Raw genomic sequence first — 72,089 nt, forward strand, 5'->3', positions numbered from 1 at the left:
GTGTCTTCTCCCAGCTGGGAAGGTTTTCTTGTTCTGTGTATTTTTGTTTATATCTTGTCACAAGTGATGCAAAATGGATGAGTACTGGTGTATTGATACAAAAATAAACAGTGATAAAGGTTTTGGATACCTGTTGAAAATACGAAGTGCAACTTTGTCCATCTGTATTTGAAGTCTGTGAAAATACCATGAAAGACTTGATGTTAAACCCGCATCTCTCACAAACACATTCAAATGGAGGAAATGAAACCTTTCCTTTTGTACTGTTTTCCACAAAAAAATAATTTGGTCAAGCAACAGTCTTCTGCTGTGACTGCTTTGGGGTTTTTTAAGTACAATTTTAATTAATCCACCAGAACTGAATCCATGGTAAATGCTCAACAAGCTAGTATTTGACATCTCCAGGCACTAATTCTGTTGCTTTATTACCTTCTGGGTTACTTGAGAAACCACTTTTCTTTGCTGCCACTTCTCTTTGCATTGAAGATGATGCTGTTTAGAGGTGTTTTTTGGTAGTATAAAAGCATTAATTTGATGGCAGAGTCTGCTTCCCACTCTGCTGCGTGCAGAGGCTTTCTGCTACCATGATTTCTCTGGTACAATCCATGTTGTCAGGGCCTGACGACCATAATCCAGACCAGGTAGAACAGTCTCCAAAACACCTCATGACTACTTTGTTGTTTTTTCACTCTGGAAGTAAATAGAGCATAGTAAGTAGACTTCAGCCTGATACTTGTGGGACTGGGGAGACGAGACTGTGGTCTAAGGACTAAAATGTGTGACATGCACAGGGAAGCAACAGTGTCTGGGAAGGGAGTGGGAAGAGAGTAAAAAAAGGCAAGTGATAAACAAGGCTGAGCAGGAGCCTGAGGGGAGGAACTGCATAGGGAGGACATCCCTACCCTGAAATAGTGAAGGGAATGTTGGGGATTGTTGCACCACAGAAGATGCAGTTTAAATGAACAGCAATGTCTTTTCAGAAACTTTTCCTCTTTCTTTTCCTTTAAGCCTCTTTCATCTTCCAACCCATTTTACTTCAAGAATTTTCTCTCTTGCTTTTGCATTTTTACCTGCTTTCTGCTGCTGTTTCTGCCCATTCTTAATTTCTTTTCTTTTGCATTCACTCTTTCTGTCCACTTCAAGAGATTCTGCTTTATAGGACAGAGTTCATGTTTCTTCTTGTTTGCTGTGCCCAAAGAGCACCCAGAGAAAAGAAAGACTTGAAATAGAACTTACACATATACTTACCATTGGACAACTCAGGCAGTGGCCTCCGCTGGGTTGTCCTTGTATTAAACTGGCTGATCTGACTGTTACAGTCCTTTGATCGCTGCACCTTGCTGGAGGTCACGCAGGCTACACGATCGAGATCCTTTCACTGCGGTGAATAAACCAGTGATTCCAGTGAAGACTCATGTGAGAACATGCGGATCAAGTGCGTAATAGATCACCACCTTTCTCTGCAGCTGCGCAAAACTTTGCTTTAACATGAACCCTTGTGTCAGGATACAGCTGCAGGTACCTTTTTTTGGCAGCAATGCTGAGTTTGATGAATACTTATTCTTGCTCCGTTCTCTCATCTGTGTCATGCAACTGCTCCTAGGGCAGTATGGTAGGGGATAAATCAGCTGAGGTGGATACAAAATACGCCCTCTGTCTCTTTCCTCTTTTCCAGGAGCATGTTGCTGAGGAAAGCCTGGACCCAAGAGTTAAGATACAATTGTTGCTTCAAGGATATGGGGTTTCATCAATAACTTCAATTTATTATCATTCCTTCTTTAGCTAGTGACTCAAAAGCATGTAGTTGTATATGTATATGTATATGTAGGCAAACATACACCAACCGGCAGGCTGCCACTGTGTTCAAAAGCAAACAAACAGGAGCTGAAATGAGAATCATAAATTTAAGGTATTATTATCTCTAAAAAATGGTGTTGCAGAGGTGGTAACTGCACAAGCAGAGGCTTCTCCCAATTGTAATTGGGAGAAATGTGTTGGGGGGAATCATATTGAAATTGTTTGCTAAAACAACTGGCACAGATCAGTTTAACAAAGCTTACATAAATAACAGGGAAGCTTGTGGCTGATGCAATAGCCAGTACAAACCCAAGTACATACCTCCAGCTAAAGATGCCCAGGAAAGTGATATGCTGTCACGGAAGGGAGATGCTCCAAACTGGAAATTTTGAGGTTCCCCTTGCTGGGGAGACACAGAGCGTATTGGAGGGAAGGCAGGGAGAGGATTTTTGTGGTGGAAGCTGATAAGCTTGGGAGCTGAGAATAAGGACCTTATTTTTTTACCCTGTTTTATTCTGTGTGTAGGAAGTAAGATTCGTGTTCCTTGTGCTCAAAACCTTGCTCAAGACACACCTGACTATCACCTCTGCTGCTATAGAGCACAGCCTTTGGGGAAGAAGGTCAAACAGTTGCTGATGGTCATTTTGCAGGGGAGTAATTGAGCTGCGTAACCTTTAGAGCACATAATTAGCAGCTCTGTGCCTCATTATGAGTCATGCCAAGTCATGCATTCATGAAGGACCTCAGAGTAGGAAAGTGTGTGTGTGTGCATGTGCACAAGCAAACAAGACCAGCAAAAGAATCCTTTCATGCATAATGTGATTGTGAACTGATCAGTGTTGGATCACCTAAGCTATATTAACAATGATCAAAACCCACCCACTGAGACAACACATCCCTCAACAGAATGGTAGCAAAATGTAAAAATTCTTTACGGGGAAAAATTGATTTTGTTCTTTAGTCTTAGTTTGAGCTCTCCATGGAAGAGATTGTGTTTCTTTTCTTCAAATGCCAAACTGATCCATAACTCTGCATAAGTCAAAGCAGCCTCATTTCTATTAACTATTGAGCCTTTAGGAAGACTGACCATCTCAAACAAATACTAGTTCTTCTGATATTATTCTAAAAATCAGTACCTTAGCTCAGCGTTAATGGTCTTAACTAAATAGTGTTACCTCAGTATTGCCTGAGCTGTTTCAATAATACAATAAATATGGAGTGTACTTGAGCTAGTTTTAAACAGTATTTTATCCTGTCCTGAAGCTTGTCTAATATACTGGAAAATTAAAAAACACAAGTGTCCTTTGACCTTTTTTCATTTGCAATGAAGGTAGCAGGAGTCTATGTAGGGAAATGATGGATCTGGGTGACTTGCGAATTTCCCCTTTCTCAGACTGCCACCAATGTGTTTAATGATTACACGTAGGCAGAATTAGGTGTTTGGACTCCACTTTTTATGTGTAGGGAAATGAAATATAACAAGAAGGTGCTATGCTTTCTAGTGAAATTGCTGGAGGGTCTTTGGTTTCAAATTCAGAAGAAATCCTTCCATCAAAGGAAAAAATTAAAGGGGCTTTTCTTTCTTTTTTTTTTTTCCAAAGTAGAAACTCCAAACTCTTTAACAGTGTGAGCTATCAAAGCAGTCAAGATTCAAACAAGCAGTTCCCTATTTCAAACCCAGCCAGAATTGCCTTTGGGTCTAATGTCATTAACGTATAACCCAACGAGATAAACCTCTGTCAACAAATGTGTTTGATTTCTTTCTTGGACCGACAGTGTGAAGTAGAGGAATTTACAATGCAAGTAAACACAGATCAATCAAATAGCATTTCATACTCTTTTGAACTTCGCTAGTTAATGCATTTCAGCATCTGTTATCTGATTTTAATACACAAGATCTTTTTCTGTGCTGGTTACATCAATAGTTACTTGGCATATGAGCTGCTTTCATAAATGGGTATACTTACATTATACAGACTTAACTTCTCAGGTTCCCTACTCTTCTTTTATCCAGCCCATTTCTCTCTCCCTGACTCTTCTGAAACTATTTCTACTGGATGTCAATCCAAGTTTATTAGTGTCTAGTGTGAACCTCTTTTGTTGAAATGTTAGCCCCATTCTCTTCTTGTCCTTTCTGACATAGATTGGAAGAAAATTTATTAATTCCTCTACACATTTTTTACTGTTCAGATGTCTCAAACAATTTCCAATTTAGATTAAAAAACTTTTTTAAAAAATATATCTTTTCTTGTATTTTTGTGTCTGTCCGTCTGTCCCCCCTACACTTCTGCTTATTCTGTTGCCTTTTTTCTAGACTCTTCAGTAGATCTATTTCTCATTTAAAATATGGGGTCTACCCATACTAACCAGCCTACCAATCTAAATAGGTAATATGTACAGCTTGTCAATTTGGTAAGGTTTTTACAGTTTCAAATACAAACAAGTAACCTGTTTTATCATGAGCAGTGGAATCAATGAAGCTTGATTTTTCTATTATTCTTTTTCTGTTAATATGTATCTTCCCTTTTCCTTCTAAAACAGTCACGGTACATTCCTTCCATGCCTCTTAACCCTAAAAGATGTCAAAAGAGAAATACCGTACAGAGAAATAGTTTTGTTTCAGTTTTCTGATGAGGCACTAAACAAAGATTGATGCCCTCATTAGCTTCTATCAATGGCACAGGTCGTGATTCTGCCTCCTTTCTTTCCTGAGGGTTATGGTTCTGCATCTCTTTCATCTATGTTCTTACTGATTTTTTCAAACAATTATAAGAGATATAATTAGAGATTTCCACTTGTTTCTGTTTTGGAGGGAATTAATAAGCTCAAAAGTTATTGGGGAAAACTTGGGCAGTGTAATTCTTTAGTCCTGATTTGCTTAACAAACTGAGAAGCAAACCAACTGCTTAATTTTCATTCTGTTTTCAGAATTAATGTGTATTTTCAGGGATGAAGAAATTAAAAATCGGTATTTAGGATGTATTCAGCTTCAGAAGTTTTAATTTCAAATTTTTAAGGAAATTACATTTTTTCCATTTTTTTTATTTAACCTATCTCCTCTTTTGAATGATTCCATGATGAAAGTGCTTTTTTTCTGTTTATTTTTCTCATGCTTAAAGATAAAAGGCTTCTAGATATTTAAATCTTGATGTTCAATGTTTCATCAACGAATGTTAGGTGAGATCAATCTTAGCCTGCTTTCATACACCATAGAATTAAGTCCAGAAGTATGCTTGCCTGTACGTGTTGGGCTGTTCCACTTTATTTGTCTGTATCATTGCTTTGTACCATTCATGTTCCTCCTCTTGGGAGACTGGGGACCACTGGCTGGAACGAGAAAATCCCAAGGTGTCCTCATTGCTTGAGACAGGCCTTTTTTAAAGTGAGATATAGCCAGATGGCCTGAGTGAACTGTCAGCAGGTGGCCTAGTTTGATGTTGTCTTTGGCAAGTTCTGCAGACTCAGAAGACCAAATTAGCAGCTTGATTGATCACACAGATTTCATATGCCTTAGTAAGAGAAAAATATTATTACATGCATGCATGCTAAAGGAGATGTTGCTTATTTTTATAGTGGAGGTTAGTACAAGTTGTTTTGGGGGGTTATGTGGAGGAAAAGTTAGAATTAGGACTAATTTTAGAGCTAGTTCTTCAGTCCTAGAAAACTTGTCATTTTTAGAGAGCGATTCACTTGACTACTCTCAGCTATGCATTTTATAGCAAGGTGAAATGGCCTCTGGCAATAACGAGACCCAGACTATCTGTTTCTCTGCAGTAACTGGTAGGAGCTTAATGTGGATGGCATCTCAAAGTGGCTGAGATATTTTGGGACAATACGTCTGAGATGTTGTAGGTGCAAAGAAGAAAGGGATTTGGAGTCAAGAAATCAGGAAGGGCTCAGAGCAAGAGAAATGGTTGAAGAGAGTTATCTGTAACAGGATGAGGACAAAGATAGGCAGAAAACAAGAGAAGAGAGGGGGCCTGAGGAGTTTTCCATAGTTAGATACAGTAGAACATGCAGCCTTGAAGGTCCAGTTGCTGGTGGAGCAGTGGAGACAGCCACTTTGCACAAGGTAGGAGAAACTCATATATCCATACAAGGATTTCTTTTCACATAGAAAATACTCTATTTCTCTTGAGGATTACATGGTAAGAATATGTTGTTTTCTTGAGGGAACACAAGGAAAGGTAAATATTTTACCTTCCTACCCGAGTCAAGCGATCTGTCCAAAAGAAATGGCCTTGCAATCAGCTACCTACAATGTGTAGAGGGAGAGAGCAGTGTTTTGATGAATGATACATGCTGGGGTTTTCGTCCTTCCACTTGCCTTGTAACTTCTCAAGAACTTGCAGATGACTAATTCATAACTTCAAAATCGGAGCATTTATTATTTAGAAAGGATAGAATAGGCTGTGTCTTGGGATACAAGTGGTCAAGTCTTGAAGAAAAACTTCTGCCCCAAGAAACTTACAGCTGAACTGTAATGGACAGGTGCAGATAGGTGGGTAAGGAAGAGTGGCTTAGTGGCTGAAACATAAAGTTTTTATTTTTGTTTACTTGTATTGGACTGTAACTTGAGCCATACTATTGATTATCCACTTGAACACTCAACTAAGAATTGTGTGGCGCAGGGGCTACTTGAAAGACAGGTATCCAAAATGAACGAAGAAGGGGAGTTCGGTGGCATATTGTTATTTCAATCTGACATCTGCGAATGAAAAGGATCTGTGGGGTTTTAGTGCAGTAAGGATGCACTACTCCTTCCAAACACTTTTTTCTGATCCCTTGTGAGCGTGGTCTGTTTTTCTTGATTAGGACCTTTGTTAACTAAAACATACTCGTTTGCCATTTCTCTGTTCATTTAGTCATCCAGATCTTCTCTTCCTCAAAAAATGACACTATCTCTGAATGTCACCTGTCACCTCATTCCTTCCTTCCTTCCTTAGATATAACTTTATAGCTCTTTATTGAGAAAAGGGTCTTCCCCACATCACCTTTTCAAGAGAAGATTTCATGGGAAGTTCTGAGATCAGCAGTATTCTGCTCTCTGGAGACAGGTAATTTCCAGAGGTGTCTTCAATTTCTAACTGCATGTATTGGGTTTGTGTGGCAAGGTTTTGGTAGTGGGGGGGGCACAGGGATGGCTTTCCCGTGTCCGATGGAGCCGATGGCAGCCGGCCTGAAGACAGACCCACCATTGGCCAAGGCTAAGCTCATCGGACGGTGGTAGCATCTCGGGTAACAGATTTAACAAGGGGGGGGGAAATGTGTGTGAATAACTGCAGCCCGGCAGGGCCCCGTGCAGGGGCCGGGCAGGGTGTGAGGAGCTGCCCGCTGAGGGGCAGTGGCAGCAGGGACCGTGTGAGGGACTGACCACAGCCCCCCCACTCCCTGACCCCCAGCACTGCCTGGGGGGAGCAGGTAGAGAAAATTGGGAGTGAAGTTGTGTCCAGGAAGAAGGGAGAGGTAGAGGGTATGGTAATGGGTGAATGATCTTTCCCTGTCCTTATCTCTCCCCACAAGCCTTTTGTTTTGTTTTGTTTTGTTTTCTCCCCTGCCCAGCTGAGGAGCGGAAGGATGAAGCTGCTTTGATGGACACCTGGCATCCAGCCCAGGTCAGCCCACCACACTGCACAGTGAAAGAATGGCATGCTCTTCTCAGCTTCTTACTGTGTCTTCTCAAGCTATATGAATCCCCTACCCACTAAGCTGTTGTGCAGTTTTCAAATGCTATAGCTCCTCCACCCCATAAATCTCTAATTTCTTAAGAACTTTTATGTTGATATTGGTGGACTGATGAACTTGCATCACCATCATTTACTTTCCAAGGCATCTTTCTCAGTGGATCAATCACTGTGAAGATGATCTTCATGGCAAGGGCACTAGAGCATGACATATCATCCAAAACGGCACTGGTGGACTTAGCATAGTCAAAGACTCGGTTAATGTGTTTTGACAGCTGGAAGATGAGGCCCCAAGAGAGGATGGCACCCACCACCACTGAGCTCTTCTGTGCCTTAAGCTTTGCACTGGCACTGTTTTAATTCATTCTGGCACGTCATGATGCTGATGTGGAGGTTTGCACAGCCTTGCCCTCTAATGAGTCCTGGCATCTATTTGTTCATGAGAGAGGATGAGTGCCATAGGAGTAATTTGGGTGGACACATCCTGATGGATGAAGCTCTTGCACTCAGATTCCCTACTTTCAAGCCATTACCAGGCTGAAATTGCACAAGCAGAGCAGAGAGTTATTTAAGCTTTATCTCAGTTGATCAATGTGACATTAAGCGTCAAGCCACAATTTGTTTTTATAACCATGTGAGTGAACGTGCTGAACATTTAAGAAAACCTGCAGCTGGCACAGGACCACTTTTGCTTTGGACTGGTGTTCTATCTGTTGCACCAAGATTAGTGTGTAGTGTTATGCAGTTAACATGGAACTTCATTGTTTTTTGTTGAAAAGATATATTACAGTGCTGTGGTGTACCAGTAATTGAAATAATGCCATTTTGATTTTTTTTTTCTTCTTTTTCTTTTGTATTAAATCAATAATTTGTTAAAAGGATGCTTTAAAAATAGGAAAAAAAAAAAAATGAATGAACTGATAGGCTGAAAGATTCCCCTCTCCTCCCTGTAGTTCTAAAAATTTTTTTCTGTATGCTTTCTTTCCTAAAAAAAGGCCTCAATCAAATATTCAGTTTTGTATTCTTGTAAGCATATTCAGTATTGGCTTTTATTTCTCTATTTCTGATGGTACATGCCACCTGGATTCATCGCCAAGCTTGGGAAGACTAGCAACTTCTTGGTTCTCTTCAGCCACTGGAACATTTTCCAAACTATGGTTTTTTTCCCCCCCAAGATTCCTGAAAAAGTGTTCCACAATGTTCCTTAAGTCTTACATCTTCACTGAGCCTGAACTAGTTCATCAAACAGTTCACAGCATTTGCATTGGTACCACATCCTAAGCCTGGCCTGGTACAGTAAAAATATTGTTATGGACCCTATAAACACATAAAATAATTGATTACTAGTCTGATTAAAATAAAGTAGAAGCTGCTACTAGTCCAATTAAATGGCACCATGCATCAATAACCCAAGTTGTTTAAATAAAATAAAAGATGTGATATTACTAATGCAGTTAATAGCAATCTCCTAGCTACATTGTCCTTTGCTGTCCCTCTTCTCTGAGCTACTTTCCCACCCTTGTGTTTACCTGTGCTGGCCAAGGGCTATCATGGCAAGATGTCAGGCTGCCAGCATTTCTGTTGGTAGCAATAGTTTCTTCTTCTGATACTCTTCAGTTTTCTGGTTTGCTTGGGGATATTTTTATACTGTTGTTTGTTAGTGAGCTTCTTTCCCAGTGATCTACGATCCTATACTGTGCTAGGATTTTCACTCACATGTGGTTCTTTGCTGGACTTTTGCCGTATATGATATGACTAAACCTTACTAAATATGAAAAGTCCAAGATGAAAACTACCAAACAAGGACTGTGGTTAAAAAAATAACCATCTGACCTTTTTCTTTCTTTTTCTTTTCTATTAAGAGTTTAGTCACCTGGCTACTTTGCTCCTCAAGAAAGTAAAGGAAAGCAGGACCAGTTTAGGTGGGGGCTAAGATGAGGACTTAAGGTCAGTGGTCTGTTAGTAACAATGACAATGTCATATCACCAACACCATCTACAATAAACTGAGAAATAAACTCAGTTTTCTTCCACTGCTGCCTTCCCTGAGTTTTTTGCCATGATTTCTGCAACTAGGAAAAGAAAACTCCTTCCTAGAGGTAAGTGACATGCCCTAGAAGGACTTCAGTTTATACTTTACATCTACTGGTGTTTGAGTCCATAGCAAATATCAAAATCTTTCTTTAAAAAATGATGTTTTAGGCCAGAAGTATTAGTGGGAGCCCTGAAAGTCCAGTTCTATGGAAGTTCTCCACTGCTTTGTAGGAAAGCCATGCTTCTGTTGTCTCCTAGTGCCAAAGGCTCTGGGTGATGCTACAAATTACAGCCATTTTCCTCTTTGCCTCCTTTTCACCCATTCTTCTTTGCCCTTTCCAAGTCCTTACAGTCCTGTGTTAAGCTGCTCCCTTTAACCTTCACCAAGTGCTTGTCACTTTGCTCCATGCTGATGTGAAAAAAGTGGAGGAGAGGAGAGGAGGGACACCGTGTAGCCTCTGTCTTTGGGACTTGCCACCTCCAAAGCAGCCATTACCTTGGTCTCCTCTTGAGGCTTGCAAGGTTTTGCACATGAATGGTTTTGGAGGGGTTGGAGCCTCCTCCCAACAGCTTTCCTGACATCTACAACTGTTTTGGCACACACTGACCGTTTGGAAGACTGAAAACCTTACCTAAAGTGAATTTTCTATTTGGAAAACCATGTGCTTTTCACCTTTCTCTGCCATGGCTCTTCACCCTGTAAATAAAACATGACATTAACGATGAGCTTTTTCTGCAAAGCAGCTTCAAATCAATTGAGTGTAAAACGCTGTGTTCATGTTAATTCTGTAGTGAAATTTCCTGAAGTCACTTGCCACACAAGGTTTTTGATGGTGTAGCCTGGATTTTGGGGTTAGAAAGTTACTCTCTGGAGTCTCAGTGAACAAACTGGGGCCAGCCTGTAAGTGAAAACTGGGCTACTGCCAATCCTGGCTATCTCCTGGAAAGCAGAAAACATGCTGCTTTTTTATGTAACCATCAGAGAGTGATATCGAGCGTTACTGTAAGATTCTGCCCTGACTCAGAAGAATCTCCATTTTTGTGGATGTTATTTGCTTCCCCTTATCTTCTTTTATCACTGTAGGATAGAATCCTTTCTCTTTTACTTGTAGAATACAATCCTTTCACCTCTTGGCAAGCACAGAAAGACACCGATGAAATTCATGATGACCTTATTTTAAATGAAGCAAAACAACTACCATGGTCTGTATTGATCTTTGGTATTAAAATGTGTGAAGTTGTTATTAAAATTTTTCAGTGACTTCTGCAGCCTCTTAATTCCTAGCCCCTGGCAGAAATGTGACAGGGTTAGTCTCTGGTTACAAAGCAACTAAAAATATTCCCTGGAATATCCTTCCCATATCTAGGATTGGATTCATTTTGCTGTGTTACCCAGGAAAGTGCTTCTTGACCAGGCAGCTGATGAAAACAAACTGATTCCATGAGGCAGAGCTTACAGACTCAGAAGTCTGCCTTAGTGAGAAAAAAACAGGGATAGATTCCTGTACTTCATCTCTGTAACTTACTTTTTTTTTTCTTTTTTTTTTTTTTTTCCCCCAGGCTTTAGACTTTATGCCGTTGCAATGAGGATTGAAAATCAGGTCTTCAGTTAATGTAAAAATTTACTGAGTTCAAGGTAGTGATGATGATTTATGCACGTGTCTTCTTACTAACCAGCCCAGTTTTATAAGTGACTGAGGGTGCTGGTGAAGATGAATGACATACAATACTAATATACAATAACAAAAATACTTCTGTTAACTCTGTGAAAGCACCTTTTAGGACTGTAGATATTTTTCCTCTCTTACCAGAAAGTAAGAATCACTTAATGAAAACAAACACGTAAGCCTTCAAGTTTAAAAGCATTCTCCGTTTTGTGGTGCGGGCGATAAACAGGATTACAGCTGTGCTGGCAGGAGGGATCCAGCAGCATGTGACATGTGGTTTGACAGAATATGGATGGGTCTGGCTTATGCCCCTTCCTCTGCCAGTGGTACGCTCCCGGGGTCTCTCTCCGAGGTGGCACTGGTCCTTTGGAAAGCTGATCAGCACGGAGGTAAAGGCAGGATGCTCCAGAGAGTGATTTTCGTGGAGTAAAGTGGATGATCAACAGCAGCACCACTGGGAAGAGTGAGAGAGGGAGGAACATCACGGCATCCAGGGGCTGGGAGCCTAAGTCAGGAAGGGGGGGAAGGAGAAAGATCGCCTTTTACTGAGGAACAGCATGATTTTCCCCTCTCCCTCTTGAATTCTAAAACTTGAAACACCAAGAACACTATGGATTTACGCTTTTATAGATCAGTCCAGTCTGGACACTGAAATAAAAGCAGCTGTGGAGCTCTAAGGGGGATGCTTTATACGGAGTTTGTGAATAAGGTACGTCCTGTTTCTCCTTCTGTTCTTATAAGATGCTGCATGTATAGGTGTGTACATGCTAAATATGCAGGTGCAAAATTGCATGCATATATGCACATCTGGGTGCTTACACTATGTATTTTCACTGTATTCTTAATTTAGGTCCGTCTTCATAGCAGCTTCATTAATACTTAGTTTCACATAGAATTCTCCTTCCTGTGGAATAAATTGTTTCATCATAGGAATAAAGATTTTAGGGTGTAGCCTTCTGAAATGTATCTGAGAAAGTCAGGAAAATATTCTGAAAGTTTTGGTATTTAGTGTTTGCACAGTGTCCTTTATTTCTTTCTCTCCTCCACCCCACTTGATGGCATTAGAGTCTCTAGGCATGTGTGATATAACCAGAGATAATTTAATGATGTAACGTGCCTGAGCACTGTAATAGGATTTTGATAAATCTTGTGGGTTTTGGACTGGTGTTTCCTTTAGTCTTTTTGGAGGTCTGTACAAATCTGGCATTACCTTTATTACAGAATGAATTTGGAAAAAAGAATAATTTTGTCTTCAGGCAATATAAGGAGCTGCAAATATTGATTTGATTTGATACTATCTGATTAATACTGATTTGATACTGATTCTTGGTTAATTGCAAAGTATGATATTTAAACCAGTGTCCCTAAACACTCCCTTAAAACAAGAGAGAAAGTATTTGCAGAAACTGTGTCCATGTCCCTTCCTCACAGCTTTGCTTGTTCGTAGAGAGAAGGCAATTGCCTGGAGTTGTAAGTCAGCACAGTGTTGTGACAGCACTGTACACCAAAGAAAAACCAGCTCTTTGTATTTAGCAGAACTCTAAACTGCATTTAATTGCAAATTAGCACTGAAGTACTCGTCTGAGAGTCGGGCATCGGCAAATCCTAGTGTTTGCATGCAGCCGGAGGGTGTTGAGCTGCTGAGCTGGATGCAGGCACCTTGTGCCCGGCTGCACCGAAGTTTGCAGTGAGGAACTACTGCTTCAGTAGTAAACAGGCAACAAAAAGGACAATTTTAATATCGGACTCAGCCTGTAATAGGAGAAGAGAGATCCAGCAGAGAGAGGGAGGGAAAGGGAGTCAGCATTTCCAAGTTACATTCCCAGCCTATGACTCGCTAAATCACTAAACCGCTCTAATTAAGTTTATGAGCTAGAAAATAGTTATGCACGTATTTTCTCAGGCCTTATTGTTTTACATGAGAAAGGATCAGATGAGATTTTCTATGCTGGTCTGCCAGGAAGCCACTTGTTTCTCCTTGGGACAGGATCAGGCTTTTTGTGTGTCTCCAGGATGCTTGTTTAATGGACAAGCAGCTAGTGATGTCAAAGCGGAGGAATAGAATTTCTCTGCAATAGGAAACCTCCACCTAAAAGTCTTCCAGGAGCCTAAACCAATATTGCAGGTCCTGTATCTCGTGAGGTGGCATTGCCTTTCTGTTCTTCTTTAGCTGATCTTGTCTGTATAGCTTTTTCTTGATGATTGCTCTCCTGCGGTGCTACTGTCGGGGTACCGTTTTCTTGGTTAAAATTGTACTTGCTAGGTAACTTAGCCCCATTTTTGTCCTCTCTAAACCATGCCTTGACTGTGTCCACTTTTCCTTTTCTTCTAGGCAGTCTCTGCTGATTGTGTAGCTCCCGTGTTTGAGCGGCACATGCTTTTTTTGACAAGTCAACCTCAGGAAAGCAGGAGTGTGAAACCTGGTTTGCTGCTGGTGCACTGTAGGTACCACAGAAGTAGTCAATAAAACCTTTGCGGCCTCTTCAGACCCTGTGAAATGTTTGCTTTATTTTCTTTTGGTTGGTTTTGGCTCAGGTTTATAGAGACACCCAAATTCCCTCTGCAAGATTAGGAGAAGGGCAGAGCCAGATACCCAGCATGTTTAAGTCAGCGTTACTCCACTGTAGCAGGTTCACACAGCTGAAGGTATGTTCGCCACCAGGACCCCCATTAAAACCAGTGCAAGAAAACATCGTCCTGTCTGCCCCAGCCAAGAGCAGTGGTGTGTGCCCTGAAATTCATAAGCAGGGGGAACTCAGACATGGATGCAAGGAAATGCTGATGTGCCGGAGGGCTCCCTGGGGATACGAAGGGAACACAGATCTTTTTGGCTCTTGAAGTTGAGGAACTATTCCATGAGGGCTTGAATCTGCAGACGAATTTTTTTAATCTAAACAAGGTCCCTGGTACAATGTGTTTGTCTTGGGCAAGCTGTGAATGCATTTTGGGTGCTGCCTTCCCATGCCCCTTGGTGAGGGTGCTGGAAATGCCCTCTGCTGTGGGAACTGGCTCAGGTGCAAGGTGCTGCACGGTGTGTTGTTGTGATGTTGCTGTGTATGATGCTTTGCAGTTAGGTTGATTTTATGAACGAAAACCCAAACAGAAGGAAATCTGTATTATTGTCTATCAAATACATACATGGCTCTTCATTTTAATTTTTGTTCCCAAATGGAGTTTCTCTCAGTGCTTCTGTCCATAAATAATGCTTGAGTTTGAATTCAAGTTCTTCTGAATTTCACTTACTGTTTTCCTCTTGCCTTTCTTCTCCTACATCTCTTGAAATTCATTTATATTTTGTGCTATAATACCATGGTGACTTTCAAGTTTTTTTGAGACCCTAAAAAGCACTGCTGATGCCCAATTCTTGCCAAAGCAATGACACTAGTTGACATGTAAGTGGACTTCTCCATATGTGTGTTACCTGTTCAAGGCATTTGAATTGTCTTCCCTGTGCACAATCCTGCTCATAATCCATTTTGCATTAACAAGTCTTTTATAAAGGCTGAATTCAACAGATTATCGAATCTACACTAATTACACTCCTAAAATACTGAAATTAATCCCTAATATTATTCCTCTTCAAAAGGATCTACCTATATCAGATATTAAGGATTTTGGGGGAAATGAGTCTCTGATCTAACAATGTGAGTTGTTTAAGAAGTGAGTGGTCTCAAGTTTCTTTCCTTCAGAATTTTAATTAACCTCAGGAAAAAATTGCCTAGGGAGGCGATTGTTAAGGATAGACTGGACAGTCATCTGTACCAACATAATTAGCATTTATCCTGCTATGAAATAAAATAGGTGTTTGCTTCATGTCCTCACCAGCCTGTTTTTCAGTCATAAGGGTTGTAACAATTGTATGCCACGATTTCTTTTCTCAGCGCCTGCCTTCTGCAGGGTGCAAAGCCCCAGTCACCACTCAGCTGGTTCTCCTCAAAATACCACCCAATCTTCCAAAATCATCACTGAACATCGTGGTTCTGCCTTCTTGGAAACCACGTGCAGGGGGGTTTATTAGCAGCCAGAGTGAACAGTTAAAAGATTTATCTTCCTAATCACAGGTGACTGTTGTAAAGGCTGCTTCTCTCCCCATCTTGCTCAAATATACTGCTATTTTCAGAAGAAGGAAATTTTCCATGATTTGCATGCGCCAGCACCTTCAGATTCTGCTCCTGGACACACACATTTATCTGGCTTCTGTCAGGGATATTAGCAGGCATTACACCACAGAGAGAATTATTTGTTGTTTTGTTGAGCTATAGGAAAACAAACCCACAAATAAATTGTAAAATTCAGATGACTTCAGGCTTGTGGAGGTTGTTACATGCCCTTTGGATACTGAGGGCTAACTGCATAAATACAGCAATTTGACAACATAATGATTGTGATTTTTCACATCAAAAATTGAAAACATAACAGGCTGCTGAGATGAATCTGAAATTTCAGTTTTGATCTCCTTATTGTAAATAAATCACTTGTCTTCCAAAGATGCTATCCTGGGGAAAAAAACAGCTTCAGGCAGGTCTCCGAGTATGAGATCACCTGCAAAATCAAAGTCTGTTGTGACTGGAGCTGATAATTTCATTCTTACTTCATAAAAGCATTGCATGCCTTCACATCTCTTAGGACAGCCTGTGGTTTATAATAATTTTCCAAAACAGCAGAACACATTATTCTTTCTCATATCACAGACTTGAGAGCCATTACACCACCACACATTAGTCCATTGGCCCACCTCTGCTGTAGATACAAATTCACTCTGTTTTCCTTCTGGGGGAAGAGGTTTAACAATTTGCTGAAAATTGCCCATCAAGTAGAAGAAGCATAAGCCTCTGCAGGACCCGGAAGGTTGCTCTGTGCCTGGTCCTCCAGACCTTCCTGGAGAAGAGTAGGGGACTGTAAGAATCTCCTTCTGAAGATGGGAAAACAGCTGGACTAGGATGGAAAAGATGGACAGTGGCAAAGCCATGGTGTTTGATAAAATATAAATGGACAAAACCACAGCTGGGACAGATTGTGCCAGCATTTTGCAGCTGCTGAGACAGCAATTACTGTGAAGCTCCTGTCTTCTCCAGATGATGTTCTAGAGGCAGATGTGACCTTAAGCTCACAGGCTAGAGTTTGCTGGGGGCATGGAAAGTCTCGTGCTGTGCCTGCAGCGTGCCAGCCACTGAGAGGTCTACAAAACCCTGAAACCAAAAGTCAGTGCCCAATAAATGACAGGTAATGGTCAGGTCTGTTCTGGTTGCTGTCACTCACCTCCTGCAAAATGTCCTCCTTTTGGCAGCCCCAGGTGAAAATTCCCTATATTTGTCCAAGCCTTAGAAAAAACATCAGGTGGTCAGTGCCTTGCAGGAGCAACCAAGTTTTTTTCTCCCCACTCCTTCAGTGCCTCCCTATAGGAGGAAAAGATCAGGAAGGTTGCTGCTATTCTGCAGTCTGCTTCTTTCTTGAAAGAAGTGGGGATGGCATGTCCTTGCCTTCCTCAGGGTGAGAAAAGCCTGTCCAAGCCACAAAGGACATGGTGAAACACCCTACTGGGAGACGAGGAGATAGTGGGGAGCAAAACTGATGTAGGGCTGGCAAAACTGCACGGGTTAAGCCAAGGCAAAAATCCTCAAATTGCTTTTGTTTTTAGGCTCAGAAGTTTTGAGGCTTGATATTGCCGTTTTGTAGTGTCTGAGTCAGGATTTGGATCTCCTGAGGTTGGTTATAGTGGAATAGGAGCATTTTAAAGAATATATTATTTAAAAGCAGAATTGTTTGTATTAATTAAATATGAATGTCTGCAGCACAGGAATAAGCACAAGTCCATTTCTAATAGGAAGCAGTAGATTTGTGTCTTTTGTTATGGTTTTAAATCTGTTTTCGCAGGCACTGGGGGCCTTTCAGCATGGGATGTGCTGGAAAGACGGTCTGTAGATGAGCTAAATGGTGGGCAGTGGTGTAGCGCGCTCTGTTCCCACACTTTGGTCATTGGAGACCTACTGCAGAGTGGAATCCTTTTGTGTTGCGAGAGAGTAAGACAAAACCAGTCCTTGATAACTGGTTTATTTCCCAGTGCTTGTCCAAGTGTGCCTATCACACTAGATAAAGCACTCATGTTGCAAAACACTTTTTGAGAGCTTGGGTTTGAATCTATGCTTATTAATCAGAATCAAGGACTCAATTAAAAAATGGCTTGTCTTATCATTCACTTTGTGGTTATTTTCACATATTTGCCTTTTTCTTCTTTTTCTTTTTTTCTTGAGTGCTAGCACTGAAAAATGTGCAGCCTTGGGAAAGCGAAGGTCCTCAGCAGCAACTGTTTTGCTCTACAGATCCACTGCTGTAGGCCTGTGCTGCTTACTAATGTAAAAGTCGCTGTAGACACTCACATAACTACTTCTAACTTTACTTTTGTCTCATTTTTTTTGGTAATTATTACATTGTTTCAAAACTCAGTAATAAGTCTTACTGCATACTTTTAAAGCTGAAAGGAAATAGAAGCACCTAATCAGGGCTTTACCTGAAAATTTGGGTTTCACCTCTCAGCAGGGTGTTTAGCCTGAGATCAGGGCCACGTACATCTGAGTGCAGCTTTTCTCTTGCCCATGCCTTTCCAGTGTTGCTATGTGATGTTACGTTATGTTGCTTGGACAGATCTTTTGTGATAGGCAGGCATAAAATATTTTCTTAGCATCAACATACAGAAAGCTGATGTTCCAAAAGCTCTCTGATTCTCTGTCATAGGAGAAGTACGAGACATTGCAATTTTACTGATTTCTGTCGTTATTAGCACAAAAGCAGCAGTCTGATGAAGAGGCACAGTACCCAGCTGAAATGTAGGAAATGTTAGTTTAAACTTTAATCTTAGTGACTTCAAAGGGATGGTTCCCCTTCAACAGGTGTGAGAATCTACCCGAGAATAACAAGCAGCCTGGTGATTAAACAAGTCTGCCAAGGATAAAAGACAGACTCCTAGTCCATAGTCTTCAGACTTTAGCCCTAAACTAAGACTAAATCAAGACCTTCTTTCTTAAGGAAATCTCTTCTACAACGTTAGGAGGTTAAACAAAAAAAGAAAAAAGAAAAAAAAAAGAAAGAAAGAAAAGAATAGTGCTCTGTGGTTGTTTTGAAATAAGTTTTCTGGTCACTGTTAATTACATTCCTAAATACAACAGCTAGCTGGACTCCTGGGAAATACTTGGCTAGGGATGTATGTCATACAAATAAGTTTTGGCATTCATCATCAAACTGAGTACTGAGGAAAATGAGTACTGAGAAGCAGCGATGTAAAGGGTGAAGCAGTGTTTGTCCCCAGGTGTGCTGGACTCGTGGTCTGTGTTATCAGCGTAGCAGCCAGAATGGGTGTAGGAGCGCAAGGCAAAGCCCACTGGGGGCCTTTACCTGTGCCTCCACAGCCCATGCTTGTGAGATGGGGTCCACGAAATACACAGGAGAAGTTTAGAGTAAAAACTACACTATGAATTGAGATCCAGCAGACACTGAGAACTGACTAACTTTGTTCTGAAGACTCTAAGAAATAGATGACATTGGACAAATTAACAAAAAAAGATCTTGCCCCTTTTTTTTCTTTTAAAAGAAAGGCACTAATGTATCCATTAAGCTTTTGTCTTTTACTGACTCAGATAAAACTATTTATAGTTTTATTGTTTTTTACATATCATGAAAGGGCAGAAAGTTGTTTTCTTAATTAACACAATTGATAATATCATCACTTTAGCTGTGTTAATTCTTTTAAAATGAGCTCCACTAATTCCTTCTGAGGGGGTGCTGGGTGCACGGACATCTTCTGGTTCACTCTACCATTTAGCCCTTAGTAAATTCAAAAGTAAATTTTGCCTGTGAGCTACAACATGCTTTTAGTTTTTTTCAGATTTTTTTTTCTTTGAAAATAGTTGGTATTAATATTTCCTTCATTTGTCTGCAAAGTTACAAAAATACTTTCCCCACTTCATACCAGTTTGGCTGTTCTACATAAACTGAACGCATTCATTTTTGGCAGGCTAACAGAATAATAATGATTGTTTTCTTACTAATTTAGATTAAAGACTTCAGTTTTTGCCAGTATCTGCCAATATTTAACCGAGCCACATGGAAGAAGGCTTAATCTGAATCTGGGTTCAAGTATACCCTGTTTGTAGCTTCCCAATATGTTTTAAGAGGTCACAGGAACTTGCAAGCAATGAAGCCTGGTACAAATATGAATCACTGAAGTTTATATTAAAATAACATTTCAGAGTTCCTGCCCCTGACTCAGTTTTTTTAGGGGCTGTGGATCAGAACCTTTATGGCTTTTATCAGGCATGTAATGCTGTGGTATCTTAAAAAGCACATATATAAACGAAACCAACAGTTAGTTCAAATCTTGGTTCCTGAAATAATTCACCTGGGAAAATGCACATTCCCTACATTTGCTAGGCTTTGCCTAATAGTTTGAAAGTTATCCCTCTCTCTATTTTTTTATCCAACATTTAGGCACTAGATGCTCATCAGGATTGTGGCTTTTCTTGAATTGGAATTGTGAGACAAATAATTATTCTGTCTTATTAATTACATTCATTTTTGGTTTTTACACTTCAAGAGTGAGATTCGTTTGGGGGGCACAATTAATTCCTGCCAAATCAGGATGATGAACGTCTTTTAAAGCCACAATATAGTATTGAAATCCTGTATTATATGTCGCTGTTACATTTTGTTTTAAATCAAGCAAAGCTATTTTTTATGTTTTTATATCTGAAACTTATTCTTAATTTGCCAGACATGATGGAAAATTATAAGGAAAGTTTGTGTGCCTTTTTGGAAGTTAGACATTAATCTCCTTTTTTTTTTTTTTTCTGAAAATTTTCAGGAAATAATGTGCTCTTTCTGCTTGAAGCTAAAGTAAGGTGCTTCTTTTTCAGCAGGTAGGACTAGTCTGTCATAAAACTAACATTTGCAATCAGGTAATTGAGCAGAACAGCAAAATCTTCCATATTGTAGCAGTCCAGTTTGATCAGAGAGGGCTTCTTCCTGCCTCATGGCTGTCATTTCCTTGGAAAACTTGCACCTTTGCTTCCAAGGCAGATTAAAAATTTCAATGACTGGGCTTCTGGCTGGGCTTAACCTATACAGAAGTTGAAATTTCCTCTTTAAAGCTACTTTTTTGTTTGCATGCTTGTAAGTTGGACAATATTGTCCTGGTGAGCCACTTAATACTGACCTGAGTGGGAGACTTTTGTGTGGCTCAGGAAAAGAACATGCCCTTAAATATTTTGATAGCCACATCAAATCCAAACTGTGCTGACAGTTCCCAGATGTGCTTTTCCATTTGCATCACTTCAACCACCCACAAAGTTCAAACACTGCAGCAATACAAGGGTTGTGGGACCATGCAAGCTGGGTAACAGAGAAGCATCAGGATCCTCTTAAAGGCCAGGTGGAGTTTGGATCAAGACTTGTGGCTATGGTTGGATGGAGAGGATAACCAGTCTTGATGATTTTGTTTCACAGACTCATGTCTTAGTCCACCCTCCTGTACAGGATGGTCTCTTTAGACTGTGTCTAGGCTGCCATACCATGGTACCTAACCCAAACCTAAATGGCTGCTTTGATGTCTGGAGCAGTGAACAATTTGGAGTGCTTACTCTCCATGGCTGTGGAAGAAGAAAAGTGCTCATGAAGTCACCTAAGGTTTGGGGGTGGGGGGGTGGGGTAGTTTTTGGGGTTTTTTTGTGTTTTTTTTTTAATTAATCAGTCTTTGCTTATTTTTCCCTTTATCACGGAAAAAAAGAAAAGCAATGAAGCTGTTGAACTTCAAAGATACAGTGCTACTTAGAGCCATGTGCCTAGGACACTTTTTGGAGGGTCCGATGTCGAGAGTGGCAGTGTGCCTTTATGATCTGACTCCCTTAAATAAGGTCATTTTTTTCAGAGCTAGAGGGACAGCAGGGAGAGGTTTGTGGGTGCTTTAGGTATAGGTAGATGTCACCTGCCACATTTTTGGACATACAGGGCTATTATTGAGAAGGCTGTCTGCCTTCAAGATGGAGAAGAGAGAGCAAATGGGTAAAATAATGAAATTTGCTCCTCCTCACTTAGTCTCCATGCAAGTTTGGACTTTTGAGGGGCAAAATTTAGAGCGTCACAAGTTGTTCCAGGTCCCACAGCAAAAAGTATGGAAGCCTGGGAGTTAAATGCCAAGTTCTTGCATGCCACTTCTGCCCCACCAAGCACTGGCAAGAAGAACTGGGAAGACTGAATGTCCTAAACAGCTCTTGGCTGGGTGGTTTCAAACATTGCAGAAATGTTTTTGTCTTATGCTAGATTTTCTCATTTTATTTCTTCAGTTATCCTGGAGGGATAAGATTTTCTCATTTTATTTCTTCAGTTATCCTGGAGGGATAACCTTCATGGATGTCTGTAAGATTCTAGTTTTGCCATATCAGGGTTCACTTTATTGATCTTAGCACTCTTGACCTCAATAGCCCATTCCCACAGAAAAGGAAATGGAGAGAAAGCTCAAGAACCTTGCCTGGATGAATCTATTATTTAATACTCCTGTTGCTTCTTCGTAACTGTAATAACCAATTACTGTTTATTAGCATAGCCATGTAAGGTTATTTACATTAGAACCCACTACCTAAATAAGGAGAATTTATGGATGTAAGTTTTCACTTAACTGTAAAATTTGCAGAGCTACCCTCTGTAGGCGTACTGCCCCTCAGGATATGAAGAAATTGCTGAGACTGTCTTACTGATAATTCTCAGTTTCTTGGGATTACAAGAAGAGTGCACACAGATAAAGACACCAAGTTCAGTATGCATTAAACACATTGAGCAATGAAGCTATTCAGACACAAAGAATTACCCTGCTTGGTTTTTCTGTATTCTCAGTTTTGGATCATTCTTACACCCAGCTGGAAATATGAAGCTCCTATTCAGGGAAGAAACTTCAGAAACCCTGGCTGAACGCCACAACACACTGGTACCTAGACACTGCTCAGATGGATTACTGTGATGAGTGCCATATGAATAATGACATTTTTGGATAAACCAAGTAATGAAATAAATCATGGCAGGATGCTTTATGCAATTTTGAATTGGATCCTGAAATGCCCTGGGAGGTAGCAGAGCAGAAATGAAGAAAGGAAGGTGTACCTTGCGTATGAACAAAAATATCTTTCCGTTTGCTGGTGGCAGATGTGATCTGTTGCAAACTTTGTTCTTTTGTTTTCCAGACGCAAAACTGGACATGAATGGGATGGCATCAGATCACAACACTTCCTCCCAGGAAGAATACCTCCCACACTATCTCCAGAAGGAAGACCCGTTTGCATCAAAGCTTTCTAGAGAAGCTGATATCGTGGCTGGGTTTTATTTGACAGTAATTGGTAATGATTCTGTAATTTGTCCTTTGAAATGTGAGTGTGTCACTGCAGCCTTGCAGGCACTCACAAACAAGGCAGAAGCTGCTGGGTGTTAGATGTGTAATTACATATCTCTTCACAGTAGAAATAAAAATCTAGGAGGGAGAGGAGAGAATGTGTTAGAAATGCGGTGTCAACATTGTCAGCAGTTGATGTCAAGAGACGATGCTGCTCCAGGTTGCCTAAAGTGACTAGCAGTAGACCTTCCAGCAAAAAGTGTAGAAATACTCTTTTTTTTTTTTTCTACAGATGGGTTAGTAGACTGCATTTTAATTATTCTTGACCAGATAGGTTACTAGACTGCATTTTAATTATTCTTGACCAGAACTGGCTTTTGCCCTTATGCTATGTGGTGTTTATGGCCTGTTTTCAAAGCCTCTCTCATGTGCCTACGCAGCAAAGAGGACACCCTCAGACACGTTCATTTGAATCTTGCTCAGCTCCTGGCATCAGCTGTCCTCTATCACATATGATACGGAACTATATTTTCTTCCTAACACACTTCCCTCCTTTTTGTTTTGGAGTCTTTTTACCATGTGCAAAGTGACTTTGCAAGCAGAACCAATGCAGTTATTTATTGGTTAGTGCACATGGATGATAACTGGGACCAACTTCTGCTTTAAGTACTCATATGCCAAGGAGTTGTCATTCAGCTGGGAAATACTGTTCTCCATTGCTTCTAGGGATAAACTGGTCCTTCTTGATGATTTACCTTTTCTTCTTTATGGAGGTGGGCAGGTTTATATCTTTTTATGTCAATACTTGCCTCAACACTTCCACTTCTTTCGAGGGTTTAGGTTTCCTTATATCTTACAGCTTTAGTTCATAAAGTTTCTCACAGCTAGACAGTTTTCTTAGTAAGTGTGTTACACCAAACTGGGCTCCAGGCGGCTGACCACCAAGCTGAATACAAGGTGTACAGTGTATTCCTTGACATTTATTTTGGTTTTGAATCATTCTCTTGTTTTATCTGTTCTGTGCAAAATACAAAGCTCTTTCAGTCCTACCTTCATGTTTCTCATTCACTGTTTTACATCACTCCTTCCCACTCCCTCTTTACTACCTTTCCAATGGATCTAAGTAATGTTTTCTATAATGGAGGTCTCACTTGAAGCTTGAATAACACATTCCTCATTCTTCTGCTTATGTCTTTATTGAAAAAGGAGTTCAGAGCAGCCGAGTCAGCAGGTGGAGTGGTATCTCTGCAGTGTTCTTGGTATTCACCCACTGGTTTGTATGTATCCTGGCTTTTCACATATATGCATTTTTTCTGCTGCTATGCAGACAGATGTCTTCACTGAGCTGTCCAAAACAACCCCCCTTCGAGTCTTTTTTCACTTGGTTAAGCAAATTTAGCTTTAATCCAAGGAAATATGTCTGAGTAGCTGAAACAAATCCTTCCCATGTACACTGTATTGCCTTGTTATATCGGCTGCATTTAGTGTACATTTATCCACACCCTGCCAGGCGTGAAATACCTTGAAAAACAAAGATATAAAATAAAGGCAAGGAACAGAAATCATAAATTTCCAGTGAAAATCCAAAAGATAACAATGAAGGCACAGATTTACATTAGCAGTCTGAGGAGACTGAAATTATAGTTTAAAAAGGGCTGATAATAATTTTGATATTGGACTTACCAGCAAGATTCCCACCTTCTCAGTGTTTTGGCCTGGACATCAAACTGCCTGTGCTGGACTCACGGCACCCAGTGACCCAACCCAGGGAAGTTCAAGCCATAGCTCTGCTGCATACCTGTGTAGCTCCAGACATCATATGCTACATTTTGCATTTTGTTCTGGGTTTACGTTACTTTTTTCATGTGTTTTGCATTGCATTTTACTTGAGTTACTTTACCCTTATAGTCATGACATGCTCCAGTAGCAGCTTTCATTAGTATTTCCAAGTATGCTTTTCATACATATATACATTTAATACATTTTCATACATTTACAAAAAAGTGTAAATGCTGTTTTTGTCTCTTCCTTGGACTTGCTGGCAACCTGCATGGGTATTCTTAATTGCAATCGTTGCAATGATTTGAAGCAGCCTTTGCTTATCTGCTGGTCACTTGTGCCCTCAGCCATTTCAGCAAGGGGAACTGGTTTTGTATTTTCTAGCCCAGCCCAGCAGTGTTTTAGATACTCTGTGTAATACAGTAAGGGATATTAATTTGCCAGTGGCCAAGAGAAGTAAAGAACCCCCAACTTTTATAGGAGTTTGTGTGAAGAAGGAGAGTATTGTGCTTTTACCAGCAAAGCAGAATTACAGCTTAGAGCTCAGCCACTGAGAGAGGGAATTGAACAAAACTGGTGGAAGGAAGAATGTAAAGTCTTCTTCTGTGCTTGTGAACAGATGGGGTAAAGTAGTCTTTAAACACATTTTTCTTACCAAAAAAAAAAAAAAAAAAAAAAAGAGAAAAAGGGCTTTGCTTGGGTTAATGCTTCTCATTTGAGTTGTACCTTTCAAGACCAGTTTAGCTTAGCACCTTGGGGATGCCACCGTTAGCTCCTGTTGATGTGCAGATCTGTACTTTGTTACCCATTCATGTATAGGTGGATAGCAACACTTGAATAATACTTTGGGCTTGCAAAAACATGAGAACTTAGAAAGAAATTCATCTTTGTTCCCAGGGAAATTCTGACAGACTTATTTTTACTTTCTGCAAACAATAATTATCCTAAATATCCTTTTCCACTAAGCTGATTGCTGACAGTTCAAATCATCTACATTTCTGTTGGGACACAAAGCACTGCCATGCAGAGCTTTTTGGTGGTAAATAGTGAATTTTAAGGTGGTGGAGAAGGAAACCTAGCTCTCTGAAACTATTCACTGACATCAAATTTCACACAACAGATTTGCTAAGGCTAAAAATTTGCTTTAATTGGCAGCTTCATAATTAATCACAGCTCCCAGGTATCCAAAACAGTAAGCAAAACCTACGTGCTCAAATAGCTCTTGGGCATACTTGTGTCTTAGGGTAACTCTGCGGTATTGCAGATTTGCTTTGTACACCAAGTAATCTGCAGAAGATGGAAAACCAAGCTGGAGCATTCAGCCTCCATACCCAGTGAGGGTATGTCTTTGGTTTTTTTATTATAACCTGTAGTTCAGACCGAATCTGTGCATTGTCACCTTCTGCCACTCAACTGTATCCCTTATTCCTTTGCAGATCCCTTCCAAGAGGTGGTGGCCGCTCTTGAGGATGCCCTGTGTGGACATCCTGATAGCAGAGGGAGGGACTGGCTGCAGAAAGCTGGGAAGGCAGGACTGCTGTCAGGCATCCTTTTGTGCTTGAGGCATGTAAGGTGCAAGTGAATTTAAAATTTATTTCAAAAAGGGGAAGAAGTTGCCCAGTTAGCAAGCGGCTGGGATCCTACTAGGAAACTTGGCAGAGCATTTAGGGTCAGGCTGGCTGTGCAACTAAGTATTGCAGTTTGAAAATATAAAAATACATATTTTTGTCTTAGAAAAAAGCAGGGATCTTGACCAATCTGTGATAAATTCCCTGCGATTGTGCGATCTTTTGTTCTAAGTAATTAATTTCCATGTGTATTTTTTTAATTGTCTGGAAAAAAAAATCAAACAGTACACACGATTATAAGAATCCAATTCTTTTTACTTTGCCACTTCCCCTGCTAGCTTTTTCATCATTGACTTGATTGATTTACTATATGGCCAGATAGGGTGATGAACTACTGAGCGGAGACCCGCTGGCTGGCAGCTCCTTTGAAAGCCTGTGGCAAGTAACTATTGATTTGCAAACTGTTGCTGCACACTTCCTCAGCATGTTATGAAACAGCTTAATTGAAAACAAAATCCTGAACTATTTTTTTTTCTTTTTTTATCTGATGGTTTAACGCTGCTGTCAGATTGGAGAAAAGGAACCTTATTTGTTCAGATTGCTTCTTCTATGTACTTTCAACTTTCGCTGCAGGTTGTGTACCTGAGCCTGGCTCTTTCTCTGTGGGTATCACTTTTTGAGTTATCACATCCTTTGTATGTATGTAATAATGTTACGGTGCCATGGAAAGTTGTGCCCTAAACTGTTTGCTCCTGGAAAAGAGCCTTTATTTTATATCTGAAGAGTCTTTTTTCCCCATTTCCAACAGAAGGCTCTGCCCAGAGACACCGCCTGCCAGCACCTACCACAACTGGGAGCCTGCACCAGTGAGGACTTCAGATAGCTGTTAGGGAAATCTTTTTAATAGTGAGAAAAATGAGGCATTAGATGGCTTATCTAAGGAGATTATAAAGTTCCTATCAGCAAGGAGTTAAAAAAGAATTCAGATGAGCAATTGTCAGATACACGTATAGATAAAAAGCAACCTAAATTACCACTGGACCCCTTCCAGCGGTAGGATTAGGAGGTCAGTGGGCTGAGGCTCTGTGAAACGTTGCTGTTGATAATGAGCAGTCGCTTCAGAGCCTTGTCTGATGAAGACATCTCTCTGGTCTACCAGACAGCTGAAAAAGGTTCAGGAAAATGTCAGGCACTTTCAAAAGGTATTTCAAACTGGATGCTGGCACTCTAGATGTCCTAAATATCACTAGATGAAAAATGGTGTTAAGAGAGAAAAGGATCAAGACATATGAAAAACGCTCAGCTACATAGATTCATTCATTTAGCTGCAAGGAAGAAAAGAATTAATATGAATACCTATATCTACTTATAACTCAGATTAAATTTTCAGAGCTATAAGAATAGGGTGTTCTTTAAATTTCATTCACCAGGGATAAATCAAATTTGCTGAGAAAACTGAAGATTCGATGATAAGACAGCTTCTGTCCTGTTTGTTTTTTTAAATAATATAGAAAGCAATACTGTCAGTATGAAAACAAGAAATGTTTCCAATTAGACATGTGGCATTTATTACCGAAAAATTCAAAATCAAAGTATTTTTCTCCTCAGTATGGTAAACTTTTGGTTCCACAGTTATTCATATTTCTTGAGTATTGGTTTTAGCATATAGGAACCATTTTTCTCTCTGCCTGGATGTTCTCAAGTTGGGTTTCTTGGTTTTGTGATGACATGGCAACCTTAAAAGGGGATAATTCCATTGATGGGCCATAGTAAATAATTAAAGACCCATTTAATTCCTGAGATCTGGCCTCCCAGAAGACTGATGAAAATTATGTCAGACTCTAAGGTACAATATTTGGAGAGGGTGACCTTGCTGGGTGGCTGCTGGGGTCCTTTTAAGGCATGGAATACGGCTGAGTTTGCACCACCAAAGCCACGTGAGGGAAGGCATCACAGAGAGTGACTTTGCTGCCTCATGGACAAAGGAAAGTTGGGTTATTTACAACTTTTTTTAGTAGCACGGAGGACTGGCCTCAGCTGGTAGCCAAGCACCCAGGGCAGCCAGTTGCTTACAGCCCCCGCAGTGGGGCAGGGAAGAAATAGGAAGAGAAAAAGCGGTGGAGATAAATTTAATTAATAATATAATTGCTGATTCGGGTAGTGAAAATCAAAGATGACAGACATAAAATAAGTAAGGAAAACACCTTTCCTTCCCCTTTCTCATGCTGAACTTCACTCCAACATCTTCTCCCTCAGTGCCATTGCAGGTCCCTTTGGTGAGGCAATGGCGGTGCAGGACGTTGGGGTACTCCACTCTTTGCTTTTCACTCTTTTCTTCTGCATCTCCTTTCTTCTTGTCTCCTCTACTCCTGTGTGAGGCCTCCATGGGCCACAGTCCCTTCGGGGTGTTCACCCTTGTGGGTGACTCTTGCTTCCTGCAAGGGGTGTTGGGTGCTGTCCTGTGCTTCCACTGCAAAACACTCAGACTCTTTCAAACGTGAGCTAGTGAAGAAACAGTGTTCTTTGCGGGAACTGGAAACCCTGCCAGTTTTGGTACCAGTGTGATTAGCTCCGTGGCTGATTGACCGCCTGCAGTGTTAGCCCCTGCGTGTCCTTGAGTGGTGATATGGCCTAAAAAAATGCAAAAAAATACTCAGAAAAACAGGATCCTGTCTCACATGCTGAATTCCAGCTGGAAGTCAAAATTAGCTATATTTTATCATTTTTCCTTCTTACAAGAAAAATAATTTTTATCATAAAATTTAGGATGTGATATTTACATCTTAATTTACCTTATATTAAAAATGAATCCCTCAACCTCTAATTATCATATTTAGTAAAACTAAGGTTGGTCAGAGGCTTGGGGTCCTTGTGATTGCAGACAGATGATTTTCATTCTGGTGGCTGTATAAACATTTGTGAGAAATACGGGGCCGATCAGAAGGGAGGAATGATAGGATTTCTATTATGTGCATTCAGTTGATAGTGGTGCAGGGTCAGGTGGTGATGGCAATGTCCTTCTGCAGAGGGGAAAACAGCATTTGTGGTGGGAGGGAGATGTCTGCAGTAGATGTCTCTACGAGCTGCATAATGAGAATGAGATGATCATGTTTCAGAGTAAAATGTCTAGCCTTGGGACCACACGTTCAAGCTGAAAATATCAGTGAATTTCACAAGGAAGATGGGATATTACTGTTTTTGGGGAGAATTCTAATTTGATTGTTTTTCTTTTTTTCGTTATTATAGGGATTCTTTCAACTCTGGGAAATGGGTATGTTATTTTTATGTCCTCGAAGCGAAAAAAGAAGTTGAGACCTGCTGAGATAATGACTGTTAATTTAGCAGTGTGTGATCTGGGCATTTCAGGTAATTTCATGTCTTATTTTCACTCATTTTTACTATCCCACCATTCATTTTGGCAGCAGCAAGAGACAATCCTCTGGATGTCATGAGACCCCCAAATGACTTTTACTACTGATATTTCTGCTCCATTATTTGTATATAAATAATAGAGAAGCATAGAAAACAACATGCCTGAAGAACTTGATGGGAAGAAATGAAAAGTACGTAGGAAAAAATAGGGCTGGATTTATCAATCAGGCAAAACTGTTCACTCCAGCACTGGGCAGGACTTCAAAGGCAGCTCCCATGTGCATAACCACAAAGTAGCTCGGTATTGAGATTGAAGAAAATTGTATTTCTTGCTGTAGGGTGCAACAGGAGGGATCCAGGTGCCTCAGAAATACGTGTTTAGCCAAATATGACTTGAGAGGGGCATGAGAGGAAAAAATTGGAACATGTCAGTGGCCATCAGCCTATCAAAGCTAGTAATTTCCTGCCTAGTGATTGTCCTCTTTTATTTTTGGGTCAGGAAAATAAGCATTTGTATCAATCTACAGAGGAAGAGCAACATCAGCCAACTAGAGGGATTTTCATTTCAGCCCCACAGCCTGGATGCCTTGACGTGAGAGGAGGGAGTTTTGGAAGGGTTTACACAGAGTTGCAGAGTCAAGCGCCTTTGGAGATCATTCTTTTGGCTCTTGACACAAGTCTCATTCAGCTGCTCATGGCTACATGCAACTATATGGGGAGGACTGGATGTCCTTTAGAAAAGGGTATTTTGGATGGCAGACAATCCAATGGGGATAAAGGCCTGATGTATCCCAGCTGACCATGGGATCTCCCCAGTGCAATATAAATGATAGTATGTTCCCATGCTCCCAAAGTCATCTGTCCCTTATGTGTTGCATACTCTGGGGCCCCTGCCCTCAGCTCCAGTGCACCCTTTTCCTGCCCTCGTCTCTGCCAAATGCTTTTGCCTTCATCCAAATGCCTAAAATAGCACTGGACAACATAAAATGATGGCTCCCAGCCTCCAAATCGATGCTTATTGTGCTCTGACTGCACACAGGCAAGATGCTGCTCACATCCTCAACTTCCAGTACTTTTGATGCCTCTTGGTGATCAGAAAACATGCTTTTCTGAAGGAGATACTTAGAAATTCAGCAGAAGAAAGACATTAGTATAAATATCTCTGCTTTGCTGCCACACAAAGAAATCTCAATATCTTTGGCATATCTGCCATGGAAACACTATTTCCATCTTGCAGCATTTAGAATTAAAAAAAAAAAAACAAACACCAAAAAAAAGACCAGGTTTTGCCTCTTCAGTGATGCTCTCATCTCCTTTACTTCCTGAGTCTGTCTTATTTTATAAGGCTCATATCTGACTCCAATGGGAGTCACTTCAATGAGACAGAGTGCTTCAGGAGAATTTCTGTAGCTATGTATTTGCAATGTAAACAGCTATATCCTAACCATATAAGCTGTATCTCCCAAGCGTGCAAACTATATCTTCTTTGGGACCCCTCTTAGCACAAGGGCTGCTAGTTTCTCTGTTAAGCTCTGTCACCAACATATCACTTGGTCACCTTGTCTTCCATGGGGACCTCAATCTATCTGTGTGTCTAAGTTTTGTAATTAAAAATAATTGTGATTGGCACAGCCATGCATGCTTTTTCTCCCTTCTTTTTTTTTTTTATTATTTTTTTTTTTTGTTAATGAAAGATGTTGACTAAAGAAATATGTGTTCTGTCTGTGGAACTGATTGGACTGAAGATGGGACTTTTTCCAAAATCTTCGTATTTCACACAATTGTCTTGGCATCTTTTTGAAGAAACGGATGCTTTTTCTCCCTTCTCTTTCTTTTTTTTTTTTTTTTTTTGGTTAATGAAAGATGCTGACTGAAGAAATACGTGTTCTTTCTGCTGGACCGATTGGACTGAAGATGGGACTTTTTCCAAAATCTTCGTATTTCACACACTTGTCTTGGCACCCTGTTCAAGAAACGGGTTCTGCCATGGTCCTGCTTCCTGCAGATTTCCACAGGGTGGCACCAGCCACTCGCTCAAAACCGCATCAGTCTCATTCTGCACTGATGCCTGGCTCCCGGTCCTGTGCGGCTGAAGAGAAATTTGATTTTGTGCAAATAAATCTGTTGACCTTTACAGCTGGCAATGATTTACATTAGGAAAGTTGCTGACTCTTAGCATATATCCCAGGCCTTGCTGTATTTCATGTTTTCCTTGAAACCATGATCACTGGGGTCAGCTTTTGCTTGAAAAAGTAAAGTACATTTATTCTACTCAGAGAAAAGCACATAATGCATCAGCCTGAGCACAGCCTTCAGGCTCAAGCAGGATTTCCCTTACAAGCTTAGGCTAAAGGAAGAGAATCCCAAAATACCTTGTTTAAAAATTAGTCTCATTTTGAAGGGACTTCAATCATGATTCTTTTGGCATAAAAGATGGAACAAAGGCCATTTTCTGCAAGATTTTGTTTTGATAGAAATGTTTTAATTTTCTGTTAAGAATGAAAACAGAATGTTTAGTTTCATAGAATCATAGAGTCATTTAGGTTGGAAAAGACCTTTGAGTTCATCAAGTCCAACCCTTAACCCAGCACTGCCAAGTCCACCACAAAACCATGTCCCTAAGCACCACACCTATGTGTTTTTTAAATACCTCCAGGGATGGTGATTCCACCACCTCGCTGGACAGCCTGTTCCAGTGCTTGACAACCCTTTCAGTGAAGACATTTTTCCTAATATCCAATCTAAACCTCCCCCTGGCACAACTTGAGGACATTTCCTCTCATCCTATCACTTGCTACCTTAGGAGAAGAAACCAACACCCATCTGGCTACAACCTCCTTTCAGGTAGCTGTAGAGAGCGATATGATCCCCGCTGAGACTCCTCATCTCCAGGCTAAACTGACGTTTCACATCAGTTTGATCTGAAAACTGAATATTTTTTTGGGAACAATCCAAAATATATTTCTATAGATTACTTCAATAAAATAGAGACTTCAATCTTGACTTCTATGAATAGGTTACCTTGTGAGAATTACAGTTTGCAGGATCATTTTTACCTTCTTTATAAATCAATTCACTGAGCTGCCATGACATTAGAGACAGTATGGTTCAACCAGGGAAACTAGCCCAGGGTGGTTTCAAATCTCTGGCAACTCCTGTGCAGGAAGGAAATACAGTCACAGGAAGGCAACGTTCAATATTTAATGTTGTTCAGGTGTTGAACTGTTCATGCCTTGGAGCGTTTCAGCTCAGTCTGGTCAGTAGAAGTGAAGGATTTGGAAAACACGCTCATGTTCCTAGATTGTAAATTGTTGAGTCTTCTGTTCCATTAAAGTTGATTTTTTTTGTTTGTCCAGTTTGAGATAAAAAAATAAATAAATCAGGAAGTGGAGATTTCTAATTAGAAAATTACAATTTCCAAACTTTCTCAATTTCATGATACTTACAAAGAATATGAATAATGTTAATCTGTTTTATGGTGAGAACGGAACAGAATATAACTTAACTTCACTTTTTCCATAATGTACGACCCAATCTTACAACTGGAGGAATGAGCTAAGGTGCTGCTAGGACAGTCTCCAAAGTAGTTAGGTATTTCTTTTCTGTTTCAGGATGCTTAAAGCTTTTTAGTATCTGTGGCCAGGTGACTTGCTGATAGTCACCAAGGAAGAGTGTGGTATGGACAGGAGCTGAAACCACTTCTGCAGCTCAAGTCCATGCTGTGACCATAGCACCATCTTCCTTTCCAATCTAACTCTTCCCCGCAGCATGCATCCTACTGTTGGGCCTTGACAGGTTTGCAGAACTCCTCTTTGAAGGAAAATTTCATCTTGTGTTTGAAGACACTCAACTGATTATAGGGATGTATCCTAACTGGATCTGTGTCTTGTTTCAAAGCCAGACTCACCCGTCACTCATCCTGTTTACATTTTGGCATGTGTTTGCATGTGGATTTAACATATACTCTGAAATTTTACAGTACCAGAGTATGGGTTTACTTCTGGTTCATGTGGTCTGCATAAAGCACCTGTTTCCAGCCATTCCGCAGGCTTGGCTCATCCTACCACAGCATAGATGCTATGGGGTCTAGCTACAGCTGTCTTAGGCTTAATCCTGTGGGTGGAGGGCAGGCAAGTCATCCCATGTGTTGCACCTGAAGCTCCCTCTCCACACTGCAGAGCATTGTCACTGGTATTAGCTCTGGGCAAAGGGGAGGGTTTGCTTTTCTGAAAAAAAGTGGTTTTATCACTGATGGATTTTATCAGTCAACTGACATTCTTTTCTTGTTATGAAGTTGTAGGAAAACCCTTTAGTATTATTTCCTTCTTTTCTCACCGCTGGGTGTTTGGATGGATGGGCTGCCGCTGGTATGGATGGGCTGGTTTCTTCTTTGGCTGTGGGAGCCTTATTACCATGACAGCTGTCAGCCTGGATAGATACTTAAAAATCTGCCACTTGTCTTATGGTAAGAAATAAAATCTATTAAGTGACTATAGAAAAAGTATATGAAGTGATGTAGTTTTCTAGACTGGAATCATACTCAAGCTCTTCAGAATGCTTTTGTTAAATATAGAGGGGAATGCACAGATGAGAGAATTTTACCTGCATGATCCAATTAATCCCAGCTAAATTTATATTACTGGACATATCACCTTCACTGTTGCCTCTCTGCTGTTTGCTTAAGCCATGTATTTTAGTAATCACTCATGGATAATTACTTTGTGTCTATCAAGGCCTATTAACATTCACAGATGCGAATATTGCACATACTGCAAGGTCTTTTAGACCAACACGCAAAAATATTCTTTATTAGATGCCTAGATTCCTTTAAGATGTGTGGCAAGCTATTTAAAACATCTAAAAGATTTGGATGTGCAGTAGGGCATAATGTGGTATCATCTCTCTAATATGGAGATGGAACCTGAGAGGATGAAATGAATTTAGCAGTGAAAGCTGTTATCACCATATACATCAATATTTTATATCTCTCGAACATGATGTATTATATGCTTCATTCTTTCCAGTTAAAAGATGCTGTCACAGTTTAGAAAAGGTGTTTTTCTTGCCTTGGAAGGGACTAATTCCCCACCAAGATACCAGGAATACTCACAGTGACTTTACATACAAGAAACACCTTGCCCATGTGACTTGAGGGACATGCAACAGATTTCATTATAATGACATACACTATCAGTCATGTAATGTTAACTTACAAGAAATATTTGCAGCTAGGAAGTGTAAGTAAACTGGTCTGCCCAATAGCTGAGTGTGTTACCAATTAAAAGCTGTGGTACTGCATGCACTAAGTTCTGCTATCATAGATCCTGGCATGTCCACATTTTTTCCTGAAATGTGAGCGCAGGGAAGGTCTCCTTAGCTGAGTTTTAAATACATCATTCACATTAAACAGGATTTCAGTTCTTTCTATAAAATTCTTACCAAAGTAATTCAGTGGCAACCCAAAGCATAGACAATTTTTCACAGACCTGGTCAGCTGGAGTAAATATTTCATGGCCAGCTGCATTCATGCCATAAGCTCTGATATGTAATATGACAACTTAGCTCAAGAGACAGAACACTTCAAAATCTTTTTTCTCAAGGGCTTTCTGATCATGGTTGTCCATACAAAGTGATGGAAAGCAATAAACATTTTTAGCATGTTCAGTCTAGGTGGTTATTTAACCTTTTTCTATATAAGGCCTAAATCAGTAATCAGGAACCTGGAGCACCAGACTACATACCTACACTGTCATTGTGCTCCAAAAGCAGCATCTGTTTTATTGTTGGGGTTTGGGTTTTTTTGTTTGTTTGTTTCTGTGTGGTTTTGGGGGTTTTTTTGCATTTTTTAAATTTTTGTAATAGATTGCTATGGTTTATAATAGCTGTGAAAATAATCACAGAATAGAATCATAGAATCATTTAGGTTGGAAAAGACCTTTGAGATCATCAGGTCCAACCCTTAACCCAGCACTGCCAAGTCCACCACTAAACCATGTCCCTACGCACTGCATCTACGTGTTTTTTAAACACCTCCAAGCCATGAGCAGCTGGTTTCTCCAGGAGATGCTGTGGGAAAGGGTGTCAAAGGCTTTACTAAGGTCCAGGCAGACAACAGCCACAGTCTTTCCCTCATCCACTAAGCAGGTCACCTTGTCATAGGAGGAGATCAGGTTGGTCAAGCAGGACCTGCCTGTCATAAACTCATGGTGCTGGGCCTGACTCCTTGGTTATCCTATACGTGCCACATGATGGTGCTCAGGATGAGCTGCTCCATAACTTTCCCCGGTACTGAGGCCAGGCTGACAGGCCTGTAATTCCCTGGATCCTCCTTCCAGTCCTTCTTGTAGATGGACACCACAGTGGCTAACCTCCTGTCTTCTGGGACCTCTCCTGTTTGCCAGGATTGATAAAAGATGGAGAGGGGCTTGGTGAGCTCCTCTGCCAGCTCCCTCTGTGCACTTGGTTGGATCTCATAATGATGTTCTTCTAGTACTCACCCTATTGTTGCTTTGTTTTTCCACACCCAAACACAACAAACAACATTTCTGTCTCTCAGCCATTGTGCTCACACACATCATTTGTCAGTCAGTGTTCATTTTCCTCCAGTCATCTGGAAATGTAAAATCAGCTGAGGAAGGGGCACTGGTCACACAGAAATAAAAGTTGTTTCTTTGCTTTGGGTTTGTTTAAGTCATTCTCAAATCCTGAAGAAAGGTCCTCAATGTCAGTGAATGGGAAGTGAAATCAGATTAGAGCTTCCAAAGTGGAAGGAGCTGTTATAATGGTACAGTCTGAGTTTCTGCATAAATCATAGGTTCTGACTCGTTAGTCCTATCTGAATCCAACATGTTGAACACAGATGACAACGGAAAGCTTGTAAACAAGCTTTTTTTTAGATGAATTAGAGTTGTGTGCCAGACGAGCAGAGAGGCAATATTCTACTCCACGACTCCAGGCAAGTCATTAGGGTTTAATAAACAGAATGGGCAAGGATACATGAAAACACCTATGAAGAATACTACTGACAGTGTGCACATGGTGATTTACTGTACTGGAAAAGGGTGGCAAGGTAGAAATAAATCTTGTATATGTTTTCTCCTCTGTAAAGCCTCCATGTCTTCCAGTCACTTGGATGAACAATTTATGTTGAGAAGTGTCCCGAGATCAAACTTCAGTCAGTTATTCTATGACAGGAGGAAGAGGAAATAGTGTAAGTTACATCATACAGTTGCAGCTAGTGAGCCTTCATGCTGAATAGTGAAAGTCTGAATTAAACACATATGCATCCATGTGGGCTGAACCTCCGCCTGACCTGACTGAACACTGTGAATACGGCTTTACAGACCACAAAGCAATTTTCAACATTACTAGACAAGATTCCTGTGATTGTTACTGAGCTAGCTATTTGGACTGCTTTTGTACGGACTCTTCTAGGGTGTAAATCATCACAGCCTAAAGTAAGGATCTGAAATGAAGTCAAGTGGAGCCCTCCATATGACTGTGCATTTCTCTTCACGACGTACAATGCGAGCTGGGGTGGCTAGACTCAGGGGTCACGTAGATACCTGGGAAGAGGTGAGATGAGCCCTACAGAGTTGTTGTGGACAAACAAGCTCCGACTGCATGTTTAGAATGATGTGTTCAATTGTGCCCAAACCATATGGACCTGAACTTGTAACTCTTGAATTTTCTTCTAGGTACCTGGCTTAAGAGACATCATGCATTTATCTGTCTGGCAATAATCTGGGCCTATGCTACATTCTGGGCTACAGTGCCTTTTGCTGGTGTGGGGAGCTATGCCCCTGAGCCATTTGGGACCTCCTGCACCCTGGACTGGTGGCTGGCACAGGCTTCAGTGGCCGGACAAGCTTTCATTCTGAGTATTCTTTTCTTTTGCCTCCTGTTCCCAACGGCGGTGATTGTGTTTTCCTATGTCAAAATAATTTTAAAAGTCAAATCATCCACCAAAGAGGTTGCTCACTATGATACCAGGATTCAGAACAGCCACATACTTGAAATGAAGCTGACCAAGGTAGGTATGAAGATTTAACTCAGTTTGCTTTGTTGGGCTATAAAAGCAGGCTTGGAGAGCTTCAGCCATGCCCTCTGCTGTGCTAAGCGATAGTACAATGCTCTGAAGGTGGTTCTTCTACCTTTCTCTTCCATTACTGTCAAAATGGGGGAAGACAGGAGCTGAGACATTCTTTTGTGATTAAGGCACTCGTGTCCCTGACACCGTGATTCACTCTGAAGCTCTGCCACAGCCTTCCTGTGTGACCTTACCCAAGTCACATCATCTCCCTGTGGCCCTGTTCCCCATCATAAAGCTCCCTTTGCTTTCAGAAAGAGCTGTAAAGAATTATTTTAAAGAATTTGAAGTGCACAGGAATTATAAGAGAAAAACAGGTAAAAGGCAGGTTACTGTAGCAGGGAAATAAAGCTTGCAGATTGCTTACATTCCTCTGTTAATGAAGATATAAATGAAAGTTACTTCTGTGACATTGCAATTGGTTTTATGCAAATAATTTATCATTTAGGTTCAGCCATGAGCTGCTGATAAAAATGCACTTGTGATAAAATTAATTTTACGTCTCAGACCATATCCTGTTTTCCCTTTCTGATTGAATCTATTTTCTATTTGACAATGGTGGCAGCCACGATCCTTGCTGATACCGGTTATTCTGCCAGGAAATCTCTCAAAATAAAAATCTGTACTGATCAAGCCCAGATTCCTTAGTCACAGAACATTCACCAGCCTCTATAAGCCATGTCAAGAGGGAGACAAACAACATCTTTTGCTTGGCTGATCAAATTTTATTACATTTTCAGGGAGCTGAGCTGAAAGTTATATAATATACAGCAATAAGTGACATTATGTCTAAACATATCAGAGGATCTCAGCTAGCTACCTGTATGGTCATTGCTGCCCATACAGCTGACAAAACCGTGCTTGCCTTTAAAAAAGGGATGCTTCAATACAGTACTGTTTTGTGGTTATTCAGCACCTTTCCTTTGAAGAACAATGGACACTTTTGATTTGAGGGTGCAGATTTATTTTTGTCATATTGGAGGAATCATGTAAAACTTCAATGTGATCTGAGCCGAAAGACTAGTAATTGTCCCTTCTGTCTTGGATCTACAGTGGGGAACATAATGCTGGGATATATATAAGTATGGAAAATGAGTCTTCATCATAACCCATTTAATTCCACAGCACAATTTAGATCAAACAGGCTGTGTTTCAGACCCTTGGCTCACATGCACTGATTCTTTAGTGACAGACAACAAAAAAAAGCATAAAAGAATGAAGTTTCCCTTAAAATAATATTACTGTCAAGATGTGGAACTAAAGGCTCTATGAAATGTTATGCAATATCTAAAAACCTTGGGCATTCTGATGATTTTTTTGTTGTAATCCTGCTAACTGATTTATTCCAAATCAGTACACATGTACTAGAATCAGTCTGGATGCAGTAATAGTCTGACAATGCCAGCAGTATGATGGCCCATGTCCTTCAGGATATGTTATTGCATGATGTCATTTGAAGCTGTATCAGGCTGTGACTGAACACATGCAGACTGGTTCAGATGAAGTACATAAAGCACAGATTTTGGGCCCAAACAGCTTTTCTTTAGTGTTTATACTAAACATTCTTATGCTACATTTCTTCATGTTATAAGGAAGTCCTTTTCTCATTTACCAGGATGCAAGCTAAATGTTTGGTAGAAATTTGCTTTTTAAAGCATCTACAGATTCTGATGGAGTACAAATCCATGTTGTGGGTTAAGAGAAAAAAAACACCTAGACGTTGTACTAACGTTCTCATACTCAGTTAAATTCTCAGTAGTTTCAGATCTGGCTTACCCAGGTAGATACAGTCATTTTTTATCTGCTGGAGTGGGTATACCCAGGGACTTGACAGCTCATGCCTTGTTGAATGACTTGATGCTTACTTTTTCTGTATTTGTCTTGAAGGGGATTCAGATGGTTAACATTGTTTCCAGTGGAAGATAGGCCATAGATCCTCTTCCTGGGTGCAGGCAGAAGACAGATCTAGTTTATCAAAACTCTTCTCATTCTGTTACCAGTGGCCATCCTTGTGGCATCTTATTGGTCCTACTGGGTTTTGACACCTCTGTGGGGACATCAGCACAGGCTACAAGTGAGGAAAAAGTCCTGCATTAGATCAGGGTGTTGAAAAAAACGTTTCTTCTTTTCCTGATTTCCTTTGTTTCTGCCTTGGTGGCTAGCACTAAGTGAAAGAGAAGAAGGAGCATTAGTAGTTATAGATACAAACTCCTAAACAAACTCACCTACAGACACTCAGGGTCTTCCACTTCCACACACCATCAGGACCTAATTCTGTCCTGAAAACTTCTTCAAAGACTTTGATTTTAGGAACTTTGGAATATGATTTCAAAAGAGCCAGAATGTGGATGACTTGCGCTTCATAATTTGTTTTTGGTTTTATTTTCCCAGTGCATGCTTATTTCACTCTGGAATGGAAAAGATACTGGTTTTCTTTTGGACAATTTGAGGAATGTTTGGTTGGAAGACACTATAGAAGGGAGAAGTTCCTCAAATAAACAAGAAAAAGAAAAAAAAAAAACCAACAAGAAACCCTGTAGGAAATGTTTCTAGTTTAATCTGCTTTCATTGCAAAGATCTTGCTAAGATTTTCAAAAACTTTCACTGCTCTATGTTATGTATTATCCTAAAAAAGAGTCTGTATGTTTTTAAAGGACTCTTCTCCTTAAATAATTTAAATTTAATGTCAAAGTATTGTTGTTTTCTGAGATACCATTTAGTTTCCTCATGTTTAGCCAGACCTTATAGCATTTTTAAAGGTTTGTGGTAACAGACTCATTAAGTGCTCTGTGTCAGTGAAAAAACCCCAGGCACTAGATAAAGAGAAGAGAAATGCGTGACAGCTTTTGTTCATATTGTAAATTCACCTGAAGCGAGTTAACACTTTTCTTCTCCATCCTGTGGCACATTCCCTTCCATTCTGCCCAGCTCTGGGCTGTGCTGCCCGTCTCTAACTCCTCTGGATTAACCTCTTTCTCTCTTTTTCCTCTCACAAGGTGGCAATGTTGATCTGTGCAGGGTTCCTCATTGCCTGGATCCCTTACGCTGTGGTCTCGGTGTGGTCAGCCTTTGGACAGCCGGATTCCGTTCCCATCCAGTTTTCAGTGGTACCAACTTTGCTTGCAAAGTCAGCAGCCATGTACAACCCGATTATTTACCAGGTCATTGATTGCAAGTTTGCCTGTTGCCGGTCAGGAGGATTGAAGACACTGCAGAAGAAGAGCTCTTCAAAGAAAACAAGGTAATTTCTTCTCTGAGAAGTAGATCGTCTTTAAGTACACAATGTTCCAAAAAGTACCAAACTAAGATCTACCGGGAGTCACAGCTCTTTGAATCTTATTTCTTGTTTTTAATCATGACGTATTCAGGATCTTTCTTGCCATGAAAATTGGTGAAGTGACTCTAGGTGCCAAAAGAGAAGCAAGGAGGTGATTCTTACTTTTAGATCCATTGTATAGTTGGAAAAAAGTCCCATTGGCCTTAGCAGTTTTTGGATCAGTCCTGTCCTCCTGTTCCTTTTCTTTCATGTCATCGTATGGGTTACCTCCAGAAGGTGTTGATGACCTCCATTGTCAGTGAAGTAAATGGGAGACAATTGTGTTAATTCCTTAGATAATTAATGTGTTAATACTGCACCTTTCAGGCACAGAATTAGCAGGAAGAGAAAATAGTTCCTTAATCACCCTGTAGGTACCGCTCACACCCAAGAAAATCCCCCAAACCGGCCCCAAACAAACAAATCAAAGTGTAATAAGAGCTATATAAAAAGGATGCTTTTCTATTTACAACTTTCTGGCAAAATCTGTGCTGACCACCAGTGGAGTTCCTGGAAACATTAATTGTACACTTGGAGGAAAAATGTTTCTCGTTCTGTCTTATGCCAGACAAGTATCTTACTTCTGTAATCGAACCAGTGAGATAAAGATGGATGCTAATCTGACAGTGTAGGCTGATATAAAGGCCACAAATGCCCTACCACATATGTGACTGTGGATTAATAGAATTCCAGTAATTTGCTTCAAAAGCCTAGAACACATGTGCCTCAGTATGTACTTATTAGGGGCATGAAGGCCCATTTCATCATTCATATTATTCCCTTACCAATTCCAGCATTTTTTGAGGCATTGCTCAGAGCGAGTCAGGATCGCGAGCTCCCACAGCTTCCCTTAGCAGATGATTTTATGATCTTACACTCAGATTTACCTCATCTGCAGGACATACAGGGTTTATGTATGTTGTAAGTGTTTGAGGTGCTGAATTTATAGCTTACCAAAAGCCCTTCTGCCCTTTTAGACAAATGGGAGAAAAATCCAAAGCAGCCTTCAGCAAATCTTTGGCAGCTGGATTTGCATTTCACAAGCATATTCAAGCTCCAAAGGAGGAAGGAGGTTTCACTTAGTCCCTCGTGCTGAATGTAACTTGGCTTTCCTAGGCCTCTGCAGTGAACAAAATGATCTGGAGAAATTGCTTCCCAGAATTAAGAACTTAATTGTTAGCTTGGTATGAACAAAATGATTGTTGTGCTTTCTCCTTCCCATAGGATGTATACCATATCTGCACACAGAGACCCGATGGTGATGAACGAAACCCAGCTGGAAGTATGAAGGTCCATTTCATATACAGCAAATGAAAACCTGATGATAAAAATCATACCGTCTCAAGTTCCTCTTTCTGTAAATAAATTAAAACATGACGACAGTTTTATTTTACTCCCTAGTCCTATGTACAATGTAGTTCTTTGCATCCAGACCAAAATAGTGCGATTAGAGCTGAGCAAATATTTTAAGTACTCAGAGGAAGAAGAAACAGAGAAGAGTCATTTGTATAAAAAAATTTTATTCACTTCAGATTTATTTATTTTTTTTGTTAGCACTAGGAGATGTGATAGTTTTGACGTTATTTTCCCTCATGGAAAAGGTAGTATTCACAAAGGCCAGTTTTAGATTGCTAAAGCTAATCTCCCCAGATTCCTGCTGCAGTCACTGGAGAACTGGAGCATGAGAGAAAGGACTCCTTGGAAGACAAATCTGAGTTGGCCCTTCACTTATCAGGGGTCTGAATCACCCACTGGAGAAATATTAGCCCACTCTCTCCAACTCATGTGGCTACAAGCTATCTTAAAACCGCTTTGACTTCAGTCCTTCAATATTCAGAAACATTTTGCTTTCAGTCAAGGCCAGCTCAGAAGCGCCACACTCACGCACTGCAAATGGTCTGCATCTGTGAATGAGAGGGGAAAGGTCTCTTCCTGAAATGCTAGTTTCATTTAAACATTTTGGAATCATGAATGACTTCGTAATAAAAAAACAGAACCTTAATGAAGTCAGCCCCATATAAGCCAAACTGAGAAAACCAATAGTTTGCACATCTTTTTACCATTCCCTGGTCAAAATTAAAATGAAATATGATGGCAACAAGCATACAGGTTTGAATTCTTTGAATGGTAACTGGCTTTTTGCAGCTTGTATTTTACTTTTCACCCTTCTTTATGAGATCACTATGTAATATAAAATGACAAATACTTCAATTCTAAGCATGAAACCAGACTCAAAACTAGCGAATTAATGGGAAAGATTACAGCACAGTAACAGAGAATTCTTTCTCAAATGCAGTTGTACCTAATTTTTAAGCACTAAGTGCTGGAAGGGTAAGCATTAGGAACGATTTAAGGAGAACAACAGTCCAACTAAAATGAAGCTTGTAAGTTCCTAATACACTCAATAGGAAAACAACGTGCCTTGAAAAGACCTGCAAAGTAAGGCAGCCAAAATAGTTGCATTGGATCTGAGCCATAATTATTCCCTTTTTTTTTTCCTTTTTTTTTAGATTTACCTTAAGGTTGAGGCATTGCTACAGACCAAAAATTAGCCGTCCAGTATAAGCAGACTTTTAATGTTTAAAGTAATGGTTTTGATGTTTGTGCATAATTTCTTTGGGAAGAATATGATACTATAAAAAGTAAGTTAATTGCAAATCAAAGAGTCTCCCACACAGCTTTGTGTTGACTGTTCAATTAAAAAAAAGACAGTTATAAGGGTTCAATTCTTCTTCTGAATTGTTCCTTTAAGGAAAGAAAGCAGTTATGAAAGAGTTTCAGATGTTTTCCTGTTTAACATTTAATGGTGCTTGTTATCATATTGTTATTTCACAATTGTGTTTAACATTTATTCCCTGCTATACTGAACTGAACTTCTTTTGTAGGTGATCTGCAGTGATGTTAATCTTGCTTTATACAATAATGTCTTAAAGGTTTAAAGTAATATGATGTTTGTTGGAGTGTCCCAGCACTCCCATTCTGCAGTACAAACAGTTACTATTTTCTCAAATGATATTCAGACAATGTAGCAGAAGTTTAATTTTTTTGAATATCCTAAGCTGAGTAGAAGAAAGTTTTGTTTCCTTCTCCGCAATAATTTAGCAAAAGTTTAAATAAATACTAGGAGAACGCACATAGGTAGAAGGAGTTGCCATGTTACCTATACAATGTTTTGTGCTGTTTTTTTCCCAAGAAGTTGAGTTCTTTCACTTCCACAGATCTTTCATTATAAGTCGACTTTATTTCTTGACTATCGTTGCAAGTTGCACCCAAGTCTTCATCCAGAGCACAAGACATCCTTTACAGTATTTCCAGATTTGGTTATGAAGCCATTAACAATCTTCCCTCCCTGTTCCTGCAGCTTTTATTCTTTTCTTCATACAGGCAAACTTTGGCTGGTATCTATAGATGTTTATCATAACTAAAGTCTGATGTAAGGCACATGTGCTGTGGCCCTATAAATGCAGATTATTTGGAGCAGAGCTGCTGGTAAGATTGTAGGAATTAGCCACTAGTCTGGCCAGATTTTAGGGTAGATCAATTCACAGTTTGTGCATGAACGCTTCCTGCAGTTTCAACTGGGGAGACTTTTCTCTTTAGTTTTTTTTAATTATGTACTTTCTTTGGAATTGCTGCTGGATCATCCTAGAAATGGATACATACTGGTGGTAGGGCTGAATGGTATATTCTTAAAGACTGTAAAATATTTTTGGATGCCATTATAGGGGATGTATTAGATACATGTGTTATCTAAATAGTTCAGAAGTTTAGTAAACTCCAAATATGTACTTCCAGAATCATGAAAATCACATTTCATATGATTTGTTTTTTATTTAGGGCCATAATTACATTTGTTTGAAGACACAGTTTTACCACTACTGAATGGTATCTTGCTCTGTAAGAGACAATAGGACACCAATTTAAGCAGGAGTTAAAGCAGGAGTTTGAGACATATTTATACTGAGCATGTGTTCAAGTGAAAGGTGTTTTCCTGAATCAAGCAAGATGTAAACATTCAAGCATGCAGAACTGTAATGTAAAAGCAGAATCTGAACCTAAGAGCTCATGGAGCTCGTTCAATTTAATGATAACAGAGAATGGACGTACCTTCTTTGTCTACCTGTATAAAGCAGATCATACAATTACTTTCTGCCCTGCTTGGGATCACAGTGGTAGAGGAATAAGGAGGCTTATTATGGATTCAAATTTTTCAAGGTCAACTTTGAATTGAATTGATGGCTGTAGCCTGATGGTTCAAAAGGTAATTGTTTGCCATTGATGCTCAGGACAGAGTTTTATCCTCTCCATGTGCTAGGACTGATAATTGATCATTATATAAAACTGAGCCACGTAACCTTGGTCTGAGGTCATCAAAAGACTGAATCTCTCATTTTCTGTTCCAGAAAACTTCTCGTTGTTTGGTGAGATTCAAACTTACATTGTTTTGCGATCTGAGCTTAGTCAAAACACCAACATGGCTATGAAGGAAGACTTCTTTATTGCATTTTCAATATTTCATCCTCTTTGTTATATTAAGAAAGTTCCTCATTTATGTATTAACATTAAACCAAATGTTTTTTCAATGAAAATAGTGTCATCAAGAATAATAGCTATACATGAGAACCTTTTGGTACGTGCACATTTAGACTGAGCTGCTCAGAAGCAAAATGCTATCTGCATTCACTGTCAGTGCCTTGAGGGAAATAATTGACACAGGTTAAGACTCCATTTATATAATGAGCTGACCTGGACAGTAAGATTGCCGCAGTGAGACTAAGCCACGACTCTGCGTTTCAAGGTCATAGATAGTGAAATTATGCAGAGAGCATGTGGATATGGAAACTTTTGGTCATTTTCAGTCATAGATGGAGAATGCCTATAAACCTTCTCCTACAGACTTGGAAATCTGTTGACAAGTAGAACTATCAAGATTTACAATGCTTGAAGAGACACTTGAGATAGGGGAATTAAGCAAAGTTTTATGACAGAAAAAGGTGAAAAAAGTAAAGCACTAAAAATGAAAGTTATGGTCTTGAGCTTTCAGAAGAGAGTAGAGAGCATTTGTCCATGCAGGTGAATGCATCTGTAGCAAAATTTATTTCTACACCTGTAATAATAATGAAAAAACCCCCAACTCAACAAGTCATTTGTTAAAAATATTTATGGCCTACAGAGCAAGATTGCAGCCAGCAGAAGATTTTTGGCTTTGTGGCATCCAAAGGGAAAGAGAAAATTGATGTGTCTTCATATGAAGAGAGTTTGATTAGTGAATTGACAGACACAATGCTAGTGAATCAGATTCTTTGGTGGAACTTTTCTCTTGGCTGACTGTGTATGGACAATGTCTTTTGGAGGATGTCCCACTTCCAGTGTGCGGGGTGGTCTTGGTCATGAGAATAAATCTTAATTGTTTTTAACTGACCAGGCACTTCATTCTTGTGTAATCCTACATTATTCATTTTATGATTGTACTTCTACCTCTTCTTCCCACAAGGGAACTTTCAGACACATCAATCTGCATCCCTCAGGAAAGCTGCTTTGACATCTTTTTGGTTACATTTCCCAGCTCAGGCTGTTCCCAGGTGATACTTGCTGGGGGTAAGCAGTTCTTAACAAATAACATACACTGCAACACCCATTTTTCTCCCTCCCTTCTCCCAAGACAGATAGATGTTTCATTGGTTTCCTCCACATCTGCATCTTTCCAAGTTTCACACGTCTGCAGTTCTAGAGCCCCAAGGAAGAACATTTACCCACCTGAAACTAGAATTTCTGGAGAGCTGTTGCTGAGCAATGAAGGGAAGAGTCCTTTATTGTCATCACTATATTTACATTCTTGAGCCATTGTGCATCCCATACTGACCTTTCTTTTATTTACATGCTTTGCTTTTCAGGTTGACTTGTATTGCCCTTTACCTGGCACACAGTGCATATGGTGATAGGGCTGTTTTTGTAATTGCCCATGATAATCTTCGGTTCCTGAGTCTTGGACCTATAGGTCAGAACAAAATCCTTTGAAATACAAGACTTAGCTACATATTTCATGCTTCCATTACTTCTGAACTTAAAGGATTCTTCACTGACTATGTATAATGAGCTTCTATCCATCACTGACCATACTTTTGTGTCACAAGTAGTTAGGGAAGAAAACCCTAGAAAATTGCCATGTAATTTGTTAAAGATCTATTCTAAGAGAGGCATTCAGTATCATATCAAGTAACTGCAACATCTGGATGGTAGATACTAATAAAGAGCAAAGGTTTAGTAGGATCCTTGAGTCAGTAAGACAGACCATTGGTCTGTAATTTGGACGTAGCACCTAAGGGGAATTTTGGGAGTAGATCTCTTAACCGTTCTGTAAAATGACAAAGAAATTTGTGAAATATCAAGTAAACATTGTCCTGACCAAAGCTTGACTGTTGCACAGAACATATTTTGGTCATAGATGCTGAATATGGTGTGTGGTATGGTATATGTTTTAAATGATGAATAATGTTTATATTGCAGTAAACGTAATCCTACAGTAGTGAAAATAGAAAACATTTAGAAAATAGGTATGTGTAGAAAACAGATATGAAAAAAGGTGTGAAGGTTGTTTCAGTTTGTAAAAGGGGCTACACAGAGGTGTAGCATCTTAAAATCAGAGGCTAGTGTGAAAGTCTTGCTCTTTCTACATCAGTCTTGCAAAACATAAAAAGAGGATCTTACTCTAAGGTTTTGCATTCATGGAAGCAATCTGCAACACCTTAAAGTCTTCCTCTCAAGCATCAGAACATACTTGATCCTGAATTACAAGCCATTATCTTAGATTCATCAGTGTGTAGAGAACTTGTCTCTCTGTCTGCAGTCCTGGTCCCCAAAGCTAAGGAAAGCTTTAGGGAAAAATGTAACAGGGAATTAAAAAAAAAGATCATGTATAAGCAATAGGAGCTAAAAGGAGAGGATGGCAGGGTTAAGCTAAGTCGCCTAGAAGAGAAAAGGTCTGAGAGTAAATTAAATCAGCCTATAAATAGCTTTAAGGCAATAATAATGTAAATGAAGAAAGGGAATTATTCACAGTCTCAGAAGGTGATAGAATGAAAAATCAAAGCTGGAAGCTAAGGCAGGAAAAGCTGAGATGGGGCTTCTAGAGGAACAATCAGGCTTTGGGAGAGATCTCCAGGGGAGAAATTAGGGCATGATTTACTAGAAATTCAAGAACAGATTAGCTAATCCACTAGCAGAATTTATTTACAACACAAAATACATCTACATGGCCATTTTTAGTCCTGATAACTGATTTTATGAATGTTTTCCTAATTTAAGGGGTAACATCTCACCTTAGGACCTATCTGTACTGCTGGAGAAATGAGTGCTGACCTTGCTGTACTGACAGCTAGATTGTATACACTGAAACCGGCTTCAAAAGACCTGTCATTCAGTGAAACTTCACTTCTCATCAAGTGGTTTCAAAACCCAGAGTTGGTGCAATGCAGTGGCATGCATAGATGCCAAGTTAAACTTTGCTATGAAAGAAGTAGCTTTGCTTTCTCAGTTATTAGATGAGCTTTTCAGGGAGGTATCGTTCTGCAACACTTGCAGTGCGAGCTGAAATAAAGTGCTGTATTTTCTGCCATAGACAATTTCTTGGAATAAAATATTTTCAGTTATGCTATCGAGCTTTTGAGAGTATGATAATAAATCTGGAATCTCAAAGTGATTAAATTAAAATATACCAAATAACCACATGGGAAATTACATGAGAAAATTACCTTTAGAAAAACATTTATTAGTGGTTTGTGATCTACATTTTCATTCTTAGGAATTATATTTCTAACAGAGTTAAATTTACAAAGATATCAGTAGGCTTTTAGTGATACTGACCCAAAAATAACCGAAATATGAATGTAATCTCAAAGCTTAGGTGTATTCATTGTATAGAAAGATATTCCTACTACTGAAGATGTGTCCTTATAAAGCAATTATTTCAAGTGTAATTTTTAGTGTATGCACTATATTTATGATTTCAGTTTGTTGGCAGTAGAATTGTATTCACATTTAATGTCCTGATACTGGTCTATGCTTTGTATTGTAAAGCAAGAAATCACAGGCACATATGAACTAGCTTTTTCCTCTATTTAGAGGATCAGATTCCTTCCTGCTGGAAATAGGTACACACCTCCTTTGAAGTCCTTGGTCTATGTCTATTTACAGTTTCTACTGTAAAAAAAGAATCTTGTGTTTACTATTTATCTTGCATATTTTCCAGAACGGCAACCTTACCAGCCTTGGTGGAGTTGCAGCTGGTTTACAACGCCTACAATAGATGATCTGGGTCCATGGGGAAGAGGGAAAGTAGGTAGGGGCTGGGCTTCTCTCTCAATTACAGATGAGATAAATCGGGAGTAACCCCGCTGAAGTCAGGGGCCTGGCCACGGTCTGAAACTGTGATAGAAATAAAAGGAAACAATGTCTTTTCAGCTGTATTGGAGCACGCTGGACCCAAGAAATGTCAGACATACTGACTGCTTTCTAAGGGCTCATTCTCCAGCTCTGACTTCAAAAACTCGACCTTGAGCTAAGAGGGTCCCTCTTGCTGAGGGGAGGTACTCATTGCAGCAAGGGTTTAACGTGGACAGTAGCATGAAGGTGAGGAAGGCTGAAGGCCACTTTGTTCCTGTCGCTGAGTGATTTCAGCTTCCTCCCATGTTCTGCTTCTGTCTGTTCTTTTAAAAATGCACTTATCCTTCCCCATGGCCTGCTGGACCATGCAGCTAAGTGTTAGTGATAGCATGTTGGTGTTGCAAGCAACATTCAAAGCTGTATACAGCTGTCAGAAATTAATACAGACCTTTCTAGAACATTTATTGCTGGATCTTTTTGGTATAATGGAGATCATGGAAGATCTGAGCATGATTATTAACAAACTGCAGAGGTCAGAGCAGTGGGAGAGTTCATAAACTCTTACAGTCTTGTAACTCACTGTCCCGAATTCAATTGTTAGTGTCCATAAATGTTTCCAACACATTGTGTGTCAGTGCAACGTCCTGGAACTGCAATCAACAATGTAAGAGAAAATTTATGGAGTGAACCTGTAAATAACTGTGTAAGTTCTCAAGCAGTGTTGCTGAGTTAATATGTTGTTAATATATAACGCTGTGTTATGAAGCAGTGCAGAACCTAGCTTACTGGCTGCACTTAACACCAGGGAACACTTCGCTGTCACTGTATTGGAACAACAAATCGGTTATTTTCCTTTTTCTCTGCCCTTTTTTATTCCTCTAAACACACCGCCAGATGGACAGCATCACGGGCAGACTTTATTTTCTGCACTTTGTTATCTGAATGTGCTTTCAAATAAAGCAAGAGAATGGATCAATGCTGTTAGCTGTTGTTTTGTCTCTAGGTTTTGATTACAACATTGTATGATTTCTCATCCAGGCTGCTCTTGGTGCCATTTAAGTGCAAGCCATAACCTGCATGTTTCTGCAGTCCAATGCTTTGCCGTGACTTGAGTGGCTGCAGAAAGAGGGTGAGGCCCATTTCAGTGTAATGAGAAGCACGCAAAGCAAAAGGTTAAGTTATTTGTCTGCCACCCTAATTAAAAGGATTCTTTAAATAAAAAATGAAATACTTTCTCCACCTCTTTTTCCCTCTGCCTCCATGACCTCAAAAGACAGCCAGCAGCTTTGGCTGAGGGATCCTACAAATTAAGCTTCAGGAGGTACCGTGGTTTGGGCATCCTGCTTAGTGGAGTGCTACCTGGGCAGGGTTTTCATGTGCTCTTCCCTGAGAAGACAAGGAAAAGGGATGCTCTCATTCTTAGTAGTAGCTTTACCCTGTTCTTTGAGACAACTGAGGGGAGCTGAAAACTAGGGGGAGTGGGCAGTCTTCCTTTTTCTGTTCATCTGATGGGAGATGCACTGTGGAAAACCTTGCTGGGCAGTGCTCATGGCAGGGAAAGTGATGCAGGCAGGGTGAGGCGGCATAGAGCTCGGAGCTTTTCCTCCCGGACTCATCCTCTCCCCTTCAGCGGTAATCTGTCCATGAATCTGGCCAGCCAAGGCTCAGAAACTGCAGATCACACCAGTGAAAAGCTGAATGCTGGGTGGCATTGACTGGACATGGCAGTATTTCAGATCTCATTTTGCTCTGTCCCCAAAACGAGTTCAGCTACAGTCCAAAACGCAATAGGGGGAGCTGTAAATGTAGGGATCGAGCTGGAAAATGAGTGCCAAGCTGCCCCCTGTTCTCCTGGCATGCCACGTCTGCATTGTACACCCACAGCTCTGCCTCAGAGGAAACGGTGGCAGAAGGAAAGATCTGGCGAAGGGCAGAAAAACCGCGTTGCAAGACATGAACCAGCTTCTGTACAATGACAGGTTAAATGGACTCGCCTTGGAAGAGGGGGAAGTCTGATAGGATACAGCAGGGATCACAGATAGCAAAGAAATGATGAAAGGAACAGATTGACACTCTTCTCATGGCACGGAAGCTGGAAGGCACCAAATGAGACGTCCCAGTGTAAAACAGCAGGCTTGAGGCAAAGGGAAGGATGTGCAGTGTCCTGGCGGAGCGTTGGGAAACAGGGGGGGCACTCATCCTGCAGCAGAATTCCAGCCGCTGGCCGGTTGCGCAGAGGGGCTCCATCAGCCTACAAAGGCAAAGGTATGAAGTGACTTTATTGTAGGAGCCACGGGAGCTCTTCCCGGCAACGCACTGGCCCCACAGGGGTGACATGAAGCATGTTACTTGGAAAAACATTCAAAGATGCTTGAACTGACTTGCTTTAATGGCCTTGGAGAGGGGTGCTCCTCCCAACATCCTGTGGGTCCAGCGAAAGCAAGTGCTGCACTTTGATTTCACTGATGCAGGTTTAGATCCAACAACAGGTATTTCAAGGCACTGAAGAAAGTGTTTTTCTTTGAAGGTCGTGCTTATAAATGGCATTAAAGTAGTTCTCTGAGTGAATCAGGGATTATTTCTGTTAGCTTTCCTCAAAGCCAAAATAAAAGAACAGATTATTTTTTCCCCTTTATTTCATAGCCGTTACTCTGATACACTGAAAAAGAAACAACAGGTTTTGTAAAAAACAATTATGAGCAAGAAATTTATTTTTAGATCAGTAGGTAAACTGTAAGATCAGAGAAAACACTATAACAGATGCACTCTCCATGGAGATTTGGAGATTAGCGAGGAGCTTTCTGCTTATGGTAAGCTTTTTCTGTAGTGGGAGCTCAAAATAAAAGAAGAATTTAATCAGAATTTAAAAAAAGAAGAGGTTCTGGTGCATGTAAAACTTACATGTGGGTGTTAAAACAACCAGGCTTGCAGCTAGCAATCAAACAGGGGTTTGCATCTCAGTATAGAATATTGATTTCGCTGTTGTACTAAACTAAGGCTTGCTCTTTACCCAAGTTTCATTTTCAGGAATAAAATACTGTGAACTATGAGCACTTCTCTGAGGTGGTGCTGGAGCACCGCTAGGTCTCACGGAGTCAGTGTTTTGGGCCAGCCCTGGGATTTTTGAACGCTTTCCACATGAGCACCCTCCCTGGTTGGCAGGAGCTGCTGTCCCGTGGGGTGCAGGGCTGCGGTGCGTGGGAATCCCGTCAGGCCAGAAACAGGCTCATAAAATTGTTGCATAACAAGAAAACAAGTTTGTGGAACCGATCTTTTAGTTTTACTTACATTTCCCCAGGGGTTCAGCAAGTAGAAAGGATGGTGGAGTGGTGAAGGCAAATCATCTTTTAGGTGCTTAATGTTTAAAAAAGGTGGATATTCACCTTACAGAAGGCAGTCTCCTTGTAGGATATTTCAGGGTGGTCACCACAATTAAAGTTTTTTTAAGATCCCCCCCCCCATTCCTTCTCTTTACTTTTACCTGTGAAATATAACAACAAAATCAGAAAGGGGATGAATCAATTGGACAATGTTTGAAGTGGGTCGCTCAGTGATCTCATTCCTCTGGAGTATTATTTTTTTTTAATTTGACGCTTCTGATTTTGATTTTGTGCTGATAGATAGGGAGAACTTTTGATTCTAGCTATGCTGGCTATAAATCACTTTTCAGAATTCCTTTCTTAAAATATTTGGAAGTATGCCACTGTGTTTCCACTTGTCTTTATGTTTTGTGGAAAATTGAGTGCATAACTTTTCCACTTGGAATGGTGCATACTTGATTTTAAATGAATATTGTAAAAGCATGTAAAGCAAATGACACATATTTGCCTCTGTGAAGGAAAGCTGTGATGGACCTAAAAGCTACATACATCCAGTGGGAGTCACATGTCAGGCTTTAGTAAAATTCTGCTTTGCCTAAATGCCTCACCTATATAACAAGTGTAATAATGATGATTTTCCCATTTTCTGTTACAGCCTTTAAAAGCTTTTCTTTAGATCCAGAACAGCAAGCAGTGTAGGGTGCACAGAGCAAGTGGATGATAAAGGTTCAAGTGTCTCTTTCCTCCCATTGGGAAAAGGGTTTTTAATCAGGGTCTTCTGTATTTCAAAGACTCCTGACCACATGCCTGTACAGTCAGTTTCTCTCTTTTTCTCTGGCCCAATTACTATTTAATTGTTTAGCCAAAGTGAGTTGCCCTTCTGAAGAGACTGAGAAGTAGAAATTGAGACTCACATCCATATCTTTCCAAGAAATGTTCTTACTTTCTCCTCATCGATCTAAAGATGACCTTCATGCAACAAGGATTCTTGTCCAAGGAATTAGACTGTAACCTTGAAAGAATGACCCCAAAGACACATGCAAACTTTTTTGGCATGGATTGGATGTGACTTTCAGTTTCTACTTCTCTGAATGTTATCTTCACTGAATTCACTCAGTGAGCAGTATCTTAAACTATGACATCAGTCTTTGCTAGAATTATTTCCTAGGACAATGTCTTCATTTCCATGGTGAAAGAAAAGTCTTTTAGCACAGGATTCATTCATTGAAATAGAGATGAATGTTGCAATACTTTGAATTTATCCTGCAATGTTTCTGTGGGGTTTGAAATCCCTTACAGGAGTGCCTGGAAAGATGTTTAGGTGTTTGTATGAATCAATAGCCACAGGATGCAGTTTTGTGCCTATCTCAGGAACTAACATGAATTGCTGCTATATGAAGAAAATCAGAAGAAAAAAAAAAGAACAGTGGGGAAAGAAGAAAATGACACTCTAGCTGAAAGCAGTTTGCTGCTCTGGATCACTCATGCAATTAGGTAGATCTTGGGATAATGGAAAAATTAAAAGTTTTCTTTTTGAAATCTTATTGATGCTTAGGTAAAGGAAATGGAATAAAGTATAAAAGCATCATGAATGATGCAAAGATAAAAACTGTCAACTTTAAATAAGATAGGGTTTGAAGCTGAATCTTTGAAGTTTTCTATTCCTGTTCCAGTCTCATCTAATGCATAGTCTTTCAGAAGGTGCAAAATATGCACTGGATTTTAGTCATATAGAGTTTTGCATAGAAATTGGCTAGCATTAATGCTCTAATGCATCACTGAAAATAGAGTAAGAAAATGACGGTGTCAGCTTCCATGGTATGTTGCAGTGGAGTCAAGGCTTAAAAGAGTGAAATACAATTGCTTATCCACTGGTCATGTCAAGCTCTCCTTCCTCATGGTCTACCCTTGGGGCACTGGTGCATGTGCAGGACCTGCATACTCGCCACCCACCTCTTTTCTACTGATACACCACTCCTGTGGAACTACGTGAACGCAGAAATCTCAGAGCACAGAACATATGATTACAAGCGTAATACCAAACATACTTTGACTGAACTCTGCTGAGCAGACATGGGAGTATATACCAAGCTGGCTTTATATCTGTTTTGTGCTTCCCTTGACCAAAGTTTGAAAGGTGGGACACCTTCATGGCCATGCTAACTCTTCCATGGTCGCGATGACTCTCAAAGGCAGGCAACAAAATTATCTGCAGCATGCTAATGTACTGGTTACACTCCAACACCCTCATTTTTTTTTTTTTGTTGGCTGCCATTGCCTCTGTCTCATGAGGAAGATACTTTTATTCCAAAGGTTTCTCTCACTTTCAGTGTCAGTTTGACTTCTGTGGCTAGATTGGGCAATAGTCCATTTGCTATGCTATAAGGTCTGTGTAGTTTTTAATCACTCATTCCTCTACCATCTGTACAGAGACAGAGTTAGGACAAAAAAACCAACCACCAACAAAAAAACAAACAACCACCCAAAACAGGGATGCTGCTGGGATTAATATCAAAAAGTGCTGTAGGGCACTAAGGCAAGGTATAGCCTAATGAAAGTCATGTTGAGTACCGTAAACCTCACCCACTTCTGGTGCCATAGCTGCTCCCAGAGCTTTTGCTTTGAGATTTGAAAGAACAGAAGCAAGAAATCAGCCTGCAGTGCTATTTACAGAAAAGCTTTATCTCACCAAGGAATGACAGCAAGAGAAAGTTTGTCACCTGAGTGGCTGTATCGAAAGAGACATCGTCAAGTAACAGATTTGTTGTGGGCATATAGGGACTTACATTAGGCACTGTCAAAGCTCTGCTGGGAATATATCCTCAGCCTGCCATATTTATTACTGCTAACATCAGCAACAGGGATGCTTTCAGGGATGCATTAAGCTCGGTTATTTGAAACAGGGATACACCATTCTGTGGAAATACAATGGGCATGTAACTGGGGTTAAGCTTTTGAAGAAAAAGGGCTTAGCAGACAGCTGACAAATTATTCGGATTTGGCCTGGGGAGTGCCTTCACAGAGGGTCCATTGAGATAAGAAGAGAAGCCATAAATTCTTGTAGTCAAACATGGCCTTTGCAGAAGGTTTTGCTTTGTTCTTCTCTAGCTCCACTTTCATTTTCCCCTTCTCTGGAAAATTCTCCCGGTCCTCATTTGTCACGATGTTTCATTCATTTTCTTATTCTCTGTGCAGACACAAGCCAGGATAACATTTTTATTACATTATAGTCTCATTTTTGAAATGTTGCTGTCAACCTGCCTTTTGTAGAATAGCTTATATGTTTTGCTTAAATATTGCAAGCCTGTGTGTGTCAGTAAGTAACATTTTTTTGGCTTGGGTAAATGCTGAAAGATATAACAATGTGGAAAAATGCTTCAGACAAACAAGAAGTGACAGAGGCTATCTTATGAAGAGCTGTTTATTAGGAATTCAATCTTGAAGGCTTCCAAAAAGAAAAAAAAAAAAAAGAAAGGTATAATTCATCTTCAAAGAGATCAGTTTATTATATTTGCTTACCTCCATGTAAACCTCCTTTGCTTGTTAAAGGATGACAACTGGCTGAAAAGGAAGCAGTGGGGAAGGTAGGGAAGGACAGCTTATTTTTCTGTTTTCATGGTCCAAACAAGCCTAGTGCTCCTTCAAGGTCAAGTTCAACAGAAGGTAGGAGAGCGTGACATCTCCAATAGATTTGTATTAATAAAAGGGGTATACTTGGCAAAGCAGTGTTGCTGGAAGAGAAAAATACAGACTTGCAAGCCTATGAAAACACTTAAGAAAAGTGCCGGAGAAAAATCTCTTTGCCAATCACAAAGAGATTTCTTTCCTCCTCTGCTGTTAATAGGGACCATGTGTGTGCCAGATGCAAAGGAAGCGTCAATAAACTTACAAGCATACTCCAGTGAAGACTGTGTTCATACAGGTAGATTGATACTCAAGGTACTGCCATCTAGATGGCATCAAAAGCTGAGTTGAAATGCCTACATTTAATGTGAGTGTAATTACTAACATTACCCCCTTTAGGATGCCAGACCTATTACTGTTAGAAATCTGGGGTAAAATCCAAACGAAGTGACGTCGGTTCCCAGTAGATGTTTTCAAAGTTTCCCTGAACGTGCCACTTCTGCTCTCAGAGCTTTTGCTGCACACACAAGCGGAGATGCTTTCGTGTGCAGCAAAGGCAGAGTCAGTCTCTAATGCCTTTTGGGGCTGTGTATCTGCTTCTTCCAGAGCCGGATCCGCTATTGATAAAGGAGATGGTAGGCACATGCCTTGGGGACAGCCAACCTGCACCAGCAAGTCTGACCTGCCTCCTCCTGGTGTGGGGAGCCACCAAGACACAGCAGCAGGTTAAGCAATGGCAGCTGGCTGCTTGCTTTAATGTTGCCACCCTACACCTAGGTGTAGCAATCAGTGGCTTTCTCAGCAGCAGCTGTGTGGGTTTTCTTCCTCCATACCAGAGCAAAGTCACTGTAGCTACTGTGCCCAATTACTGAGTCTGGCAGATGTTTCAGAGGAGACTGGGTTTGCAGTATATAAATAGAGAACAGAAACAATAAATAAATAAATAAATAAATACATAAATAAATAAATGTTAGAAAACAGGATAATCTGGACTGAATGATTCTTATGGGTCCCTTCCAACCTGAAATATTCTATGATTCTATGAAAATATGATTTAGCCATATATACAAATTGCAAGCTGGTATATAGGAACAATGGGGTGATGCACAATAGTGGTGATATGGAAGAGGCCAAAGGCAGATGGTCTGATTGTGGTCTTCACCTTAACCTAATGAGCTTCTGCAGATGTGATGCTGAAGGACAGATGGAGACAGCTGACTGTCTCTTGGAGGGCAACTGACTGCAGTTGACACAAAGGGAGACGGATTTTGCACGTGAGATTTACCAAAAAGCAGTTTCTCATTTTGAGCTCAGTCTTTCTAAGCCGCTGAGTCTTTTTCATTTTGTTTTGATCCATTAGTCATGTCAGAACAACAGAAGGACAAATCAAATAGTCCATTGGGTTCTTTGAGTCTTTTCCTTCAGCCCTTGGGCAAGAAAAGCCACATGTTTTTTTCTGCAAGCAGTATGAGCAAGTGAGAATACAGCTGTGTTGTGCAGTGGTTGGTGTAAACTGGGGAGGTGACAGGGCACTGCATACCAGGCTGAAAGCATACCAACCTGGTGTTGCACCTGGGGGAGCAGGAGTCCTCATGGCATCAACTCCTCTGTGCTTTATATTCAGCATATAAAATTCCAGACGTATGCAAATGCCCTGTGTGGGGGAACTTTTAGATGTGGAAAGCCTGTTTTTGCTATAAGGCATCAAGAAGGGAAATACACCTTTGAAATGCTTTTAGCTAGGAGTAATAATGGGAAAGCCTAAAGGTTTCAGAAACTGGGGCTATAATTAGGAGCACAAGAGGTTTGCTGCCTTTTCCTGTAACTCAGTGTTTCAAGAAAATAATAATTAAAAAAAATCTGGAAAGTAGTTAGGCAGGAAAAGTCTCTTCAAAACCAACAACAATAAAACTAATGATACAAATAGAGCAAAGTAATTAGCTGGAAAATCCAAATGCATACAGATCAGACCAGCTGAATGGAATATAACCTAGCATACAGCAGGAGTTAGATAAAGACATTCCTAAGGCCATACACATTATTTTAGAGAGATGGGGAGGCAGAGAATTTACCACAAAGCTTAAGAGAAGACAAGGGAATAGCATTTTTCAAAAAGTGGGAGTGATTATTTCCATAGGGCAACTTTTCCTCTGCCTGTAGCAAATTTAACAAACTAAAAGGAAAATAACAAAATGCAAATACTTGGACCACATTTTTCATGATGTATGATGTCTGGTTCTTCAAACAGAAATGTTGATGGATGGAGACTGTTCAAAATGAGGTTTTTTTCCAATTGTTTTCTGTCAGAGTTTAATAAATCTTCATTGTTCATCACCACTTCTTTTGTGCAAATGACAAGTTCTTGAAATTAACTTTTTGGTGTGACTATCCAACTACTATGTTCATAGAGCATTCAGCTCCAGTTTTAATGATGCAGCAATTGCAAATGTGTGGTTTGTCTAGAATGTCAGATTGCTCTAAGTATTTATTTTCAGTAATTCCCCTTCCCACAAAGGATTTAAGTTTTTGGTCTGAAGGTACTTGGTCCTGGAAAGCAACAACTGATCACAGTGTCCAAGCCTGCCTAACTTATGACCTTCTTCCAATTATCTTGGTGGAAACCTCTATGTGTAAGACATGAAGAATAGGAATTTTTTGTTGGTTTCTTGAATTTATAGCCGGTAATATTCAAGATGACTTCTAGCCAACAGTTTGAATATGAATGCTTTACCTAATAAGAATTATAATAACTGAGATAATCCTACCTGTATAACTGTGTGATGTTGTAGCTGACCCAGTAGTTTGACTGCTTTGCATGATAGGATAGTCAGGCAATTTAGGGGAAAGATGTTTGTCAGCTCTGAGATAAAAGTAGATAATATCTGGAATATGGCAATGCTGGCTTGGATGGAATAATGCTTTAGGGCTGAATCAAAACCCTTTGGTTTTGGTGCGGTTTGCATAGACTATTTGTAAAACCTTCTGAAATCAGCCCAATTTCTAATGCCAGACACTGATTGCATTGTCAGAGGAAGGTGAACGGTTTTCATCTGCAACCCTGAATTCCAGGCAATATGTACTTTTCAACCTACATATTTAGCAATAAAAAGGAAGACAGCGTCTGACTAAATTATGCTTTTAGTAAGAACATGGAAAGGCCAACTAAAAAGAAAAAAAGAAAGAAAATAAAAGAACTAATTCTTTCAAGTTGCTAAACATACTTTATTTCCTTTTCCTTTGTGTTGATGGTATTCCCTTTAGAAATTCCCAAAGGGCATGTGACTTGAAGACACACACTCTACTTTTTTGTTGCAAGCTGATACATGGGATACACCCAGACTGACCCAGGGATGGGATAAAAGAAAATTTTCCATACCATCACCCTTAATCCTGGCTCTTTAAAAGGTAGCACTGTTGACAATGTGCCAAATGTGGCACATAATGAATCCACATAATGAATCTTATGAATCACAGTCATTGTTCCTCTGGGCTAAAGGCACAGTACGAAGGTTATCGTATATATTAACCACTTCAGTGATTCAGGTCTTAATTGTTAAGAAAAAGACTTGAATGGTCACTTGGATGCGTGTCTTTTCATGTATATATATGTGTGAAAGACCTTACTGATCCTTTGAGCATTAAAGACGCTATACACATGGCAGATCCAGCTCTCTCCCTAGGAAAGCCAGCGAGAACTTACCGACCTCAATGAAAGCAAAGAGGAGCATAGGAGAACCTTACCATGGGCATCTCCAAAGCTGATTCAGTTGAAAATGAAGAAATAGTTGCTTGTGAATTAACTTCCACTGATGGGTTATTAGGTTTCTCTCCTCAGGTGATTGTGCCATGAAGGAGATGACTTCTCTGTTCTTTTGAGCTCTGTCTTCCTCACCATGAGGCCTATATGCTCGTGGTCATCTGCAAGAGATCTCAGAACATTCCAGTTCTGAGAAGCACTTTGTGTACAGCATCAGAAGAGAGTATAGAAAATATTTGTGATAACATGGCATTAATTTCTCTATTTCTTATCATTTAGATATTACTTGTTGGATTTATCATGGTTTGTTGTTACAAATTAGCTGACCTTGATGTTTATTGAAACTGTAATCTCAAAAATATGGTAGAGATTTCATGACTTTTTCTAGATGAGTAGTTGGTCACATACACGGAATATTCAAGAAAACTGCAGTGTGGGATTATGTTCTTTTCCTTCTTTTTAGTTTTTCCTAAAATAGAAACCAACACTTATAAATGCCTTTGAGTTTTGTTTGGTTTTTTTTTTTCCTTTTAATATCTATTAAATTTTTTTCATGGGAAATAAAAATAGAAAAAGCCTTACCTAATAATGTAAAAATTGCTTCCTATTCCCCGCAAGGGTTTGTTAGTGCTGATATATACTTTATATATGTATATAACATTACATATCTGGCCTTGTGAATAATCACAAAAGAAAAGGAAGGAAAATTACTGACTTCTGGCATACAATGCCCATTTTTTGGAGCAGAAAAACTCCATCTGTACTAGAAATAAATAGTGTCAGGGTCCACTCTCTGGTGCAGAAGTCAACTGGCACAATCTGGACAGATCTATAGTATTAAGATTTAAAATCATAAGATTGTAGACTAATTCAGCTTGGAAGAGAAAGATGACCTGTGGAGGTCAAGTAATCCAAACCCCTTCTTGAAGAGGGATATCTTCAAGGTCACTTAGGTTTCAGAAGGCAGTTCAATGTCCATCTGAGTCTGTGTGTCTCCAAAGACACAATTCCTTGACTTCTCTGAGCAATCTGTTTCAATATTTGACTACCCTTATGGTGAAACATTTTTCTCCTTGTATCTCATTGAAATTTACCTTGTAGCACTTTGTGCCCATTGTCACTTGTCCTTTCATTTTGCAGCTCTGAGAATACTCTGGCTTTATCTTTATTCCTTAACCCCAAATAGACTGTGGAAGAAGTCACATCTGTCGTGTCCCTTTCTTTCCAATAGTCTGAATAAACCCCACTCCCACAGCCTATCTGTGTATGTCATCTATGTCTCCAGCCTTCTGGCCATCTTAGTGACCCTCAGCTGGAATTTCTCCAGTTTGACTATGTCCTTGTTGTACTGGGGAGGGATGTAACAAGGACACCATGGTGTAAAATTTGGGCCAAAGCCGCGCCAAAGATTGCTCTAACAGGTTATTAGTTTAGTCAACCAAATTCTGGTGGATAGTCCTGGTCCTGGCACTAGTAGCATGATACAGGGCAGAAGAGACCAAAAAGGCAATGGGTATAGCAGGACTGTTACTGTAATAGAGACTCCCTCAATGAGAAGTGTTTTTTATCGGACAGAGTAGCCATTTGTCAGACAGCTAGTATCACACAGCTTTTGTGTCATATTATTTACAGCTTTATCCACAGTTTTCCAGATTGTGTTCACTACAGAAAGGCAAGGAGCTCAGAGTGAGAAGTGGTCAAGCATTGCCATCTCTGCTCCATAGAAAGTACTTTGTACATAAACTTAAATTTTTTAATGACATGTCAAGGTTTTGAACTATGTTAAGAACAGACATTTCAAAGAAGAACACATTTTGGAAATTTTGTCCTAAAGAGGTAGTTTAGATGCATTACATTTTCAGCCTTCATTGTGGTTAGAAGCCTGAACCCATCTTATATACCCCACAGTGCACAGCAACGTAACTCTCGTCATCAATGAGAGAATCAAATGGTTCAGGCAATGGGCTCTACTACTACAGAAAGTAAAAAAAAAATTTTTCAATCAATCAGAATTTGGAACATTGCAATGTCAGCAAGTTTGATCCCAGGTTGTAAAAGGTATGTGCAGATTTTTCAGGTGAACAGAAAACTTCTGAAATTTAGCTTGGGGGTGATTTATATGAAAAAACAATAAGTAAATAATAACCATATAGCTCTGGTTTATCATCTGTGCAGCTCTACATATTGGGCCACAAGGAAAATGTTAGTGAATCAAAAGCCCAACAATCAAGTAAGAAGGTTTGTCTTCAGGGAAAAAAAAAAAAAAGATGGAATAAAATGAAAATTTGCTACATAGATAAACAATAGAAAAAAAGAAATGAAGGTATTAAGATTTCTTCTTCTTGATATGGAGGCATTTTCAAGGTGGAATCATAGGTAAGCATACTCCCAGGGGACAGAGTGGCGTTTTCTGTCCTGAACTCTTCTTTTTGTAAACACTTAGCATAAAATACTGTTGGCTGATTTATCAGTCACCTTCACACTTCACTACTTCAGAATGCTTTGTTTGTGCTTAACAAATGCAAAGAGCTCTCTGCTGTTTGGGCTGCCTGTTTTAAATGTAAATATGAAGACATATGTTTGCTTTTGGATTTGACCTTTCTTGGTAGCTTCTGCAGCTGATGAATCTAAAATGATGAGAGGATTTCTTCCCGGCTGATATTTCTGCTAAAACTTTGGCTAATTGTAAAACATGAAGGAAAACAGGAGCTGGCTGTAAAATTGCTGCACTCAATAACCTCAGTATTGGCCATTGACGTCAAAACAGGATGATCAATTCCTGGAACAAAACTTTAAAGACCCACTAGAGAAGGATGTGAATTTTTAAGAGAGTAGAAAGCTATTTCCTACTAACTCAGGACTATTCTACTATATATACCAGGAGGAGAATGCCTATCCTGATTAGAAATTCATATTTATACATAAAGTAGAGAAAGAAAATGTGGATTTTAGGATCATTTGGAGATCCCAGAGAGTTTAGTCATCACAGGAAAGCTGTGCTGAGCAATCTCATTGAAGCAGTTTTTCATTTGTAACCTTTATTACTGAAGACAGTGTGATTTGGTACACTAAAAACAAATGCTTTGAGTCAGTTTTTCCCTACATTTGCTAATACTTACACTAATAAATGCAGAATGCATTTTTATTACTTGGTATGAGCAGAGTATCTCATTTTTGAAGAGTGTGCATTTCAGAGAGTATCTCAGCTGGCAAGGGGAGTCTGAGCAGTGGCTGTGTTCCTCTGGTTAGCCCCTCAGCTTTACGTCCACCCCAGGTAAGTAAAGATGAAGCAGGATTGTAACCATTGCAAAATCCTTCCTTGCTTACCATGGTGCAAAGTGACCGACTTAAAAAACTGCAAATGATTAAAACTTGACCCTGTCTGGATGCTTTCCCCCCAGTTAAATAGATGAGATGGGATTCAGTTCATTTGACTTAGGGACCAACTTAGGGGGTTCATCACACCTAACTTTGCAGGGGGAACTCATCTCCATATTCAGAACGATGCCTGGGTGTCTACATGTATGGAGCTACACCAGAGATGAACTTCGCTTTAGAGTAGCCACATCAGTCATGGCACAGCAGCCTAAGAAGAGAATTCATCCCACCCTTTGAAGACTTCTCCTGTTCTCCACAGACAGGAGTCTTCTGGTTGCAGTCGCTATAGAGATCCCAGTAAAAATTCTCACCTTTATTTCCAATCTCCAGACAAAAAATAATCAAAGAAAATTGATTTTTTTTTTTTGCAAAATGTTGTTCTGTTTGAGGTGAAAGCAAAGGCAAGAACATGAAACAGGCAAGTAGGAAATATTGACGCCTAAGTAATATAAAAAATGGTTTAAATAATGCTCATTTTCTAACATCTCACATTTTAGGACTGCTGTCATTATCTTGTAGGTATCAGTTTAGAAAGGATGTCGGAAAACTGATTTTTAACATCGCAGCTGTTATAAACTGGCCCAGAAAATGTTATGACTGCTGCTCAGTTATGCTTTCAAAGAGATGAGGGATAGTAGGCTTTCCAAAGTGGGGTTAATGGACTATTTGTGGCTTCAAAGAGCTACCTTTTGCATGAGGGTGATCCTGTGTCTTTCAAAGATGAAGCAAACAACATCGTAGAGGAAGGGAAAGTGAAACAAAAAATAGACAATGGGATTAAACTTTCTCTGAAAGGACAAAACTGTGCGTGTTAAAGACATCTGAAATATATAGGTGCTCTCTGAAAATTACATTTCTGCATTTCTGTCTCAGGAACAGCATGAGAATATTCCATACCCATAAAAAGGGAAGGAAGGAATAGGATTTTTTTTTTCTTCTTCTTCTTTTTTTTTTTAAATTAAAATGATCCTACTGAAAGAGGCTGAATTTCTGGTATGGGTTGTTAATGCTGGAGCATTAGATCTGCTTATAAGAGGAGACATGATAAGAGCATGCATAGCAATGAATGATTTAGGGGTTGCAAAAAAGAAATCTACAGCACAAGGCTAATGAGATTGTCAATGAAATCAAGTAGTGGTAAATTTTACACTCTGCAATAGGATTTTTTTTTTTTTCAGATGATTTATGGCCAGTGGAACTTGTCCTCTCAGCAATACTATGTGGATCACAGTGACCTTCGAAGCAAGAGAAATTCCAATAAATAAGAACAAAAAAGGCCTTCATTAGGGGTTTTGAATCTTATCTTCCAGACAGTTAATTTCTGGTTAGATAATAAGAGAACAGAAGAGATTTTATTGTGGAGATAATTCACTACACTTCCATCTACTCTGGTTTTGGTGTTCTTTATTTTTGGTGAGTTTTTTATGCCACTTGCTTCTCAGCAGGACACACTAACCTGGAGTGAGCAGTCTTATGCTGTGGATGGGCAGCTCTGGAGCCTGCCTTAATGAATGTAACCCAGGACTGGTGCTAAAGTGCTCCAAAGTGTTCCTTTGCCTGTGGGTAAATTGCTCAGGGTGTTCAGACTCTCAGCAGGAATCAGATCTATTTTCTCATCATTTTGCCCCTTCCATACTTTCCAAATTTCTAACAGACTTTCTGTTTCTAAAAGAATAATAGCCCTTGAGATCTAATTTTAAATTCACAGAAACACAGAATGGTCAGGGTTGGAAGGGATCTAGGGAGATCATCTAGTCCAACCCCCTGCTAAAGGCAGGTTCACCGAGGGTGCATCCAGGCGGGTTTTGACCGTCTCCAGAGAAAGAGACGAGCCTCTCTGGGAAGCCTGTTCCAGAGCTCTGTCACCCTCAGAGGAAAGAAGTTCTTCCTCATATTCAGGTGGAGCTGCCTGTGCTGCAATCTGTGCCCATTGCCCTTGTCCTGTCACTGGGCACCACTGGAAAGAGCCTGGCCCCGTTCCTTTGACAAGATATTTGTAGGCATTGAGAAGGTCCCCTCTAGTCTTCTCCAAGTTGAACAGGCCCAGCTCTCTCAGCCTTTCCTCACCAGGGAGATGCTCCAGTCCCCTCATCATCTCTGCAGCCCTCTACAGGCCCCTCTCCAGCAGTTCCCTGCCTCTCATGAACTGGGAGGCCAGCACTGGACACAGTACTCCAGACCCAGCCTCACCAGGGCAGAGCAGAGGGGGAGGACATCTTCCCTCAACCTGCTGGCCACGCTCCTCCTCATGACCCCCACTGGCCTTGCTGGCCACCAGGGCACACTGCTGGCCCATGGGCAACTTGCTGCCCACCAGCACTCCCAGGTCCTTCCCTGCAGAGCTGCCCCCAGCAGGTCAGCCCCAGGCTGTTCTGGTGCGTGGGGCTGTCCCTCCCCAGGGGCAGGACCCTGCACGTGCCTTTGCTGAACTCCATGAGGTCCCTCCCCACCAGCTCTCCAGCCTGCCCAGGTCTGGCTGAAGGGCAGCGCAGCCTCTGGGGAATCAGCCGCTGCTCCCAGTCTGGTATCACCAGCGACCTTGCTGAGGGCACCCTCTGTCCCTCCATCCCGGGCACTGATGGATAAGTTGAAGAGGACCCGACCCATCACTGACCCCCGGGGAGCCCCGCTGGCTACCGGCCTCCAGCCAGCCTGTGCCACTGGTCACAGCCCGCTGAGCTCTGCCATCAGCCAGTTCCCAGCCCGCCTCACTGCCCACCCATCGACCCCCCACTGCCTGCGCCTGCCCATGGGGGTGTCAGGGGAGACAGTGCCAAAAGCCTTGCTGAGGTCAAGGGAGACAACATCCCCCGCTCTCCCCTTGTCTACCCAGCCAGACATTCCAGCACAGAAGGCTATCGGGTTGGTCAGGCACGGTTTCCCCTTGGTGAATCCATGCTGACTGCTCCTGATAACCTCCTTTTCCTCCACATGCTCAGAGATGACCTCCAGGATGAGCTGTTCCATCACCTTGCCAGGGATGGAGGTGAGGCTGACTGGCCTGTAGTTTCCTGGGTCCTCCTGCTTGGCCTTTTTGAAGGCTGAGGTGACACTGGCTTTCCTCCAGTCCTCAGGCACCCTGCTGTTCTCCATAACCTTTCAAAGCTGATGGAGAGGGACTTAGCAATAACATCTGCCAGCTCCCTCAGCACTCACAGGTGCATCCCATTGAGGCCCATGGATGTGTGGGTGGCAAGTTTGTCTAAATGGTCTCTAACCTGATCCTCCTCCACCAAGGGAAGGTCTTTCTTTCTCCAGACATCTTCTCTTGCCTCCAGGTCTGGGATTCCTGAGGGCCGACCGTAGCAGTAAAGACTGAAGCAAAGGGGACATTCAGTAACTCCTCATTCTCTGTATCCTTTGTCACCAGGGCACTCACCTCATTCAGAAATAGGCCCACATGTTCCTTAGTCATCCTTTTGCTACTGATGTACTCGAAGAATCTCTTCTTGTTGTCCTTGGCCTCTGTCACCAGATGAAATTCCAAATGGACCGTAGCCTTCCTTGTTGAATCCCTGCATATTATGACAACATCTCTATATTCCTCCCAAGTGGCCAGTCCCTTTTCCCACATCTTGTAAATTTCCTTCTTCTGTTCGAGTTTTGTCAGAAATTTTTTGCTCATCCATGCAAGTCTCCTGTTGCCTTTGCTTGATTTCTTACACATAGGGATGCATTGATATTGAACTTCAGGGAAGTGATGCTTGAATATTAGCCAGCTCTCTTGACCCCGTTACCATCTAAAGCTCTAATCTGTGTGATCTGTTGTATATCCAGGAGTAACGGCCAGCCTGTGGTGCTTGTTGTAACATAATAGCACACTCAGTACCACGTTAAAGATTATTGACATCATAAATTGTAGTGGTGAATTCAAAATTACTATTGCCCATTGTATCAAACCTCCCTAAGGCATTTTGTATGCTTTTACTTAGTGAGGCTTCATGTTTTAAAATGGATACAATGTTGGGTAAGCATATTAGTGATCCAATTATAATGCAGAAATTGAATACATTACTGTTGGTAAAGAAATCCTGGGGACAGATTTTGCTCGGACTTAAAAAGATGTCAGATGGATTTACAATGTTGTTCTTTCACCTGTTGTAGTCAAAGGGCCAACTTGTGATTGGTACTGCACTGTTTATGGAATGGCATTAATCCATACACCCATTGTGCTAAATGTTGTACTTATCCAGAACAAAGCCTTCTCAAGGTGCTGATGGTCTGGACATGAGGACAAGGGAAAAGAGCTTGATATAGGCAGGTTGGGAGTAGGTGGATGAGGTTAAGTAAGGGCTAGAAAGTGGTACCCAGTTGTTCAGCATGAAAGGCCTGTGTTTCCGCACAGCAACACTCCATTTAATAATAAATCTTTTTCATGGGGACCATACCAGGAATGGTTTCCCAAGTAGAGACAGTGTGGTAGTTTTTCAGGCTTCTGGGATGTTCTGCAGAGTCATTCCAAAGGATGTCAAGAGCCCAGAAGAAAACTGCTGATAGATAGCAGCAGGTCAAGACTGTGTCTCAAAGCCAAAAAAGGACGTTGCAACAATTAAGAGCCTGGGTCTGGTTTTCGTTGAATGGACAGGGAAATGATATTGCATCATGGAGATGGATGCTAACAGATCTAGACAAGAACTATTTATCAGGTACCATGTAAAAGTGGCATCTGAATTTGTGTTCATAACTAAAAGGATCAGGAGGTGGAAACTATCTTCTCTGTGGAAACCTTACACTTGTAGAAATTGTAAGGGTGTACACAGGAACACTTACCATATATGGATTCATTTTATTATATTCTTATATTTTCCCTGGCCACTTTTTCAGACAGAGTATGTGGTTAGATGCAACTTTGTTGTAGGCCCATTCAGCAACCTCATGTTCTTCTGTCTTTGGCAAGAACAAACACAAATGTAAGGAAGTAGCTTTTGCCTTAGACAAGACAGTTTTGATAGTGTAGATTGAGCTTTTTTGATTTCCATGGCATTTGAGAGAAGATAATATGTTGATTTGGGCCTGTTTTAATGCAACTTACAGGAAAGAGTTGACTTCATTTAGTAGCTGGACACACAAGTATTATCTGGTTCATGAGTGAAAAGAGTCCCTGGAGGGGAGCCAGGGAAGCTCTCTTTAGGCTTTTTTTCAGTTGAGCATTTACATCTTAGCGAGGTACTGCACAGTGAATGACCTTACTTCCGTACAGTGAAGGCAGATGATATTTTCTTATAGATTTTGATCAATGTGATGGGAAAACTTTAATGTTTCTTACCTTATGGGTGCAATGTCTTTGAGGAGGAATGGCAAGACAATTGAAGATTTTTCATGTTCAAATGGAGGAAAAATCTGAGCCCAGAATTTCTGAGTTGAGGGAAAAGGGAGAAACTGAGAGTTAAAAATACCATTATCCTTCTGTGCATGTTTCATGTCTCAGCAGGTTAGAAATCTGCTATTCAATTCTATGTAACCTTTCACGTGCAGCTAATGTACCTCTCTGAAGTGGCCAAGAAGATGTGAAAAGAAAACCAATGTATGCTTATCCTGTATTTCTAACTGATCATGTCTGCTGGAATCAAGGTCCAATTTTACCAATACTGGGGCGACATCACTTAAGTAGTACTGTGTGGGAGATTTCATGGGCAGCTATTACCAGCACTGCCTCATGATTTCTTCTGCCTCACCAGCTTTTAGTCTGGATGTTGGCAGAGGAAAAAAATTAGTATTCATATTTCCTTTCTCCATTTTATTGAGATCCGCCCTTGCACTGTATCTTTTCCCTTTTCCTGCAGATCTGACAAAGAACTTCTGCTCATTAATAGCAACAGCCTCAGGACGCCAAAGTCCCAAGGCTACAATTTATTCAGCAAACCCCTTCACCACAATGTCTGAAAGGATCCTGGATGCTTAAATGCAAGAGGATCTGATTATACCAGACACCTTATTGCCACCTAGTAACTGGTGGGCATTCATTCCATCTTGCTGGTGTTGAGCAGTCCTTCCCATAAAATATAAACTTATGTAGTGTGTATGTGTGTTAGCTAGGACTCAATAAGGAATTTCCCCTCACTCATGGAAATCCAGAGCTTGCATTCATCTCACTCACCTCACGCAGAGCAAAAATTCAAGCTCGTAAATCAGAAACCTTGTCCCTATCTCTCTGGGTCGTCGGTGGAGAGAAAGAAGCATAGGACAATCTGTTATATATCAGTGCAACACTGATATAATCCCCTGGCACAGCCCTGCTGTTTTCAGAACCTCGAGTACATGCATCTACAAATCGGTAGGCTAAATTCGAAATTAATGCCAGGTTAAGCATCTGGAGAGATGACCCTGTCCTATGTTTAATACACATGCATTGACAACGACTTTCAGTCCACAGAGTTCAAATGGATCTTCACAGAGCAATGAAATGCATTGTCATAGCACTTAGCAAACGCAGCTCAACTGTTTTATTTCACATGACTGTCCCCCAAAGACAGAAAATACATGCACACTTATTTTCTTTATTTGACAAGTCTTTAATTAGAAAATCAGTCTTTTCTTTATTATAAAATTTCACAGGCTGATAAATCTTGGTAGGTTATAGAGAGAGTATATTTTCCATGAACCTAATATAAAAGTTAAAATAAATAACAGCATTCATCAGATTATCTCTCCCCCCCCACTAGGTTACCTACTACAAAAACCCCTATAATAATCAATTTTTATTTTTAAATCATAGATGTATATTGCAGTCTTTTATGACCCAAAAGGATGACATTAATATTTGATGATTTATTGATTATTTTCTGTGACTGACTGGCAGGAGTGGCAATGCAGCAGGCTTGGACCTAAACCCATACATGGCATTTTTGTGTTCTAACCTCAACAAAAACAACTATCAGCAGGGGAGCACGCAGTCAAATGTAATGATTATAACACTGCCTTTTAAAAAAAAATATCCAAGTATTAATTAGCTTTTAAACACTAAAATCGATTACACAGTAAAGCTTGTGATTTTACATACAGTGCTGGTGTGTTATCTATGGGGTGTGGGCATGCCTATGAACCAGGACTCTCCAGCTGAACACCGTAGGGCTTCCATTCACATGAGGCTGGCATGAAAAGACTTCGCTTAAAGGTGCAAGACTGTAACCTGGACATTTTTATAAAACTGCATTAAATGACATGATTACTACTTAACTGAACCATGCACTGACATGCGAGGGTAGTAGAAAAAAGCCTAAATTTTGTTTACAGTATGTTTACAAAGCAGCTGCTTCTCTGGAAAGAAGTGTCCGAGCAATGAAATGAAATCTCATGTGAAAAATGAATATACAGTATCTACATTAACTTACGTTTCTCATTAAAATTATGAACAGTTTATCATTCATATCTAATTCATAGAACAGAGACTAAAGTCTCAGATTTTGTGTCTATTTTGCATAGTCCATTTAATACCCGGTATTTTCTTGCTTGCATGATTAGTGTCTTAGAGAAACAGTTAAATAAATACACAATCATTTACATAATGTCACAGTTTATTAAAGCATTTTGAAGCTGAAACCATGAAAAGAGGACTGTGTAAATTACTTGGCAAACTGCACATAATTTATTACTACACTGAGTAAGTATATTGCACTGTCTAAACCAGTCACTGTTAAATTACCAACTTTTAGACACTGTCTACATTATTTTCTGTGGTTTTGCCCCCACCCCCCATCCCCCCCAAGCTACAAATAAATATACAGCTTTCAGGCTGGATTTTAATGGAATCCCTACTGAAAATAATTAATTATTGTCACCCCAAGGTCAGGATCAGCAATGAATACAGCAATAATGTAGTCCTTGTTGTTAGACACTTCATTGCTGATTCCCCTGTACGTATCCGTACCTCTTCTGGGGTGCATTTGTCAACACATTCTCAGATTTTACTCTCAGCAGGCTTGTTCCAAAAAGCACACTGACGCTCATCAAAATACTCTTCTTGTTGCTAGGCTTCAGGCAGGTCTGTCCATGTGCCTCATCCTAACCTTTGTAGTTTTCCTGCTACTCCTGGGAATAAGTTTTGCTAAATATTTGGCTGTACCCATTGTTCTGTTGGCTGCCATCCTCAGAGGAGACGTACTCCAAAGAAATCCCTTCAGAATTAGAGGACTTACTCACCTCACCTCACCTCTCCAATGTCAATGTCTATGCCTGAACTAGACCTCCCAAGCTTCCTTCCTCATCAACAGAAAGAAGTAGGTACTTTTAGGGCACAAACCATTTCTCCCATTTTTTTCACCTTTGTTAGGATACAGTGGGTTGTGCCGAGGAAATGCCTACCTCTTGGCCAAACATGGGCTCTAAAAATATCCTTATTTTGGTCAGAAGAATCCCAAACTCTCATATTGGACTCTTGGTTCATACTTAATATTCTTGGGTTGCAAGTTTTAAAAGCAGTCATTGTTTACTTGTCAACTCTGATCAAGGCCAGGCAAAGTTTAACTGCAGAAGTCAGTGAGGTTGTTTAGCTCAAACATACTGAAAAGTCTTATTTTAACATTTTTCAGGAAACTGCCACCTTGAAATTCTACATAGGTTCCTAAGCACATCATTTGCTGGAGGCTGAATTTGTCTTAGCTAAGAAAATACAGTTGGGTAGGAGATTCCATCAAGAAAATAGAATGAATTTGGGATCTCTTTTTGCTAACTAATCACTATCAAAAGAACATTATGGTGTGCAGGTGATTTGGCTAAACACATGGATGCATTTGAAGCTCTTCCACATGTTTCAAAATGCTGAATGTTTCATAACTAAAAGTACTGTATACTTAAAAAAAATGTAAGATAGACACATCTTACAGTTTGGAACTTTTGATATTAATGAGACTGAATTTTGGGCTTCGTCGTGCTGGTGTTCGATTTCAAACATGAAATTGAAGAGTTTTGAGTTCAGAAGGTAACTTCACATAATAAATGCAACATAGTCTCCCTTCC

General features: G+C 40.3%; 1 protein-coding gene across 1 annotated transcript; it reads left to right on the forward strand.

Moving 5' to 3' along the window:
- The first annotated feature begins 11,461 nt into the window (after positions 1-11,461).
- Positions 11,462-49,977, forward strand: LOC130151948 (opsin-5-like). The gene is made up of 8 exons (XM_056344740.1): positions 11,462-11,890; positions 13,514-13,622; positions 22,404-22,556; positions 29,143-29,262; positions 33,563-33,733; positions 36,966-37,300; positions 40,354-40,598; positions 41,898-49,977. Exons 1-8 carry the CDS (start codon positions 11,864-11,866, stop codon positions 41,959-41,961), a joined length of 1,224 nt encoding a protein of 407 aa, XP_056200715.1. The 5' UTR covers positions 11,462-11,863; the 3' UTR covers positions 41,962-49,977.
- Positions 49,978-72,089: the final 22,112 nt, after the last annotated feature.

The sequence above is a fragment of the Falco biarmicus genome, chromosome 6, assembly GCF_023638135.1.
Source record: "Falco biarmicus isolate bFalBia1 chromosome 6, bFalBia1.pri, whole genome shotgun sequence".
Taxonomy (NCBI): Eukaryota; Metazoa; Chordata; class Aves; order Falconiformes; family Falconidae; genus Falco; species Falco biarmicus.

Excerpts from the sequence above, each read along its gene's own strand:
- LOC130151948 (XM_056344740.1), top strand. The coding sequence starts at position 11,864 with ATGCTTTATACGGAGTTTGTGAATAAG. Across the intron at positions 13,623-22,403 it reads TGGTTTGCTGCTGGTGCACT|ACGCAAAACTGGACATGAAT; the intron begins GTAGGTACCACA and ends TTTGTTTTCCAG. Across the intron at positions 40,599-41,897 it reads AGCTCTTCAAAGAAAACAAG|GATGTATACCATATCTGCAC; the intron begins GTAATTTCTTCT and ends TCCTTCCCATAG.